General features: G+C 39.9%; 1 protein-coding gene across 1 annotated transcript; it reads right to left on the reverse strand.

The window, feature by feature from the left end:
- Positions 1-25995: 25995 nt before the first annotated feature.
- On the reverse strand, positions 25996-56831 carry sema3d (sema domain, immunoglobulin domain (Ig), short basic domain, secreted, (semaphorin) 3D). The gene is made up of 17 exons (XM_062421667.1): positions 56624-56831; positions 46560-46720; positions 44654-44716; positions 44393-44512; positions 44151-44244; positions 43500-43628; positions 41574-41710; positions 39465-39579; positions 39134-39203; positions 38892-39036; positions 38042-38264; positions 37622-37710; positions 37350-37391; positions 35587-35744; positions 32042-32106; positions 31688-31827; positions 25996-26451 (listed from the first exon to the last, which is right to left on the reverse strand). The coding sequence occupies exons 1-17, from the start codon at positions 56829-56831 to the stop codon at positions 25996-25998; spliced, it is 2415 nt and encodes an 804-aa protein (XP_062277651.1).
- Between the last annotated feature and the right edge of the window lie 15258 nt (positions 56832-72089).

Consider the following 72089-nt stretch of genomic DNA (forward strand, 5'->3'; position numbering starts at 1 on the left):
AAGTCTATTTAAAAATGTCTGCTGTGAAAAAGGCTTTAAATTGTAATAATATAAATTCACAGGTGAATCAAATCAATTGAGTTTACAATGCGGGCTAATCTTCACAGTCAAGCCCTTTTCCTGCTGGTTTTTGGCCCAATACACGCTTAAAACAGCACTACAGACATGTTTCTACAGCTGATAATACATCCATCAGTTTGAAGGTTTTTGAGATGGCAAAAACTGGAACTATATATTCTATTCACAATAAAGGGAATTTTACATATATAATATGTGCTTTCTCATCTTTCAACTTTTTTGGTGAACAACCATATATTTTATCTATGTTGGAACCCCTGCTGTGCTAAAGTATATCACTGAAATGAGTAAAGAGGCTGTTTTTTTGACAGTGTTCATTTAACAGTAGTTTTAAACTGGGATTATTTCTCTTCGAAAATATGTCTGCAAACGTATAGGCATAGAAGGTGTTCCAGCCAATCCACAAACCTCTCAAATCTCGACAGCATGTACAGGCCTGAGCGTCAAGACAGCTGATTGCTTAATCCACCTGTACCTTAAACAAGTTACAAGTATAAAAGAAATACAGCCTGGAGAAGCATGTTTCAACCGTTATTGTAAAATTACTGTTACTGTTACTGTTACTGTTACTGTTGTTTAGCTCACACCACCAAGGTCATATTGAGCACAGTCAAGTAGCAGAGAGACACCTGACAACATATCAATATTTGTCAACTCAGGACAGGGTTTAGCAAATCAATAGTCAAGACACCAAACCACAAGCCTCTACTGAGTCAGATCTGTTTTCATTCCTCAACAACTAGTAATGGAACTATTGTAATCTGATATACGAGAGAGGCTTCTTAACCATAAATTCTTCACATACATGTGTCCCATCACTTAAAGGATCACGTTTGAAAACTGGCAAAGGTTAAGATCAAGCTAACAGTGAGACCAATGTAACCTTTTCAAATAGTATGTAGTCAGCACTACTTAACTGGCAGTCAGCGCAATGGCGGAGTCTCAACACATGCAGTCAGCCACATTCACACACAATTCACTCGTGTGTGGCTGGTATTAATACTGTCCAGGAAAGTCAGTATTTCATTCCAAAACAGGCAATTACAGAGACCACAGCAATCCATTCAGGCTTGGCATGTTATTTGTGAGTAACTCTTTAATTTGTCTTTTTTTTGGACAATATTATCATTTTTAAACCATAGAAATGTTTTCACTACATAATCAATAGCTCTATTATGTCCACACAATATGTGGTTGCTATGATTGATCAAATGGTGAACATCTGTGGTAGTAATCCACTTCTTTCAAATAAAATGTTCAATGAAGTGTGTGTGTGTGTGTGTGTGTGTGTGTGTGTGTGTGTGTGTGTGTGTGTGTGTGTGTGTGTGTGTGTGTGTGTGTGTGTGTGTGTGTGTGCGTGCGTGCGTGTGTGTGTGTGTGTGTGTGTGTGTGTGTGTGTGTGTGTTGGTGGGGGTGGGGGGTTACAGGGGGTTGAAGTGGGTGTCTGTTCTGGTCCCTGTCCCAGTCTGTGCTCACCAGGGCAGTAAAGTTATCCCGTGTCACCACAGGACTATTGGATGGCTGTCAGCACGTTAAATTAAAAACCACAAGCACGCAGCGTTTAATTTCTGTGATTTTACCCCTAATGGAGTGGGACTGCCTGCCGCTGTGGTGCTTGGAAGTGTGTGTACTCACATGGATTCATGTATATGTGTGTGTGTTCCTGGTTACCTTTACAAAGCCTCTCTGTACTGAGTATTCTACTGTCTCTGCTGCCTGTCTTCCTGTAGAGACCAAGTCAGACAAACTGGCCAAATCTAATTGCATTACATAAAACATTATGGATGAATAATTTGTCTGTTATTAGTGTTTTTTTAAATAATAAAATAAAGTGTTTAATGAATGCTGGAACTGAGGCATAACCTGTTCCATCAGCAAAATCTCATTTAAATCAAATTTGTCCAAATGACAAGACAATTTACCCTGACCAAGAAAGTCGTGAGTCTAATTAAATTCAAGGAAGAGAAGAGCCAAGAGACAGAGTCTTTAGAGATAATTATGTGTCTGTACAGATTAGCATACTGTTGGTGAACTTGGTAAACAACAGTTATTCGGCTCCAGTGTGATTAGTGGCTTAACAACAGAAGAGCAGTAGACCGATTTATACTGTTTACAAGCTTGAAATTAAACTTAATAGCCTAAATTGGACACTGTTGAGCAATCAAAGTTATAAGAACAGTTTTCCATTAAAAGTCGGTGGAGCCTGACTGAAGAGCTAAAACTTTTGTGAATTCAGCAGATTTGATTGAATGAGTGGAGTGTTCTGTTTAATACAAGAACCAAGGATGTAAATGTGAACTTTTATGTACACTGTGGTATCCACATTCATGGACCATGCATACCTTTCACCAGTAATCAAGCATATTACTATTCAGCCATTTTAGATATGTGACATTTCTCTGACCTCCGTTATGAAGAGCATTAGTACAATGGATACACAGCAAATGCCCTTTCATTATCTCGACCGTGGTAATGCAGAAGTGAAGAGAGGAATGAATGTGACCAGACAGTTATTAAAATAGCAGGAATAAAATACTGATGACAAATGTGTTAATTTTGTCCTAGATTTAAACAAAGCAGAATGGTATTTATAATCTAAGGACGTCCTGTCTAAACAGATGAAAACCAGCTGCAAAAAGCTTCAACAGTAGCTACTGCTGTACAATGGGAGATCTACAGTCTCATCTTTTAAAATGAAATCCATAATTTGGAAGTTTTACAGTTACTGTAACTATCTGCAGTGTTCATTGAATTAAAGTTTCAGTTGGTTAATTTTACAGTAACCAACCGTGGCACCTACAGTACATATGGGGAAGGATATGGTTAACCTCAACATTGAGCATGAAGATAAAATGTGATAAAAACAACAGTATGATCCATCACACTAATCTTCAATCTCCAATTTTCTTTCTACTGCAATAATTTAGGTTACTGTTTATTACCTTTTGATAACCATATTGTACAAAAAAGCTTATGATAAAAGTTATCAGAGCAGCATTACATTTTAATAAATCATAAAGATATGTGCAAAAAGGTTGCGTAACAATTCATTTTAGTAATATGTAGCAAAAAAAATATTTTCTGTCAGTTAAAGGTACAATAAATGCCATTCAGCCTCACTGGATGTCAGCAAACAACTGTGCGTTATTGTTATGTAAAGATGTCGTGGAGTAATGGCATCCTGAGCAGAGAATGAAGTCACACTCGTTCTCTGTGTGTTGTTACCTGAGCTTCTCTGTTCGTTATTTTGATAGTCGTTCCGGCAGCACATTCATGTCAGTGCACGTGAGTTCCTCTATGCTCCTCCATTTCCAAGATGGCGGCCGCATCACAAACATTCTGAAATTACAGCTAATCAGTACACAACAATAAGTTTCTGAAAAAAATTGAAAAATATGCAATGCAACACAATTGTCATCCATATTTGATCAGCACTGCATTTTATAAACTGTCGGTTCAAGGACTGTTTTCTTGTTTGTTTGTTTTTTTTCAAACTTTGTTTTGGTCTGAGATGTTGGTGCTATAGTGTGACATTTAGTGGCTGAATATCATGTATTGCAACTTTTTAAAAATGGTTAAGAGTCAAATTTATAAATATTTTTAGGAAATTATCAACTGCATATGAACCCAAATATACTGATTCAGAACTTTCCAACCAAACCAACTTAACCCACCTTTTTATGTTTTTTTTCTTAAAATGTTACACCAAATTGCACGACCCTCTGTGTAAAACGTCCATCAAATACCTGCAAATTACTGAGAACATTTCCAGATAACTAGTATGAACTTAAAGGACCTCTGAAATAAACTGTTACCATTGTCAATATCATCATTGAAATTGCTAATATATTTATGCTTTATATCATACAGTTTCTCGCGTTGCTAAATGTTATGAGTGTGTGTTAGAATACAGTACACAAAACAAAACAACAAAGACTTATTTGAGTCCTTTAAGTTGATCTACAATGGCAAGGTGGGTGGCAATTAAGGCATACGTGTGAAATAACTGATTTGACCATTTTCCACAAGAGCTTGGGATCTCTGACAAGCAGATTAAAATCTGACCCAGTAAATCCTTGATGAATTGCTGTATAAAGTATCTAGTATAAAGAATATCCACACAGACATGATCAGAGGCCTGGTCTCTGATCATGTCCGTATGGCCTAGCTGCCTACAGCATATCAGATAGCCAACATGGATAGAGAACGGCGAATGGGCTACAATGCTGAGCTTCAAACAATATTCCACTTCAGTCTGTGATCTGCAGTCTCTTTGTATTCATGTTAAAGGAAACGTCAACATAATACTCTCACCCTGTTAAATGGGATCAACCTGTAATGTTCAGTGCATTCCAGTAGATCTTTTGTAGTATGTTAGTTTTAAGCAACTATTTTGCTGGGTGCTTTGGACTTTTTGTCAATTTCTGTCTTCAAGGTAATGATTTTCTACATTTCCCAAATGACATAGCCCACAAGAAACCTGCCCAGACTTGTTGCAGCTGTTGGTTTTTCAAAAAGAGAGGGGGCAAGTCATAATCACAGAGAAGAGGGAGGTTTATTCTGGATGGATTTCTGTCTTGGTAACTGTTGAATATCAACAGTCGCTCGGGAAATAAAATATTTTTTTCTTGTGACGTTCACTTGTTATAAAGATTGTTTTACCCTACAAGACTGACTGGAAATATCTTTATTTCTTTTCATGTTAGTATGTATGCTTTACTCTGAACTTTTCTTTGAATATGACCCAGCAAAGGCCAATAATCATTTATGTATTTTTCTCAACGACCTGAATCAGTGAGAAATGTAGATTGCACGCTGTAGACTATGACAGGCAGATTATTATCTGACATGGTAAATCCTTGACGAATTCCTGTATAGAGTCTATCCTCCCACAAAGTCCACACAGACATATCAGAGGTCTGGTCAGGCTTTAGCATATCAAATAGCCAGGATGGAGAAAGGGTACGTCCTGTAGTTGACTAAAGTGAGTAGAACCATCTGTGGGGCATTAGAGCCTTAGTATACAGCCCTTGTCTTCAGCTGTATGAAAATACACACTGGTCTCTCTAATCTGACCTGCCCAGCCTCACTATTTATTATTTCAACCTGAGAAGGAAATGTTTGGTAACCGGACCTGCACTGGATTGACAACTGCATGGACTGTATAGTTGACTGTAGAAGATGAGGAGCTTTAGATAGGTTTGTCCAGGAGCACTTCTAGCAATTATGTATCCTTGGAAAACAGCACATTTTGGACTCTGTAAAGGCATTCAGACTGAAAACAGCTCTGCGTTTAAAAACTGCAATGGGCATGTTGCTTGAGCTACTGGTGAGAGATGAAATACAATCCAGGGAATTCATTGAGAGAAACAAATCCATGAGTTAGAAAGCTTATCAGACTCCAAAATGGCACACAGTGGTTTATAAATCTCTGAAAAAGGATTTTTCAACTCTCACAACGGAAATTATTTTACCTTTTATCGCAATGATCACAAGATATCCAGTAGAATTACGGTGTTCATTTAATCAAAGTAATCTACCAGGAATGTGTTGCATGTATTTTACTGGCCACCAAAGCTCAGGCAGAGCCAAGCTAAACTTTTTTGCTAGATGACCCTGTGTTTTCCCGGGAACCCTACTGTGGCAAGAGTGGTACTATGCAAATGAGTGAAGGGGCTGTGTTCTTCATTCACCCTGAGGCAGTAAATATCAGTTGTCACTGGTACATTTTAGTGTCCAGTCTGGATCTCTCAATCATTAAGGGATTGTGCCCCACTTAGTGTTTGTGATTCATCATTGACTGACATTTGTGAACCTGAAAGTGTAAAAATGATTGATCACGTGACTATGTGTGGCTGGTATGTAATGGAAAACTCAGCTGGACTACAGAGGACCTAAAAAAAATCAAATTTTTTTTTTTCTGCTTTAGCTTTGATCAACGTCTTTTTTTTAATTTTTTACATACTTTAGAAAAATCCTCCTCATGGTGGATAAAATGCCTCTTCCATGGTTCCCACCCTTGAGTTTTTCTAAACTTTTTTATGTTTTAAGGGTGGGGGGTCAGCAGCTGTTTGTGACACTGCAGACTAGTGTGTGCATGTGTGTGTTTGTCAGTACATCTCAGGGATATGGAAAGTGTTTGAGTGGAAAGTGTCTCCTGGCACTGTTATTGTTATTGTGATATTAATGAGTCACATGATGAGTGAACAGCATAACAAAGAAGAAGAACAAGGAACCACCACAAACCTTTACAGTCTCTCTCACTCTCAGTTTTTATTCTACTCTGCCACTTTCTTTCTTTCTTTCACTCTCTGGCTGTTTTGTCACAGGTGGCTATAAACTGGTGTGTGTGTGTGTGTGTGTGTGTGTGTGTGTGTGTGTGTGTGTGTGTGTGTGTGTGTGTGTGTGTGTGTGTGTGTGTGTGTGTGTGTGTGTGTGTGTGTGTGTGTGTGTGTGTGTGTGTGTGTGTGTGTGTGTGTGTGTGTGTGACAAGGTGTTGATTTACATGCACACCAGGAGCTCCACATGATAACCAGGTCCAACCAAGAAAGAGCAATAAAAACAACACATTGTGAGTTAACTCTGTAGGGAAAGAGAGAGGCAAAGAAGTAGAGGAGTGGGATCTAAACAAAATAAAGAATGAAACTAGAGTGCATTACATATTTTCTCATGACTAGGCACTTCAAAATATCATTTAACATTTATAGCACTGCCCCAGGAAAGGTGTTATGTCGATGCAATATTACCATTCACCACCTTTTGTTTTGAAATCAGAGCATCCTGGTATTACTCATTAACAATAAAGAGTTTATTATACACGGTCGCCCATAAAGTTGGAATAAAATATTTTTTACGTCTTTCCATGAAATGATTGTGAAAATGTGATTTATTCTTGATAGATAAAGTGTATATATTCTCAAAATTGTATAGATCAATCTCATTGCACCTGGTCAAAGGTGATTCATACTCATGTGTATGAATAGAAAATAAAAAGAGGAATGTGTCTGACAACAAAATTATTCCAACTTTATGGGCGACCATGTATGTCAAAGCTGCTGTGTGAAAGTCCTTACACTCACACACCCACACAAACACAATGACTTATTGCAGGTCATGTAGACTCCTTGCAGGTCATCTGTCTGGCCTCAGCACCTGGCCAGTGAGAGGAAATGATTGGTCAGCCATCTCAGGACAATGGACACAGTGTCCATCCAGCTCTGGCCTCTCACAAACTCCCAGCCAGAACATCGAAAACACTCACAGCACCATGGGAGGCCTCGACCAATTGCACACTGAATTGGCCTCTGTGACAATGTCCATATATCCTGTTGCTGTCAGTGTCTTCTCTCTCTCCCTATCACCCCTCCCCTTTTCTCTCACTCGCTCTCTTAGCTTTCTTTCTCTCTCATTTTTTCCTTCAACTTGCAAATGTGCGATCCACCAGCAGAAACAAGTCAGCATAATGATGAATGTAAAACTACATAATGCAACTCTGTCCATTACAGCAGAATCTGCTTTATGGATAAAAAATTAAATCCTGAAACCTCTTTATGATGGAATCAAGTTATGAACAGTAGGTTCATTTATTTCAACTTCGTTTATAAGAAATCATGCTGTGTTTGTCATTTTGGCATGGCAGATGGCTAAAAAAGCTCTACAAAACCCATGTGTCTATTGAGAAAGAAACAGTTAAAGAAGAATAGAATTACAACTATTATAAGAATAGTTATTCATTCAAAACCCGTCTTCATTGCAGTTGTAAATAAATGTGGCGGCATAGTTGCTGAATTCACCCAAAAGTGACCCAGGAATGAGAGGTGACTTGATTTATGCTGTTGTTAATAAAATCAGGTTCAGCCTGGTTCTACATTTGGACGTGACATTAAATCAAAGGTGCAAAAGAAATCCCATATATTTATGCATACAAAGTACAAATCAAGGAAATCAATCATGACAGGGAGTTAACAGATACGTTACAGTAATAGTTGCTCTATGAGACTTCTTCTGTTCTTTTGATTCTCCCTTGACCCCCATTCGATACTTTGCCAAACCACAAACTCAAAATAAGGGATTTAAAAGATGTGAAAATGGGAAGGGGAAAGGAAAGCAGAACCAAGGAGTTGGATATGAAAACAGGTCATGTAAGCGGTAGAATGTGTTTGTGTACAGCCCATTCACCTCCAAAGCAGGGCGGAGGTGAACAGACTATATATAACTACAGTGAGGGTGCTTTGGTGTGGGTGCTCATCTCGCTGCCCTATAACTGACTCCATCTCTTAAGACTACAGAGGTACTAAAGTACGACCACAACTTCTTGTTAGTTTTCAGTAAAGCCCAAGCTAAACACTCAGTTTAGCAAAGACTGTCCTTCAAAGAAAAATTGAAAAAAGCAGTTTATTGATATTTAATTCAAATTAGATTGTCAAGCTTAAAGGCTGACTGCATCCTTTCCTGAATGGGAGTGGATGGCAGAGAAACTGAGGCAGTAATCTGGAGCCTTGTCAGTGATTAATGCTTGTGAATGTGACCCTGAACTTGATGGTGGACCTTTGTACACTGGAGGCTGCATACAGAAACCAGTAAAACATGCACACACACACACACACACACACACACACACACACACACACACACACACACACACACACACACACACACACACACACACACACACACACACACACACACACACACACACACACACACACACACACACAGAAACAATGTGAAATAAATAGCTCATGTGTGAGGGTGATGAGTGTTTACAGCCTGTGCTGCAAAACTGCTTTCAAAAAGACATATACCTTGTAATTGCCTGCAAAAGAATTTTAGTTCCTGTATAGTTTGATGCTCTGTAGAAATGCACATTCAGTACATAAAGAGATGTTAAATGTCAAGTCTTTGGGTCCAGTAGTCAGACATCTCCTGTTGAACAGCCCATCCATCAGCAGGAGTCTAAGGGGCTCCAGGGCTCTGGGTCACCTTACACCATGTCTCACACCACAATCCCTGTCCCCTTATACCTTTTTACCCTTGTCAACTTCTTTTGTCCACATTCTGTATCAATGCATTATTCCCCCCTCCTTTCATCTGCTTACTCTCTCCCCTCTCCCTCTCTCTCTCTCTGTCTCTCGGCTTCTGTACTTCTTTTCCCTCAGGCGCCATCACTCTTTCCCTTCCTCCCTCCCACAGGCTGGGCAGTAAAACAGGAGCATGCTCATGGGAGGCCATTAACCACCAGAAACACAGCAATAGAGCTCTACTGCAGAGCATACAACTGCAGACTTTTTACTCAACCGAGTCTGGTAGATCAGCACTGTGCAACAAATGGGTCTTCTGGCCCTGCAGCTATACACTGAGCAGCAATGAGCAATTGATCAAGTACATTTTTTTTTGTGTGTACAATAGTACACAATAATTAATTATTTTGAATGTTACTCAGCTCTGACCACCTTGTTGATGCACATTGCAAATGGTGCCAGCATCCCATTTCACAAATGATTATCTCTCATATTTTGAAGATAGATTTGTGAGTCCTGCATTCCTCTTACATGATCATGCATGGGTCACAAATATGGTGTTTCTTTTGATTTGTTTAATGTGTCAAAAGTAACACAAGAGGAAAGGCTCACATGCTGCAAGTTACAGCTTTGCAAATGTGGTGAAAAAACTTGGTTTCTTGGTTTGCAGGTTAAAATTAGTGGGGTTTGCAATACTTAATGCAAACAATTGAGAATGTGTCATCCAGGGAATTAGCTTACAGTAGCAAGGCATTTTATGGTTTGAGTAAAGAGCTTTGCCTTTGGTTTACTGCAAGTCTCTCCACTGCCAAGATTTATTTCTAAAATATTAGGTAATAAACAAATCCCCATTGTCAGAGAAAGACAATTGATTTAACATTAAGCAATTTAAAAGATAAAATCAGCAGTGAAAGGTCCTTTGGCAAATCTAATTCAGCAAGGCCCAACTAATCCTGCTTAAATCTACCTGCAAACACATGATGATTATGAGGAATAAGAACATTAAAAAAGATCAGGACACAAATGCTGCACAGAGTGCAATGTTTTTGTCAGGGTGTTCATGTATGTAATGTGTTTGAAGCTGCCTGAATGAGTGCAGGATCAGCTGGTCTTCACCCAGGTCAGGGCAGCAAGAACCAACCTAGACCGTCCTCCCCGTGTCCATTCCTCTGCCACACACAGAGACACATTGCCAGAATTGTTTTAGCCTCCATGAGGCTTTTGCTGGGTGCTGATCTTGCGTGTGGTCTGTAAGGCAATGCCTTTCTTATGAAGTGCTACGTACTCAAGACATCAGGATTACCTTCAGGATTTACATGAGAGGGAAGTCTCAACTGTATTACTGATTCAGACATGAGCACACACACACACACACACACACACACACACACACACACTCACAACTGCCACCAAATGCCAGGTGGTACTGTCTCACTAACGAACATAGGCAGGCTTATTCACACGTAGTGTGTGATCAGAGTAATATATTTGTCAAAGAAAGTAGATTAAAGCCACACACATCCTGTGTGAAAGGAGGATTGCGTTACCACCATCACGCTATCAAGGAGAATAACAGGCTAGAGTTACCATTGTTGAAAATAGGGGCAATGGCATCAGTTTTTGTGGTGATGAGTACCTCTTCATTGGCACTGAGCAATTTTCAAGAAGAATGAAGCTGTACAAGCACACAGGCATTCATACATACACACATCCACCCTCTTCCTTTAATTTAATCTGCCCGTATGACAACCTTTTCCTCAACCTTAAGCCTAAACCTTACCATCAGCACTAACACCCCAAACTAACAATAGGACCCTGTAAGAATATGAGGACCAGCCACAATGTAATTACTGTTTTTAATGTTTAAGGTAAAACAGCAGGGAACTATGATCTTTTGTTTACCACTGCTAGATATGAGGTCTGCATTCCCAGACTCAGATTTGCATATCAAAATAGAAAAGACATGCCACTGTAACCTTTCTGATCAAATGACATCACATGTGCAACAGTTATTTATTGTTTGTTTTTTTAAACAGGGATAGCACACATTAATAAATATTACTGTAAATGCACCAGAGTTAACTAAGAGCCTATTTTTCATCTGTAGCCCCTGGACAGATGTTACAAAATCAGCCAAAGAAAGAATATAAGATTATAAGATTTAAAATGACAATGTCATTTAGAACATTTATAAGCACAGCAAAAATATAAAGAGAGAACAATATTAATTGTACTTTTTTTTTTAAAAAGCACTGTCAATACTACTAAATTCTGACTGGCCTTAAATATGAATTTCAGTTCTTTGCATGGAAAATCATACTTGCCAGACTTTAAATACAATAACAACAACAACATTGCTTGCTCTTTGTATACTATCGGGGATGAGGCAGTCTACAGTAACATGTACCAACTGCAGTCAGTCTGCTGAAGCTACTCATTTTGCATATCACTCAATTAACTGAGTTTTAACGTGTGGTGTAACATGATCTTCTACTTAGAGAGCTGTTCTTCAAATTGGTTTCACAGTTACAGTGCTTAATAAAGATCAAATAGAGATGTCTGATGACACCTGTGTGTGTGCGTGTGTGTCTGTGTGTGTGTAAGGTAACAGAGACCCCTTGACTGCTCCCCAGAGACAGGCTTAACACAGAAGCTAAGAATAGCTCTGGCTGTATTACCACTGGTCAGTGGGAAAGAGGGGGTGAGTGGTGAGAAGAGGCAAAAAGGGGGGCAAGGGACAGGCTGCCATATAGGAGATGACACAGGAGCCTTCATTCTTTCATTGGACATCTCTGTTACCTGGCATGGATATATACACATGACCTAACCATTGACCCAGCCAACCCCTCAGGCAGAAACATGCATACACATACAATACATGCAAGCTGGTGTTTGGAGCCTAACCTCTTATTTTTAGACTGAGTAAACAGCAGTCTGTGCTTGAGATGTCCATCATCACTGGGTGTGATACCGTGAATTGTGGGAGGTGGGTGGAGAAGATGGAAAGGAGGAGGCGGGCAAGGGGAAGAGCAGGCGGCAGGAGGAGGAAACAGGAGGAGGAGATGGATAATCATCAGGAAGTAGGATTGCCGGAGCGCTTAGGCACATTCTTGACTTAAGATTCATGAAAAGCTTGGGCTATTATCACTGATTAAAGGGCACAATTACGATGCGCATTACTGTTTGATTACTGCTGTCATTTCAAAAGCCTTTTTATTTCTCTGACGCTGCAACAGAACTCTGGATTTGAAGGCAGATGGATGGACAGAGAGAAAGAGAGGAGCTACAAAAACAACATATCAGTGGATATTGAACAGTATGACTGAGGTTTCACACACACACACACACACACGCACACACACACACACACACACACACACACACACACACACACACACACACACACACACACACACACACAGTCTTCTCACATGTCAGGTGAAAGGTTGTGACCCTGCACTAACAGCTCTGTTTCCTCTGCCATCGAATACGGGAGCTTCATCCAGGATCCCTGAATGGTTCCGAAAAAGAAACACAGCACTGAATGGCCTGTCAAAATAGGCGTATGACAGCAGGCCAAGGACTAAATAGATCTGTGTGTGCATGTTTGCATGTGTGTCTGTGTTGACACTGAGAAAAAGGAGACATGAATAGCTATATTCAGGCCAGCAAAACAGCTACTCTAGAGGCAGTATGGGTGATGATGTCTGATAATCACCCGTCATTTGAAATAATTGGGTAATTGGGGTAATGGGTTTCACTGTGGTCCTCTGATCTCATCATTACAAACAGGTATGGACTGCTATATTTATGCCATCTACACTAGCTGTCCAATGACATAATAGGATGGGCCAGAGGTAATTGGCAGCTGGCTGTATTTTTATTTCAGCAGCGAGAGAGAGAGAGAAAGAAAGAGGGAGAGAGGACACGCTAAGACAGACAAAACCAAAACTGAAGAGAAAAAGCAAAAAAGAAAGAGAAAGAAAGAATAAGTTCAACATAGTGATGAGGATGGGACATCAGTTATAAAAAAATGACTGAGAGACCAAGAGGCTCTGCCAGGTGGTTAATGGTGGTTCAGGGTTGTTCAGTGTACAACAGGGGGAGAGACAGAGCGCATAACAATAGCAGCCTAACATTAAGGTCCCAGCGCCATTATAGACTTAATGACATGCTGGGTGGTATCCAACTACATTTAACACACTCATCTGCATAATAGAGCTGCCCTTACAACACTCACAGGGGAGTAATACCTTTATGTGATCAATCTCCCTCTCTTTATCTCTCTTGCACTCTCTCATATACACATATAACAATGAATGATCATTAGCATACACTTAGCATAAACAAAGCAGAGTAAAGGGTACTGAGGACATTTCCGCATGTAAAATATGGCCAAGCCAAATTACCAGTTGTAAAAAATGATCCCTCTGCCATTAAATAGTTTGTCTACTATATAACACATTCATATCATGGGCATTTATCCTACAACATTTTTAATTTTACTAATGTTGACACAAAAAAAATCATTGCACATGCAGAAATGGAAAAATAATGTAAGAGAGAGTGTCAGTAGTAATGTAATTGCAATACAAACAGGAAAAAATGTTATTGCATTAACGAGGCAAAAAGCACAGTTGAATGAAGTTCAAGTCTTTACAACTGTCTAACACTCCCTAGAAAGATATCAGACGCCATTGACAGGAATAGTTGAGCCTTGAATGCAGTGAGCAGACCTGAACAGCTGGGAGGACTGAGACTCATGAATCTTATGGAATGACACTTTCCACTGAGAATGTTATACCATTCATCAAGTTGATTGTGACTTTTATTTCATCTCACTCGCTCTCCCTTTCTCTCTATCAGGGTAACACACACATGCACGCACACATTTATATCTGGTGAGTTGGAATCTGAGCCACCATAAAATTCATAGCAGGTTGGATGTGACCTCCATGTCTAGTGTGAAATATATTCTCTGCGTATTCTTTCACATATTTCAACTTTAAGCATGGTCGAAGGGGCCATAAAATGGCAGTGAGTGCAGTCATCTGTCACCTGCAGAAGGCTACCGAACATCCTCTACCCTGATGATAGCGGTGTCCTTCATGCCTGCCAAAACTCATGCTTTGGTACTTCTCACTATGCAAGCACTTCTAGTCCAATCTTGTATTTCATTAAATATAGTATATTAAAAAATGAGCTCAGTGTAAAAATAAAGGCTAAGGCTGATCATAAGATGTTTTAAGTCCTGATGAAGACTGAAAAACTAATACCTCACACTAATAATTGTAGCTATTATACATTGGGATTTCATATTTTAGGCAAATGTCACTTAGACACTGAGTCTGTACTTGTGTGTTACCCTGGAAGACAAGAATGTGCCTGCCATGCAGCAACATGACAACCAACATGCACATGGATTTGGGAAAGACATCAAAGGCCAAGCCATATGGGTAAGGTTACTGAAACCACAGGAAGTACGGAAGGAGGGAAAGAAGGAAGGAAGTAGGAGCAAAATAACAAAACTACAAGTCTTGAAAATACAGTCCATTTCATAGTCTGACATCCATAATAATCTTAATAGACTACCATGTGTCTAATGACGATTAAGCAAAGTAATTAGCTAGAAATGAAAGTAGAATGAGCTCATTAAGACAACGCTTTGGGAGACTGGGGCTTATCACAGTCAACAAAGCACAGGCAGCTTTTTCCTTTATGCAAGCTCTGAATCATCCATCATACAAACACAAGGAAGACCCGCTGTGATCACTGGGCCATGACGTCGGTTTTATGAATGACAGAGAAATGTATGGGATGTTCAACCATGGATGTCGTTTATCATTTCTGTACACAGTAGGCCTCATAAACTGGACAGTTTCTTATCTGGTGACTGGCATTCATTACTGGGACATCTGAATGGTCCTGCTGAGTTAAATAGGGGCATGGCCCTTTCATTCATTTTTACAAGTGAAACGGATTAATACTCAAAATGCCAATATTCACTGCCTTCGCACTGCTATGCCGTATTTTCTCACCGGGGTACCAGCCTTGAATCTTGTTAGCAATCGTAAATAGAAATGTGACACTTCGAATGCTCGTCTATATATATCTTAGTGTGCTGGTGATATTGCACTTTGCGTGCAGTGGGGCTAGTAGCACTTAAGGTCACTACAAATCTTCCTGCTGAGTTTCACAGTCTGATTTCTGCCAAAAGCCGGTCTGTATCTGTAGTCCCCTGTTTTAATGCATCTTCTGGAAGTAAACTTTGTCCTGATTTTGTCTTATGTAATGTTGTTGTGATTTTGGCGAGGGACCTTGGGATTCAAATCAAATACCCCTTGGTCTTAATGAAACAGTTCTATTTGGAACTTCTCCATAGTAAAACAGAGGGGAGCACTGTTTGTGTTATTGCAAATGAAAAACAGATTGTTGGCAAAACAGCCACTGTGGAACTTGTAAAATGGAAGTGACAAACCAAGCTAACAATGCAAAAACATCTTAATCATTTATTACCCCCGCAAACGTTTTGAGTTAGAAAAAGCCAACTGCAAATGCTTACTCATTCAGCAAAGACATAAGAACAGAGGTGCCTGCAGACTTGACTGTGCTTGACAGTATCAAGTGGAAATCCATGCTGCTGCAGCTGTTATAGTGTCAAACATTTCATCTAAGCTTTTGATCTCCCGACTCTGGCAACTCATCACCGGTCACACTTTTCAAAAATACTTAGAACATACCAAGCATGCACATACGTAGTTAAACACAAGAAGTCTTAAAAGCACTCATGAGTGTACCACCTTGGTTTGTTAATGTGTTAAACAGGGCTATGATACCTTTAATGGATTATATAGCTAAAGTCCCTTTCCTCTGTGCCAGCCACTGATATTCACACCTTCCTACAATATTTGTTATATTTTTAGAAATGTGAAGATTTCTTTATCTCATTGTCACTGTCATTAATGCAGCTGATAATTGTAAACGTTAAACAAAACAGCCTTTAACTGAAGATGTCAAAAAGCCACTCCAGGTCCACAGAGCATGTTCAAAATCATGCCTTATGTCTTATGAGAGTATAGATATAGATACAAGTATTTATGTTTTTTTTTAAATATATGACTGCAAACAGATTTCTCTACTAAGTTGGGCCTTTAATAAATGTCATTACTTACACCAAATGCAAATAAAATACAAACCAGACACAAGATAATTTATTTTTCAAATACCAGAAAGGTTAAGAATGACTCACAATTCATCAAGCTGATACAAGTGAGGAAGTAAATTTATGAACTTTGTGTTGATACTTAAACATCCCCTCAACTCATTCTCCAAATGAAAAATACACAGACATACTGTATGGCAACATTGTGTGGTATCTTCCAAATAATTATATTGTGGATGAAAGCAGGATCACTTACAAAGTAATTGCAGTGTGAGTAATGAATGAATCACAATCCGTTGTAATCTATTCAAATGCAAGAATTGCACTTAATCACCAACCAAAATTAAACAAAAAAACACAAACAACTGCACTGACAAAGAAAAGTCCCTTCTGTCTAAAACAATGTGAGGTAGCCTGCCAGTAGCCTCTCACACACCCTCCTTCAGCGTAGTGTCCCTGAATGAGCAATTGAAATGGGCAAGTGCCTGACCATGGCAGGAAAATGAACCTATTGTTATTGTGATATGCATAACAGATGGTCAATTAAAAGCAGACAGAATTTTTCTCACCTTGGAGTCAAGCAGAGGCAGTTGAGGCTAAAGGCAGTGTTGCAGGGTGTTTGGTTTCAGCTGCCAAATCCTTAGTGGTGTGATGTGATGTGGTATGACTGAAGAAGGAGGAGATGCCATTGCATGCCATCAAACTGTAGAGGGATATTAATCCCATTCAAGTATCCGCTTTTCTCTCCAACCTCCCTCGCCCACTCTTCTGCTTCCGTCCTCTCCCTATTTTCACCCTCATATCTGATAGCACTGACCACTTGCCAAGTACTCCACTTAGTCACTAAAATCAATATGATGAAAACCTTTCACTCTTTCTTTATCTATTTTTCTGTCTCCTTATCTTTGTGTGCTGCTTTAGGACTCTTATTCCACCATAAATTTGATTTAAAATTCTAAATACACAGATTGCAACAACTAACATATACACCTATTTATTTTCCACTGGTCCCCAACAATGGACACTAAGAAGGTGACTGACCCAGCACCTAACTATGGAAAAAGTTGGACACTGACAGTCTAGTCTCTCACTGGCAGATGAACTACTTAAGTACTCAAAGCAGTGTCCAGCGGTGTTGGAGTGCAAGAGAATTTAGGATGAATGGAATAGTGATTAACCCAGATAATGTGAATGCACTAATTTCGAACATGAGCATATATAAATAGATTGTCAAGGTATGACATTCAGCCTGTGCCTCCTCTCTTACTGTCGATCTCTGTTTCATAAATCAGGGAAATATTTTCCATGAGATGAGTGTGGACCATGCAGCTACAGAGTATAGCAAGGATAAAGTAAAGATATGTGACCAATTGGAAAAACCGATTGAAAGGCTAAAGGTCAATGATGTGGCATCAAACTGTACTGAAAGCCATATCCATTTCATGGATATGCATACTGTGTTCGCCCCAGGGATCTGTGGATGCCAGCAGCAATATGAGACACACACAGATAGTCATGCACAGACAGACATTCAAACACACACACACACTCACACACACACACACACACACACACACACACACACACACACACACACACACACACACACAGCGAGATATACAGTTAGGAATGTGGTCTCTTCTGGAATTGCACACACATACCCAGCTACATCAACACACTGTAATCCCTAATGCAATAAGACTCATGCTGATGCACACATTTAACATGATATCCCCAATTCATTAAGATCATTAAATGAACTGTATAATTTGCAAGTGTTGTCCACTGATGCATGAATCACTCTGTAGCTCTACCTAGAGTTGGCAGAGCTCCATTTGAACCGTCTGTTTAGGATAAAATGAAAAAAACGTGAAACAATAGTGCTCATCGTCACACACAATCAGTGTCTCAAAAGTCTTTAATTAGTTCGTCTAAACATAATGTGAACAAATTGCTTTCAATTATTGTATTCATTATGGAGTTATAATTATATATTTGGGAGACAACTCTGTCAACTGTCATCATGTAAATCCAAACACTGCGAAAGCAACTCATTACTGCAAGTAACATATGTAACTATTGTGGGTCTAAATTGTAGGCTATATTGTAGGGACATGAAGGGATATACACGATATGAGGTTAATCTGTTAATTATTTGATAAATGTAATTTGTATTCAACAAATTTGAATTGGATGGCTACACAAGTATCATTACATCTTATACTCATGAATATATGAATTCATTGTAATTGTGCAATAAGCAATGACTACTCACCTGCTTAGCCTTTCAATCAAGCTGCTGTAAGTAACTTTCACATTTTTACCCTACAGATTGTTTATTATTAATGTACTCTTTTTCTGTCTCATTTTCTAGAAGGGTTTTGTTATTATTTATCACTATTTTGATGTTGTTCATGTCAACATACAAGATGCTCTAATAGTTATGTTGTTGAAAAACGTGTTGGTGTCTTTCTTTACAGGTTAATAACTATGCTCCTTGTCTTGATTCTTATATTGCATAACTTACATTATATTGCACAAAAATATTGTATAACATAGGATGAAACAAGAAACTGCCTACTTTGTTAATGGGAAAATTCCGGCAGATTCAGGCAATTTTAAAAGTTAAGAATACCTTAAAATAAATTAAGTGCCAATAATTGGATTTGTCTGTCAAATATTTGTTTAAAGTTTACTGGATTTTTGGAACTTAGCTGTACCAATATATCTTTGATCAAGTTAAACATCTCCTCTTTCTGACAGTATGTAAAAACAATTGAAAATTGACACTTGAAAAACAGACAAAGCACCCATTTCGAGGAAAGGTTCCTGTATGCAGGGAGGGATTCTCACACAAACAAAACTCAAGCCTTAAGATTATTTTGATGATGGTAAATGAAATAACCATTCAGTCATATTTAATCCTCCATGTTCTACACCTAAGTGTGAACCTGCTGTGGGTCAGTTAGGCAAATACGACATTAAAGTGTACACTATAACAAACTGGTGGAATGTATTAATAAATATCCAGTGAAATAGCCAAGAATTTATAAATACATGCTGTCTCTATTTTGACAGAGCTGAATTCATTATACTGACAACCTTCTGGAAGTTGAGCTGACCTCAAGCTGTTTTAAGAGGACATTTAGAGAAAATAAGGGGACCACTTGTATGCTGATCTACAAAATCAAGCTTGAAATTTGAGTGTTTTCTTCACACCCAGGCATGGAAAATAGTTGGAAATCCTCAGTAGACCACAATGTTCTGGAAGATTTCCATGTTTACTGAGTTCATTAACCTTCGTGGCTGAAGAAAGTCTCTTGCAGGTTTTGGATTCCACAATAGGGAAGACATGGGACAGCCACACAGGTTATTGCTAATCATGCAAGACATTATGTCACTCCCAGGCCACAATGATTAACCTATAGAGATGCATTGAAACCACCAAACTTGCTTGCAGAGGAGAGAGAGTAGAGTAGAGGAGAGGAGAGGAGAGGAGAGGAGAGGAGAGGAGAGGAGAGGAGAGGAGAGGAGAGGAGAGGAGAGGAGAGGAGAGGAGAGGAGAGGGGAGGGAGGGGGGGAGGAGAGAAGAGGAGAGAGAGGAGAGGAGAGGCAAACAAAAGGGTTATGGAGGAGCAGAGTTCATCTATGGAACATTGGTAGCCAGCAGACCTTATATAAACCAGACCACCTGGGATTACAAAGCAACAAAAACACAGTGCCTCTCCTTGCATGGCAGTAGAGCTGCCATTAGTCAAATCTTTGTTGTGTATCATAGCTTAACTTGACCTGATATCCAAGCAGATTGTGATTGAAGGACTGCAGTTCCTGTCAGCAAAAACCAGGTGCTGACAGATGATACTTTATTTTAGCATTTATATTTTTGTAGAGATACCAGTGCAACAGACCTGGCAAGGAATGCAACAATGTTCCCAGAGCCTGACGGGAACCCTTTACAACAAAGAATATAATAGAATAGAATAGAATTAGAATAAGCCTTTTATTTGGTTGGAAACTTAATCACGGGACATGGAGGTCTGCTTTTCTATTATCTTTTTCGCATGTATGTAGGATAAGAAGTTATGTAAGATAAGAAATCTAAAGGCAACCACCTCCTTAAATTCATAACATAGGAAGGTAAATAACTTCATATAATAATTTGAGTAAAATTATGAATAGTTCTATATTAAAATGAACATCATGAGATATAGTGGTGGCTACAATATCTTTCCCTTTTCAGTTCCTATTATCTTGTAAATGGACTGTACTTATAAAGCACTTTTCTAGCATTCCAACCACTCAAAGCACTTTTACACTACAAGTCACATTCACCCATTTACATGCTGATGGCAGGGGCTACCATGCAGGGTGCCCACCTGCTTATCAGGGGAAGATAGCATTTACTCACACATTCATACACCACCGGTTCAGCCATCAAGAGCAATTTGGGGTTCAGCATCTTGCCCAAGAACACTTCAACATACAAACTGGAGGAGTCGGGAATTGAACCTCCAATCTTCTAGTGGACAATCTCCTGAGCCACAGCCACCCCACGTAAGACATCACAAATACTGCAAGTTACTGTACATATTTACATAGATGTGTCACTACGGAGTCAACGATGTTTCTTAGCATAAACAATCATCAGTTTAGTTCCATATCAGGTAAGAATATGAATTAGTGAGTGATCCTTGATTTTTAAGGTAATTATAAGAATTGTCTCTTATCTCATAGTCACATTTGTAGCAGGCGTGGCATAATCAAAATGAATGCATTTACAGAGCCACAGACACACATTTAGTGGTTATATAATCAAAGCATTTTTTTCATGTTTCATGTGTTTCACAAGGTTTATGTGACTGACATTTCCATGTCACATGAGAACGTTCCAGTATAGAGAAAACACTGAGTACTACTTACAACCACAGGCCAGAAACACAACCTTTAACTGTCACAGAGAATAGATTTAGCCATTGTAATACTTCTACAGGTCTTTTAGTTTTGTATCAATGTAGAGAAAATGTTTAATGTAATCTGAAGGTATTTAATGGTACATTTTACAGAAAAGTATTTTGTACAAATTGTAGGACAAAAATGGGGAAAAGTGTTAAGTTGATTGAACTAGTCAATGCTATTTATGTTTGTATCCTTGTATTATGTCACTTAAAACCTATGAGTGCATTTCCCATATACTTCCACATTGCATAACTCTTTCAAAGAAATGTCCTAAGAGTTAAGTACACTTAAATAAATTAAAAGAAATTAACACAGAATTATTGAAAAAAATCCCTGGAAATTAGCAGGTAAATGAAGACTCCGTATCATCTGTTGCAGAAATTATTGACAGCTTTTTTTTTTTTTAAACAATCAAATACATTGATTTATCATTTGACACCCTTGAATACCTGCAAATTAAACAGAACATTTCGAGGAAATTAATATAAAAATAAAGGACCTGTAAAATAAACAAAAAAAACAAAAACAAAAATCTACTTTTTTATTTAGATATCTGATTATACTGGAGAAAAGAACAATCAGTATAAGAATTTTTGAGCACAGCAGTGCTTTTGATAAAATCTGAAGGAGTATTACACTGGTTGATACCAGAGATATATGAGCTTGGCAGCCTTTCACATGACCCCTGACCTCTAATGAGAAGAACATCAGCCTGCAAGACCTGTGTGAAAACAGATATGCATGAAAGCACAAGGCCAAATGACACCCGATATCCAGTCAGCAGCTCTGACATCACAGCCGACGCAGGAGAAATTGCATCCTGATTCAGTAACAGGCCACATCTACAAACATTTGCCACAGCGAGGGAGAGCATTGCAATACAGTGAGCATTCAGAGGAGAAATTTAATTTACATGTGTTTTCAAAGCATATCTGTACACAACAATTGAAAACTATCTATCAAATCTATCATAGGGTGTGTTTAGGATATTCACCGCATCCTGCCTGTCATACCACAAATCTTGGAGCGAGGAGAGATCACGTACGTCAGTAAATCAGTCAGAGGGAACACAGGTAGTCATTACTCCAAGGGAACAACTGTTTTTTAGCTCATACACACATACCTTTTGCTTCCAGTACCCCCAGGCAGCCATCAATACCGCCCAGGCCCGACAGCTCCCATACAACACATGACTGTCTCCACCCGGACCCAGAAGTTCACTGTCAACGCCTGACAAACACACACATCTGCAGCTGTAAATACCCTGTAATAGAGACCCAGAAACACCTCTGTGGTCTGACATCTTAATTCCGCTCTTTCTTCTCCTTTTTTCTCTCCCTCTAGTCTTCCTGTCATGGTGTTTGATATCTTGATTCTGGTATGGTGGGATGATGTTTGTTGGAAAACACCTTTGCTATGAATTCTTGCACCTGGGCACACTTGCATAAACCGATGTGCAAGATGAAGAACAAAATAATGGAAGCAGACAGAATGGCAGATTCAGTTCAGTAGCTATTGCAATCTGTTTGGTCATTTCTACAGTGTGTGTCATGTGGTCACATTTCCACTCTTGATAATTGTTTTTGTAGCATATTTTGAGATTTGAATGTCTCTAACCCCTTTAAATCAAACGAGACACTGAAATATGTTAAATTGGCTATGTTACTTAATCACATTCAAACCAACTGACTCAAGTATGTTTTCTTTCCATTAAAAAGGATAAAAACTGTGATTTGCGAGAAAAGACTCTGGCTAGGTCTGTAAGGAGGGCTGCTTTATTAAAACATACATCTCACACAAATCTCAATGTTAAGAAATCTAATGACGGATCTCTGATGTATAAGGAAATTTTAAAAAGCTAAATAAATCCACTTTTTATCATCTGTAACTGTAGCACAGTATCAGTACCAGTACAACCTGTGCCACTGACTGGAAATACTCCAATTACATGCACAATACCATGTATTGAAGTGAGTTATCAATAACAGTAGCTGGATTTAGGAAAATCATTTTCTACCAATGGAAGCATTGGGGAATGAGTCGACTGTCTACACCAGTCTTTGTATGTGTGGGAGTATCCTATAAGGCCCCTACAGGGGTCTTGAGGAGGCCCGCTTGCTCATTACACCAATCACATCAAATTAAGCACTTCCTTCCGTAAAATCTGTCTTTTTCTCTGAATTCTGTTTCCTTGTTTGATCCCCTGCTGCTTTTGTCTGCCTGTCTATCGTATCAAGTCATCTTTACTCATTGGTTCTTCTCCAGCCAAATGTGAAGGTCAAGTTAAGGCTCTGCACAGTAGTGTATGAGCAACTGCCTGACGCACAAGTACATTACTGTGAGGAGCTCCCCATGAGGAAGCAAAAGATTTGACAATAGACCTTTTATGTAGGAAAGGAGAGTTACATCAAAAACGTGCACGCAAATATAGGATTGCTAGAGGAAAAACCTGCTGAATGAATCATTTGTCATAATCTTGTTATGTCATTGGCTCAATGTTGAAGCTCAAAGCAGGACAAAAGCATCACCCACAGAAACACAGAAATTAGCTATTTCTTTTAATTACTCCATATGCCACTCAGTGTGCATGCTGGTACAACTGTTACATTGCTAAATTGTACTATTAACATGATGTGGCAACTGCTGTTAATTTCATGTAAACCATGCATGTGTAGCAACTGGGATCTCAGCAGAAAAGACAGCATACCCACATTCCTTTTCTCCATCTCTCAAAATTCTCATCTTCTGTTGAACTTGTTTCTTACTTTCTTTCCATTTTCGTCGCTCTCCTTTCACCTCGATGAGCAGTGAATTGCACATTAGCATTGCATTGATTAATGTCTAAAGGCGTTTCAAACCCATACATTTTGTTCTTGTGATGATAACATACAGAACTGAGTTAAAGCATTTAAAATGAGATTTCTAAAATGAATCTGTCTTAAAGTCTATTCTTGTCTCCTTCCTAGTGTCTCTTTGCTGTTTCTTTTTTGGAGTAGAAAGGTAGTGTTCTTTGCAACTGTGTGATAAATAAACTATAGACGTGCAGGAAGTGCTTAAAATATTTATTGTTTTTGTTACAAGACACATGGAGAAATCACTGTGGAAGAACACAAAATGGGAGATTCCCTTACTTTAATGCTGTTTGTATGACCATAGGTATATAACTGCAGTTTGTGGTACTCATGTATTAGCATACATGTGGGTTCTTTAAAACCAGCAATGTTTGAAAAACTAAGAAGGTTTAAAAACACCTCATGCTGTGATGAAGGTATTTCAAGAATCTTCAAACCATCTGGTTAAAAAAAACTCCATCTGCTACACAATAAAGACATGTTTTTCCAATTGTTTCTTATCCAGGTAGCCAGCGGTCTGTCATCTTTGTCTTGGAGTTTCTGTAAAAGTTAAACCAATAGAATACCATTACTGAATATTATTTCACTGTAGAGACAGGAGTTATATTTTGTTGACCCCAGGAAACCCCAGATCAGTATGAAAGACAATGATGGATTGATTTATATATCCTTATGGGGGTCTGAGGCACATTTGTACCATACCTTCAGTTTCTCAGAAGCCTTCACAAAATGTAATTCATGTTACCATTCAATCAGTTAAATCAGAAGACTCTCATGACTTTGATTATGCTTTTCACAGAAAGAGCTGTATCATATTATTGTCAACGTTAGCCCAGCTCTAGGTACTGTGTATGATATTATCTACATTATTATGCAATACTATTCAGGTCAGAAGCATAGGATTGTATAATTGCTTTCCACACTCATGTTACAAATGTTGATGCTTTTACAACATTATCAGTTTATTCTAAGAAATCTGTAACTTGGTTGGTTTGGTATATTTTTCATGGTTTCTCCCAGAGCAACCCACTTTCTCGCTCTCTAGCACACTCACACACGTGCACGCACACACACACACGTGCACACACACACACACACACACACACAGAGACTAAATAAGAGACCAGCTGGTCCTGAATCATCCTGACATCTGCATGACGTGTACAAGGACTTGTTTTGCTATATCAGGATAGGCTCAGCTGATCTAACCCTAACCCATTCTCAACCTGCTGTATGCTTGCCTGTATTGCACATGCATTACATTAATTGTGTATTCATGTTTGTCTTCACAGAATATGCATGATTCAGGAATCAAAGGCTCCAAGAGGAATTTATTTAAATAACATTCAAAATAGCAATAAAGAAAAACATCTACTGAAACTACAGTACATAAGAGTGAAACATTTGTACAAAAATACTTTTTCAGCCCCAGGCATAATACATGATTATCATTATAGTTATACAGATCAATAATTAGACTAAATTGAGCATGCTGTATCTCCTGTACATGTTATATAAATATTTACAGTCATTCAACATGAATGCATTGTCATCACCATGAGAACTTTTTATTTTATATTTTCCCAGCATTGCAAATTCAGCTGTATCGTTAATTTCATCAGATGACTAACATCATGAACTCTCACTTTTATTGTTACTGTAGGAAGAATAAAACTGGAATTTCCTGACATACGTGGCAGATAAAGAAATGAAAACATTCCAACCAAAGCTGGTTTAAAACAACCTGTTAAAATTATACTGATTGTGAGCTAGTGTTAGTCGTTAATGCCCTAATAGCTCAAACTTCGATTTTCTTTGCTCATGGAATGATCTGTCGTTGCAATTTTGCAGTTCTGTTTAATGTCTGCTTCATCATCCAACAGTATCCTCCCTGCAACAAACCCTAATGCTTTTTTAACCTCATCACTCACTGCTCTGCTGTCCTCAACACCCTCCCTCGCACCCTCTTTTGCTCCTTTTCTCTGTGGTGTCTCCTGTTCCTGCTCTTCTTCATTTCCTGGATGTGTTTCCATTTGCCAACTCCTAAGCCTCGTCCTCTTGCCTTTGATGGCCTCTTCTCAAGCCACAGTGAATCGCAGTACTCCTCCAGAGAGCCAATTGGGGAGTTCATCACTCTCAAGTAGTCTTTATAACGTTGACGGGACTCCCCACCATTGCGCAGCTCCACCACGGGGTCCTCGCTGGGCTTGGGCCTTCCGTCAAGTTGTCCATGTGTAACAAGTTGCAGTGTGAGATGGAGGAGAGTGTGGGTAAAGTGAGTGTGCTCCTGAGCAACACAGACATACATGCCAGCATCAGAGGTATGGAGGGAGCGAATCAAGAGACCTCGGTTGGTGTGAACAACACGATCATCCAGCCTGACCTGTGAGAGAAAAAAAAGTAATGGTACATTCAAACATATTATAGTTTCATCACAAAGAGCAAGGTCATGTGACCACAGTTGCCTACTATAAAACATGATATAACACAAAATCATGTGTTTTTTATTATTAAAATAAAATTCAACAAAACTACATGAAGTTCAGTGTCTCACTAACCCCAAACAATTAATCAACATGACTGCACACTACAAGACACCAGCTTAATAACTCCCACCCTGTCTACACACATACATTTTCACACCTGATTTGTACCTAAGGTGCGTTAAACATGGTAATGACCCCTGAAACAGGAAGCATATTGAACTGGGTGTGGTGAGTGTTACTCACAGCGAGTTCATTATGTGGTGTGGAGAGAGATCTTTAGATGCATGATGGGTGTAAGCAGTAAGCGAAGGCAAAGGGAGGTATTTAACAAAAGGTTTGTGTGTGTGTGTGGTGGTGGGAGAGTTCATGTGCTTGCTGTTGAGGTGCAAGGGTAAGTACTGTGCTAATGTTTATGGCCCCCTCTTTTCATTTAGCATCCACCATGATTCATCAGATGGCATGGCTGCTGTCAGGACCTAAAACAACACAGCTGTGTTCAGACAACAGGGAAAGACCACAAGAGTGTGTGTGTCCGTGCACGCGTGGATACTTCAAAAGCATACCTCCCACAACCCTGCTCTGACCCCCCAGAGGTGTAACTGATAAGAAAGCTAGAGAAGGAGGCCCAGCTATAAACAGGTAATTAATATTTTTGCCTGTGTGTGCATGGTTTTGTTTTCCTATATGAATATATCTTCTGTGTGTGCCAGCATATAGCTCTGTGGCAGTTTCTAGGTCTGACACTGATGATGTGTCATCCAGCTAGACAGACCCACAGACCTTAGAGGCTCTTTGGTCCTTGACCCTTACTGACGTTTGACTTACTAGTCTGTCTTCTATCACTGTATGTCTCCTGTTTCCTGACACAACTGCCTTAAAACAAAATCTCCCTTATGCAAAGTCTCTTGGTGTTTTTGAGAATTATTTGTTTGATTGCTTTTGAAGCCCTCCATCAAACCATCCAAAATCAAGGCATCTGTGACTAAATTGCAATGCCAGACATTTAAACTCACCCAGATGGCCTGTATTTATTTGTGTGTCTGTGTGTATCTGGGCATGTGATTAAATCAACAAACTCCTGCAAGGAACAGCAATGCAGCTTTTAAAGGATGAGTTCACAATTTCTTAGGTCTGTCCTGAAACAACAGTCAGGTACCTAAACGAACATTGAGGCACACTTTTCTTCCTGTAATCATTCCTCCTGTCACTGTTACTTTAGAAGTTGTCCATAATAAGTAAGACAGCAGAAAATAAACTTTTAAATACATTTTTGCTCAGAATGAGGACTGTGGACTTGGACAGTATGCATCCTTTAAGCATATATTGAGGTCTGTGTTTGCAGTGGCACTTGGGTGAACAGTTGTATGTGTGAACAAGTGTGCATAATCAAGACAGCAGATAACCAGACAGCTTTTAGCAGATAAATGAATAACAACTGTGTGCATACCCATCACTGTGTGTAAGTATCCTTAAGTATTGGGTTAAGTATTTCCCATGCTTTTAGGAGGCCAGGACTTTGTTCTAATGAACACTGTGCATAAAATTCAGCGTCATACATGCTTTTCTTATTACTAATTTTCAAATGGGCCAGCATTCCAGGCTCCAGGAGGTGAATGTACACACACACACACACACACACACACACACACACACACACACACACACACACACACACACACACACACACACACACACACACACACACACACACACACACACACACACACACACACACAGAGGAAACTCTTCCTGCTCACATCTTTAATAGCTGAGCTTTACAAGGGGTTAAGAAAAGGGAATGAGGGAATGTGTGTATGAGCAGGAGAGGAGGATAAGTACTGGAGTGGGCTGCAGGTGCTGTAAGCAGCTGGTCAAAGATGCCTATGTCAACATCCGTCAGGAGGCAAAAAGTGTGGAGTGAAATGAAAAAGGGAAGAGACTGTGGGAAATTATGCAGACAAAGCAAAAAGTAAGAGGGAACCAAGTACACAGAGTAAGAAGCATGAAACAAGGGCAGGAAGTGAGGAAAGATTAAGGGACTGATGAGGGAGGTTGAGGAACAAAAGAAGAGAAGGGACGACACACACTCTGTGTCAGGGTTTTTTGGGGGGGTTTTGCATGGTGGAAGAGATTAGCTGTGTGTGTCTCTGTGTGCTTGCATTGGTTAGCATGGCATGTTTTTGGAGTGTCTTTATCTGAGCCTTTTAACTTTAAAGATATTAAATAACATCCCCTAATTTTTGGAGTATCACACGATTTAACTCTCACTGTTGCTTTTGTTCTTTTTAATTGTATTTATTTATAAATGTTCTCTTTTTTACTCCTTACCATACCTTAACCATAACAAAATAAAATATTCCAATATGTCCAATATAGATTTTCAGCTGTCAGTGTTCTGCTTGATTTATACGCATTATTTTTCTCAACCTTAGTTTACATTATGTGTGATAACTCAAAACAGCTACTCTTGTCAGATGGCCATCATACATCATTGAAAAGCTGAGATTCCAGGCTTTCAGAAAAGGTATGGTAGCCTTTGCCACTTTTTCGGTAACGACCAACCCCTCTGGCTCACGGACTACAAGCGTTATGTTGTGTTGTTCACTACTAATACTACTATCAAAACCCAAATCAATCATATGCTTAGTTGTAGATATATCACCCCACACCTACGGAAGCAAGACAGAGCAAAAATATAACTAGCACAACTGAGTATTTTGAAACTAAAGATATGTTGACTGAAAACACAAAGAATAAAGGAAACTAAGTCAAGCATTAGGCTCCCAGTGTTCCCAGGATCAAGAAAATATTTCTCTCAAACTGCAGGACTGCAGTGATATTTTATGAGTCAGTCACTCATTGAGCTTGAAACCCATTTTTGTGTTCTGACATGTTAAATACATGTTAATTTATTGACCCTTTAAAAGAAGCCATTTATCTTTCAGGCATATGTTTATTGCTTTACAATGTCTAAACTTCTGTGCTGCGGTTGCTTTTTTTATTGTGGGTATTATGTTAACTGGCTGGATACATTCATTTATGCAAAGGCTGTTTGGACATTTAAATCTTTTTTTTTTTTTTTTTTTTTTTACCTAGACACATTATTTATATCGTATTGAACTATCTGGGTTCTTTAGGCTTAATTCATTATCGGGACACTTTTCAAACACCAAAGCAGCATTTTTAAGGAATATATCCAGATAAATATCATTGAACATTGGTCAGTACAACCAAAAATGTGATGAAGGTTTTTCCAATAATGCCCAGTCTAAGTTATTATTATATTATACCCTACATACTACCATATAATTACTATGTATCAGAAAGATTGCTAAAACCAAAGACAACATATTGGGCTGCCAATGGAGATAACGTTTAAGTCACCTAGAAATAATTGTATATTTCCAAAACAGTTAAACCTTTTGCATGCTTTACCATTACAAAACCACTGAGTTGCCATTGATCCATCCTTCTGTACATTCTGCTCTAATTGTTTTAGCTTCTGTGTCTATCACATGAAAATCATTAGGGAGGATGAACTCCTGCATTCACATCTTCATCACTTTGTCTAGGGTACAATGGGTCACATATCATTGCATGCCTAGACACACAAACACAGAAAACACCCCATTGTGTTCATTACCACAAAACACATGGCTGTCCCCAGGGAGTGCTCTGTTATGATTTCCGCTGTAGGGGATAATAAAGAAACACGCACATGCACAAAGACACACATACAAACACACACACACCAAAAGTTAGGGCTTTCTGCTGTGCAGGCCTATAAAGGAACTCATGGGTCTTTAGTGGCCCCTGCACCTGTTAGTGTGTTTACATTCACCCCTGAGAGAGAGGACAGGGGACCGGTTGTGGGAGTAAATAAGTGAAGTAGGAAGTGGGGGAGAAGAGTAGTGAATGGGTTGAAAAGTAAGCTGCCCACTCCCAATAGGTGGAGGAAGGTTTATGTTTGGATAGGGGAGGGGAGGGCACTGAGGTGCTGAATAAGCAGGTCTCTGTTGTCTCATTCAGCAGACAGTGTCATCATCAACAAGATCCTTTCCACACCTCAAATACAAACACATTATCTCTCTGTCCCTGTATGTCATTACCCACCATCCTGTCTCCCAGGATCTCTTTTCTAAAATGATTTTACTCGTTATTGGTCCTAATTTTTGTTTAAAATTCTAGTTTGTGTGACGTCAGCCACTGTATTGATTTGTGATCCGCACATTTCTTTGACCAGAACACAATTGAAAGAATAAATATTTTCCTTAGAACATCATACGGTGGCCCACAGGGCCAACAGGGAAGAGAAGTCGCATTCCAGCATTCAAGCAAACTCCCTCTCAATGATAAAATGTTTGTTTTTTAAAAAAGGTCAGAGGTAAAATGCTATTCTCATTATCCTTTTCGCCCTCATCTTTCATAGGATATAGATGCTTTTCTAACTAGATCCCCCCCCCCAGGGTGGATCTAGTTTGAGTCATTCCTCACCTCCCTCAATGACTGGGGAGCTGTAAAGCATTTCAAAAAGGCCTGGGCACTCATAAATATCAATAATGGCTTAATTCAAAGAAGTTTTGGATCCTGATTGCTCCCTTATTACATATAACTCATACCTGACATATGAGCTGTGAATGGTGACTTCATAATCAAAGCACTGTTTTTATCTTTGTCAAGAGATCTTGATCACAATGGGATTTGTGGCAAAAACAGTGGTTGACAAGTTCAAGACTCAGACGTCATAAACAGTAAGGTTAAAGCCAAGCAGGACAGATGAAGGATGATGTTTTTGGATGTTTTGAAGGACTTACATAAGAAATTATTGCAGGGGTAGCAAAAGTCTGTTTTTGGACAGACAGACAAAGTATAATAAATCAAAGAAAAGCAAAAACAAGATCTGCCCTCAGACTTCAGAGAGTAGAGTAAGAAGGACGGGGAAGAAGTGAACATGAAAATTCATGTGTGTGTATGTGTGTGTGTGTGTGTGTGTGTGTGTGTGTGTGTGTGTGTGTGTGTGTGTGTGTCTGTGTGTGTGCGTGTGTGTGTGTGTGTGTGTGTGTGTGTGTGTGTGTGTGTGTGTGTGGTTGGGGGGGGTTGCATGGGTGTGTGTAGTGGAGCACACTCTCTGACCTCCTCCCTGCGTTCAGATCCCGCTCTATGTATGTACCACCGGATCTGGGCCTGTTGAGATTTGGGGATACACTCAAGGAAAGTGGAGTTGCTCTGCACTCCAAAGAGAACCCTCTCCTCCACCTGTCCCCCACCAAGGCCTAAAGAAAACAAGACTGTTATTGATCCAATGGTCTTTTCTTGGCTTTTTTACAAAGCTATATCATGCAGTTCCTCTTGATTAGTGATCAATTGATTGACTCTGTAAGAGATTTGTTACTCCGTTGACTGGATAAATGTTTTGAGCTAGAAAAAAACAGACCTTCATATAAAGACAGACACAGGATGAACTTAAACAGAGCAAAGTCTACATACGGTCTTCTGCGTCCCAGCACTGGCTAGCAGGATCTCCATGCTTGATGTCTTGTCTCCTGGCTCGCCTAGGGAACAAACAAACAAGGTCATGTGGTACCTTTTGGCGCAAGAATATGAGAGTTTGATCTTTGTTTACAACCTTTTAGTGCCTAGACATATACAGCATACCAACCATATGATGCTTAAAATTATTAATATCTTAATAACATCATTTGTTTCACAACCTCATCATCCAACACCAAGCACTTTAAAGTGATAATAAACTAGAAAAATTAGTGAGAGCATAATCCATATATTGAGTTCTTCTCGAAGGTCTACGTTCTCATGTATTAACAAGGTAGGTGGAATTCATCTTTTAGTAAAGAATAAGCATTTTAGCTTCCATAATACCACTGTCTATGTTGTTTATATAAATGGTAAAAAGAAAGAACTGCATAAAATCATCAGAAAAATTGAAAAAAAAAAGTTTTGTATTAAGTATAAAGTACAATGCATCTGAATAATGAAATCTGTTAATACTATTGAACTGTATACTGTGAATTTATTGAACAAATAGATATAAGATTGTTGCAACTACCATATTTTGTCAAACCAAACATCTTTAAAACCTTTTAGCTTTCTGACTGACAACCACCCAGAATCTTCTGAAAAAAAGGTTAAAGTGTAAAAAGTTTATTGTAACAAACTGTAAAAAATAGTATACCACACACATCTCTAATTGCTGTATTTTTTCTTAAATGTCAAACTTCCATGTATTGAAAATAATGCACGTGTTGCCCAACCATTACTTCGAGCAACAACCAGTTAAAATGTGATTTAAAATTACCTCTGATTAAAAGTAACCCTATGTATCATTCATTCTCTGTTTGACATGCATAAACCTAAATGCACTGCAAAAAGTAACACTGTTGTCTATCAGTTATTGAGTCCTATAATGTATTAATTTAAGGACATCTTCTTCAATACTGATGCAAAGATCTACATTACTCTTGTTTGAAGATGTTAACACAATTCTAAAAACTGCCTTCATGTTGCTCACTAGGGCTTCTTCAGTTTGTATTGATTTCACCTCCTCCACCTCCTGTCAGTCTTGTGTGATGGGACATCTGTAGCCTACACTCACTGACACAGTGAAGATCAGCTTTCAAAGAGCCCTTGAGACCAAAAGCAGGGCCTCCACTATTCCAAAACCATAACAGCATCCCCACTGGCCAACAGTATGGCAGTGTGACCCCTAACTGTAGGGTACAGATTCTGTAGAACCTAGATTCATGCAAGCCAAATGCACAAACAAAAACAACAACAAAAATACTCCCACATCTGCACACCCATGCTTTTGCACCTCAAGGGCTACACTGTAGAGGAGAGAAAGGACAGCAACATTAACCAGCTGATGTACAGCATGTCTAATCAGTGCCTCAGCACTCAAATGGACAAATACCCTCTGGCATGGAAAAATGCTGAAGAGGCAAAATGAACTAAAAATAGAAGACATATTTAGCAGGAACTATGAACTCCTTCTGACAGCCCCAGAATAAAAAGCAAGCCTTGGGAACACACCATGGAGAAGTAGGGCAACAAGGGGTCAGTTTAAAGCAGCTTATATATTGACTTTTCTTTGGTTTCCTGGGTTCTTGCCGTAAATTATACAATGCCAAATAGCATCATAATATTCAAAAAAACTTAATGATAATAACACATCGCTGTGCACCATTTTGGACAACTTGGGAAAAAATCATTTTAAAAGAATAGGGAGACAATTTGCATAATGGATTTTGTGCTTGTACACAAGAAACACAGCTTGTGTGTGTTATTGTAATGTGTCATAACGTAGGCAGAAAGTTCCAGAAAATATCCATAATGAGTAATTACCCATGACTGTCCTGATATAATAATAATAATAATAATAATAATAATAATAATAATAATAATAATAATAATAATAATAATAATAATAATAACTTTATTTATATAGCACCTTTAAAAACTGTTTACAAGGTGCTTTGACAGACAAAGCAAAAGCAGCACAATACAAAGCAAAAGCAGTACAGTAAATGTGATAGTGTGAAATAAAAAACAGTAGCAATAAAAAACAGTAGCAATAAACAACCAGACAAATGAACAAACGAACAAACGATATCACATAAAAGCTAGTCTGTAGAAATGAGTTTTAAGAAGTGATTTAATAGAGGTTACTGATTCTTACTAGATTTCAACCTCGACTTTGGAACAACCAGAAGGGCCCCACCTGAGGATCTAAGCGGGCCAGCTCATATGGAGTCAACATGTCTGCTATGTAGCTTGGAGCTAGACCTAGGCGTGCTTTAAAAGTAATCAGTAAATCTTAAAATCAATTCTAAAATGAACAGGGAGCCAGTGAAGAGAAGTGAGTATTGGGGTGATGTGATGTCGTCTGTTAAAACCAGTAAGAAGCCTAGCTGCTGCGTTCTGAACTAGTTGGAGGCGAGAGAGAGATTTTGTGATAAATCAGAAAGGAGAGTTACAGTAATCTAAATGGGAGAAAATGAAGGCCTGAATAATTTTTTCCAGGTCAGAGTGGGTGAGCAACGGCTTGAATTTGGATATTGTTCTTAGTTGTAGGGAACAGGACTGGACAACTTTTTTGATGTGGGGATTGAAATGTTACTCTGAATCAAACAGGACTTCAAGATTGCTGGCAGTAGGCTTAATGTTAGCGGACAGGGGACCGAGACTGATGGGATTTTTTGTATTTGGGGGACTGAACAATATGATTTCTGTTTTGGAGTTGTTGAGTTGAAGGGAATTTTGTGCCACCCAACAGTTGATATCATGGAGATAGTCTACAGCAGCAGCTAAGCTTCTTGGGTCACTGGATCTCAGGGGAAGGTATATCTGTGTGTCGTCTGCGTAGCAATGAAAAGAAACGTTGTGTTGCTGGATGATTTGGCCAAGTGAGAGCATGTAGATGGAGAATAAAATTGGACCTAAAATAGAACCTTGCGGTACACCACAGGTAATGTGGGCTGTGGAGGAGGTGTAATTACCTGCGGTGACCGCAAAGGTTCTTTCTAAAAGGTAAGAATAAAACCAATCAAGTGCAATATACTTGACGCCCACCCAGGTTTTAAGACGATCAATTAAAATTGTGTGATCTACCGTGTCAAAAGCAGCACTTAAGTCTAAAATAATTAAAATTGCGCTCTCTCCCCTATCAGTTGCTAAAAGAATGTTGTTGATATGTGATGCAAGTTCAGCAGCTTTGTATTGTACCAGTGATGTTTAACTTTTTCATTTAATTTTGATCAATAATACATTTGGGTTCTAGCTGTTTGTCTGTCAATAATATTTTCACTGACTACTGACAAAAAAACTAACCAAAAATAAAACAAAATGTGAAATAGTTTCACAAGGCATCACTAGACATTGTTTTTACTATTCTTTGAATGAGCTAAGACTTACAAACTATATGTAAGTAGTGTATCATGGCTACAACAGATATGAATCTGCTTGGGACCTTGAAACTTTTCTGTAAAAGAGAACAAGACAATGAGTATCACATATACCTCTTGGATGCAGGGATGTATCGTGAACATGTATGTCCATCCCAGGCACAGTAGGGGTCACGTGCCAGACAGCATTCAGCACAGGCTTGGCCATAAAGGTGACATCTACTGAGTGAAACCTGGGCGAGCCCCTCACTTGAACCCACGTAGAGCTGTTGCTATAGTGAAACACAACACTTTGCTTTAGGTGATGTAAAAATACAGATTGATTTCAAGTTCAAGTTTATTATCCGTACAGGAAATTCATTTGGCCTGGGGTGCAAAAAATATATACAGACAGAAAGTACAACATAAGAGGCATTCCATGAAGGAATACAAAACTGTACACGATAACCATATCTTCTTTGCAATAAATCTTATACCGTTGGAAGGCCTGTTTATTTTTCTTTTAAATGGTGCCATATTTGTAGGGAACATGCATTTGTGGGATGAGCAGCAGAGCTGAGTATCTGGGTGCGCCCATGAAAACTTTGACTGAAGTCTGAAGAAACAAGACATATTGGCAATTTAACAATTTATTCATTTAACAAACAGGAGCCTCAGTAGTTTGTGGAAAAACCATACACAGCCACAACAGCCTGGCATCTCCTCCTCATGCTGGTTACCTGCCTGGTCACACACTGGTATGGGATGGCATCCCATTCTTCAACCAGCATTTGTCTCAAGTCAGCCAATGTGGTTGTGTTGGTCACTCTGGCACGAACAACACGCCCAAGCTGATCCCACAAGTGTTCAATGGGGTTGAGGTCAGGACTGCTGGCAGGCCATTCCATCCTCTCCACTCCCAAATTCTGGAGGTAGTCTCTGATAAACCCTGCTCTGTGGGGGCGAGCATTGTCTTCTTGGAGGACAGAGTTCGTTCCCAGACTGTGGAGATATGGGATTGCCACTGGTTGCAGAATCTCATCTCAATATCTCTGCATTGAGATTGCCTCCAATGATGACAAGCCTCGTTTTTCCAGTGAGGGAGATGCCGCCCCACACCATCACACTGCCTCCACCAAAGAAGACAGAGAAGATTTGACACATTTTTCATGGACGCAACCCACTTACTCAGCTCTGCTGCTCATCCCACAAATGCATATTCCTTACAAATGTGGCACCATTTAAAAGGGAAATTAGCAGGCTTTCCAACAGTATAAGATTTATTGCCAAGAAGCATTGTTACAACAAAGAAATACTCTACCAAACACAAATTTCCTTACTTTTTGTGCTATGTTTATATAAAATGCATTTTTCAAAATTACGTTTGGGTTTCAATTTTGAATTAACCTCAGTAAACCAAGTTTGAGTCAACTCATTTAAATTGTCGAAAACTTAAACAAACACCAGGAACAAACCACAGAGATTTAAGGATTTCTCAGTGTGTTTTTTTTAATAAATTGTAATTCAGAGGATCTGCTCTGACTCGTGTGGAGATTCCTACACACACACACACACACACACACACACACACACACACACACACACACACACACACACACACACACAAACACAAACACACACACACACACACACACACACACACACGGGTCAAATGCTGCTGGAGATTAATGGAAACTGTGATTGAGGTTGAAGTGTCTACTGACACCTCTGACCCTTAGATAATGAGGCAGTAGGGGGAGAGAGTTAGAAAGACACGGGGGAGGCTAAAGAGAGAGAGAATAAACTGGAATACATGAATGAAATGGGGATGAAAAACAGTGTGCCTCATGTCATTTCAGGCATGCACACACAACTGAATGCATGTGGCATGAACAAACCTGTTTAGAAGACATCTCCATACTGAGGATGGGAATGGGAACCTGAAAAAGTCAAACAAACAAACTTTACCACCTCAACATATTAGGATTAATCATCACATATTAAGAAAAATCCATCAGAATTTCAGAGTTTGTAGATCAAAAGCAAGATGAATATTTTATTATCCACCGAGGACAGCTGGAGAACAGTTGGTGAATAGTGTAATCTAATAAAGAAATGCTTGCTGTGAATGAATTTGTTGATGTCTGTGTAGCTGTGTTGCTAACCAAACCTGGAATACTTGAAGTTCTTCAAGCACCACCTCCTCTGTGGACCAGTTATCTTGAGTGATGCTCACCACCTTCAGAATTGAGCCGGCATCTACAGACAAATATGTATTTTTAATTTGAGACGGTGGAAGCATTGTTTTAATATCCATTCAAGACTAGATGAGGCCCTTCAGTCCATAGACTAATATCCCTCTCTAGGGCACTAACTAAAGTTCAGGACCATTCTCGGGCGACATCTTATGTGTTAAAAATGCATGAGCAAGTTAGAGCTGAGACCTAAGAGAGGATACAGGATCCAAGCATAACATGAATTAATTTTTCCAACAGTATCAACCATCAGAAAAATCTGTTGGGGTCGAGAACAACTCATAGTAATCTACTGCCCTCTAGTGGAGAGCAGAGAGGAGGTGCGCATGTCTCACCTGTTCCCAGAAACATGACTTCATATTGTCCATCCTCTGCTAAAACTCTGTCCACCACAATCTGAGTCAATGTGTAGTCTACTCGGACACGTGTGAACACGGGCCGGCCAGTCAGAGGGTAGACAGAGCGATACATTAGCGGGTGGAAACGAATGAAACTGATCACTTCATCTGGGAAGTCTTTAGTGGTCTTGATCCTTGGGTCATATGTCTTGCTGGGACACTAAAGGGCAGGAAAGAAATATGTTGCAAATTTTTCACAATCACATGGTTGATTTTACTCCGTTAATGTGTTTGTGTGACCTTTTTTTCTCTTATGAACTGACCACTGGTTTTTGTGTAACAATTTATGGTGCATGTCTCCCTCTAGTGTAAAAATGAAGAATTTCAGGAACTAAAGCACATCTGGAACATATGTTACTTGTGCTCCCACTTTCTGTAAATATCTATAGCCCAAATGCAGTGCTGACTCAGCTGTACACCTGAGGCTTATACTCTGTTCTCTATACATTCACCCCCCACCCAACCCCCGTTCATTAAACAAAATGAAACAAGAATGTGATTTACATGTCAAGCAACCTCATCAAAGCCAAGGTTGCATCATCAGGTTAAAAATCCAGATGTGACAAGGCACACCCTGCAGCGTTTTGAACATTTCACCCTTGAATCCTGTCATTTAAATTGGGCAATGTTCATTATTTTGTAATTAGCAAGTAAGCTGAGCAAGTAAGCTTTTTCATGTAATTTGTGAAATTAAAATTAGCTAGGAGCAACTAAATATGAGCTTTCTCGTATTTGGCTTCCTCAAAGGAATTTGGCTCTGTGCCCCCCTGTGTGGTGTTCTATGTACCGTTCCAGGACGTGGATATGGTATCCTCCCCTCGTATTCTACCCATCGGTGGTCGGGCCCCTCTTTGTGGGCATATGGTCCGTTAAATACAGCCCTTATGTCTGCCATGTTGTATACACACACAGCTGAGCCACGGAAAATGGAGCTGAGAAGGAAGTGATAACAAGAGATCAAATTAAAGATGCATAGGTGAAAAAAACTACAGGAGAAGTTGATGATGGTGTGATAAATAGTGAGTATACCTGGAGGTGGTGAAGACAGCATATACTATGGGGTTTTTGTCATCTCTGGTAGGAAGCATAAAGATGTCCTCTACAAGAATAAAAGGAGCAAAAGAAGGTAATTTGTTTTTTATTTTATCTACAGTACACAGAAAAGATTCCAGTGGTCGCACGTCATTTATTTTTCATCACTTCCATTTTCATTATTATTTATATAGAGCAGTTCCTACAGTCTGTTATTGGCCACAGAGGATCTCTGCAGGCAAAATTGGATATTCAGTCCCTTGCTAAAGTGCGCAAGAACCCAATTTATTGGCCTAGATTTTCACTTTTCATTTTCATCTTCACTTACGGAGCTCATCAAAGTGTGTGTCCACTCCATCTGGTCCAGGGATAGAACACACAAGTCTGGCTTTGAGGAAGGTAGTCCATTTGTTGGTCAAACTCCTCAGCCCACCCACATCATTCTGAAACATAACCAAAAGCACTGTAACAACATCATAGTCAGCATACTGTAGTGCAGCTGTTCAACCCGGCCAAAGGACAACCGCAGTTAATAATACACGCTTTGCACTAAACTACTATACAACTGTAATGTATCTAATGGACTTAAACACAGAGACAACACATAGCATCACAGCCTGGCTCCTATTTCCTGCACTAATTAGGAAAATAAACAGGTGAGCAACATGCTTTGTATGGATCTGCTTATTTAACTTGCACAAAGGAGACCTCCTTGTTAATATAATGACAGTCATGAGTAATTGAAAAGACACAGGAAAGAGAAAGAGAAAATTACAGAGAGAGAAGAACAGAAGAAATAAAACAAAAGGAAAAATGGAAGTGCAGCATGCTGGAAGACTACAAAAATCAAGTGAGGCTGTTGATTAATAATGCAAGTTTTATGTTAGCATATGAATTGCTGTTTTAAGTAGCAACCTTTGATTGAGCTATGGTAAGAGCTTTCAAGTGTGTTTCTTTGTTATACATAGGAAAGGTCCATATTAAACTTGGCTGGTGCACTAACTAAGTGGCACTGTGCAGGAAAGACTATTATGTCTCAATACACACCAAAACACACTTGTGTTTAAGAGACCAAAAGAATGTAAGCACTTAATGAGGATGTTTCACAATGGCGATAATCTTCAAAGAGGATTCAAGTGAAGGGCCCTCAATCATTTTACATGCAGAAACACACACACACACACACACACACACACACACACACACACACACACACACACACACACACACACACACACACACACACACACACACACAAAACAGAAGGAGACAGAAAAATACAAAGAGCAAGCGAGATAGCTGAGAGAGAAAGAAGAAGAGAGGGCTATAAGCCAGAGGAATCTCCTACCAGTCTGCCTTACAGCTTACTCCCAAGTCATAAATACACCAAAAGCTTTTCTCTAAGAATGTAGCAATAGACCTCTGAATGCTAATAGCAAACTGCTGTGTGGGCTAGTCCCATTTGGAATGACTAATGGCACACGATATGGTATACAAAAGGTCCCCAGTCTATCCTGCTTCTGCCCTCAGTCAGCTGTGCAGTGATCAGCCAAGCTTTCAAGACTGCTGTTTTGACATGCTGTCAAATAACACTTAATGGGCACTGGAAGATGATAGGCTTCTTCAATTTATCCCAGCATCTAATAACTGAACAGAGAAAAAGTTGGTATTGCCAAAAGGACTCAATTTAAATATGAATATGAAGTGTGGCAATGTTCTTAAAGAATGATGACATTTAGCTCTTGTTCCTGTGGAGCTTGAATGAACTCACAGAAAGTTGCTTTGGACAAAAGCTCTTGCCAAATGAATGTAATGCAACGATACAATATGTGCAAGCTCTATCATACAAATTAAATATCTAAATTAAAGCCAAAATGGGTGTCTGTTCTTTGAAAATGCTCCTCCTTTGTTTCGTGTTAATTGAGAAAACATGCAATTCCTCTGGGGAAAGATATAAATGACAATGATATGGTAGATGTGAAGATCTTTCAACAACACTTATCTTGATGACAAGAGCACAAAGGGGTTAAAACCATGATTTACTACCTCTGACAGCAGCAGCTCTTTCAGAGGACTACAAAAGAAGAATGTATAAGGAAGGCCTCCTCCTGGGGGAAATATAAAAAACTTCTGTAGTGGCCAACACACAGATTCTTATCCGATCAGATCTCAGTAGGAGTTTTGACTCCCCCACACCCTGTAAGAGGTCTTGCCTCTTCTTCTCCTGCTGTCATTCTCTCCTAGTCCCACTCTGTCTCACCAACTCTCCTCCTATTTTTCAAGCATTGTTTCTTTCATTAGCAGCTGGGTGTCGAAGTGCATGTGTATCCTGGTATCCTATTCTTTCTCCCCTACCTGTCATCGGTCATATCCTCACCTCCCCTCCATGCCTCTACTTACGTCCCACAATCCAAGCCATTCCTGTGTAATATCTCACCTTGCACACACGAGCCACTCGGGACAGGATGCTCTTGTCGTTGCCTTCCCATGACACCTCACGGAAGAAAAAGTATATCTTATCATCATCTGGATTGTAGGTGTCTGCAATGGGATGAGCAGATATAAACCTGGCCTCTAAAGACACAGAGAGGAAAAGAGAGAGTAGGGAGAGTGTTAAAATAAGTCAGTTAATTGCATTGCCATGTGGTAATTATATGGTTGCATAGCCTTGAGGTGGCATTAACACTGCACTTAGCACGATATATTTACAGTCTCGCTCTTTTGCTACAGAAAGGTCTGATTTATTATCGTTTCTACTTATTAAGTTCAAACTTAGGCTGATCATAAATTTTCAACTTGTCAAACACAGTGATTGGTTGAATATTTAGATTACTTAAAAGCAGTTTTGTTTACTTCTCTGTGATTTTCAGTCTGTCTAGCGGTATCTGTTATGAAGCAGTGTGGCACAGAGATAATACTTTCATTCAAGTTCCTAATATGTCCCTGAAAATGGATCTTTTAGGTACTGTAGAAGTAGTATTACCACAATGCAGATACTTAAGTATAATATACTTGCTTTCAAAACCTTACTTATTAATTATTGATAGATTTTTTTTCTGGCCACTTGGAAGGAGAACAAGCTGTAAATACAACACTGACATTATCACATTTTAAAGTTGATATATCAAATGTGTTCACAGTTGCCTGTTGCACATCAAGCAGACATGAATCAATATTTGAATACTTTTGAGGTTGTATTACTGGCTACCCAAAGTATGTAAATCCAGTATTAACTCTCCTTTTAGCTGTCCACCGACTCCTTAATGAAATGACTGGATCTTTAGCTGCTAAATGCTTCATTATGGTCACCAGCTAGTGACTAATTTGTCTGTTGTTTGGTTTTGAGTTGGAAGAGAAAAGAATGTAAAATTGTAATCTTAAATCAGTAACTTGTATCAAAAGCTGTCAAATAATAATGACTGAATAATAAATATATCTCTGCCTCTGAAGTAGAAGTATGACAGTACTATCTTAATGTTTATGGACTGATATTACGTGAATTATTCAATTAAATAAAAAATAAAAAAATTGTATTAATGCATTATGTTGTGCCAAATAATGTGAGAAATAGCAATGAGCAAAATGAGACTATAAGCAGCATGTTGCTGTCAGTGTCCCAATTCAAAAGGGAACTAGTCCAAAGGCTTAAGTGTTGCAGTGACATTACATCAACATTAGCTCAACTCCTGGAAGCCAAGCCAGCCAGCCCCAGGTGATTCCCCAACTGGAACAGTTTAATGTACGACTGGTAACATGCTCAACAGAAGGTAATTGTTAGTCCTGCAGCAGTGGAGAGATGTTCCACAGGCTCACAGGGAAAGAGACGCTGCAGGAAATGATGTTCTCTTTCTCTCTGCCTTTCCTGCGTCAACACACACTGTACACACAGTGCGAGAGAGAGAGGCACGTAATTACACTAAACATCTATGTGGTTGTGAAATGTGGAGACTATGTGTAAGGATTTAGATCCTGGTGACACTGTTTATACACTACAGCTCATCAGTGGCTATAAAACACTTGAGACTAGAAATGTATACAGAGGGAAGACTCTCTCGTCAGTGATGACTGTGCATGTCCTGGTGTGTCAGTGTATGTGGGTGTGTGGCTGTATGTGGTTGTGTGACTAACACCATGAACTTCTGGCACACTGTAAATTCCCCAGAAGGTGTGGTCCCTGTTCAGCTATGGCATTCATATAAAAGTTCCACCTTAATGAATAAGTGGGCTGTTTCCTCTGTGGTGGAATGCCAATAACCATCCTGAGGGCACAGAGAGGCTCTTTGTATCAGTAGAGAGGCTGGAAGTTTGGAGAAAAAGCAATAACAAGTTTGAAAGCACTGGAGATGTGCAAGTGTGTGTGTACCATTGATCCAGTAGTCTTCAGAGATGTCTGTGCGTATGTAGTGCTGGTCAGGTGGAGGGCCGAGGGAGCGTGTGAATGTTGTGTCTTTGCCCAAGAAGTCTGAAGCAGTGCCCGCATACAAGTACTGGTCTGGACAAATTATGGATGAAGGTCGATTAATTGTGACAATCAAATATCCAGAAATAAAATCAGTACATACATATATGTAGATGAAAAGTCAGATAACAATAGCAATAACTTTTTATTTTATGATTTTATGATCTTTTTAATACATACACCATGAAAACATGACATGACATTATTATCTAGATTTTAACATGTCACTGGCTTTCCTCAGTCAGTCCATATATTAAACAGAGAGAGATTCCAAGAAACAAATATATGATGGAGAGAAAAGGCTCAACACATTTTGTTTACAATTCTCTGCCAAGTAACTAACTGTTACTGCCAGAGAAATCTCTGCTTGCATCTTTTCTGACCAAAATAAGTTGGAGAAATGTGCTAAGAAAAACACAGATACAAATTCACTCAAATAACTTCTTGGACACTTGAAGAGTCCTAAGCAAATGGTGCTTGGCAGCAATAAAAAACTCTGGTGCGTGGGAGATAAGACAGAAGACTGCTAGAGTACTATCCGATGGCTCATCTTACCTGTGAGGACTGAGGTAAATGGTTGCAGGGGATCAAAAGGACATTTCAATCTGCCTGACTCCACTGTATTAGACAACAAGTGGAAAACACCATCCTGATAAATGAAAGGCAGGAAAGGAGGATACTATTAAACCCATTTTAACTATATAATCATATTAACAATACAATGAAATACATTTCATAAATTAAAAATGCAGATCCTGTATTTTTACCCACAACATTCACTCACTCACTGACTTTACCTCTCTGCGGCCACTAATTTCAATGAAGGCACAGCTGGGGTGGAAGGCTCCTGTCCCACAGGCATAGACATGTGTTCGATTGTAGTTGTGGAGGACCCTGACAAAGTTAGCACACTCCAACTGGAACAGAGAATGAGCCAGGATAAAAAATAATGGAAATCTGATTGAACAGACATATATTGCATCGCACACTAGTTTACGGTAGACTTAGAATCTATATGATTTTTCTGTCAAGAAGTGACTTTGTTTAGAGGCACTTACATTTGCATTTTTGCCAGCCAGTTTGCACATTTCGACTTGGTCCCGGGGAGCAGGCCAGTGAATCTAAGGAGATAAAAAATACATATGTCACACTGGTATTTTACAGTAGATTCTAAGAGTGTATGGATTACTGTAGGGGATACCACTGAGTTAGTTCTTCTATCTCTTTCTGCTTCTAAACTAATGTGAGCCTAATTGCAGTAAGTCCCTCTAGTGGTGCCTATATGGCTGAAAAACAGAAGAAACTGGGTCTTTACCATCAGGGCCCCTTAACTCTGTAAGAGGTTATGAGAGCTGAAATCCTTTTAAAAGACAGATTATTTTTCTTTTACATTAATCATCCCATGTTTCTGCTTTCTTTTGCCTTTCTGCACCATCCTTTGTATTCAGTTATTTTGCATTTCACATTTTAATTCTCTTTTGTCTATGTATTTTCAAGATTTTTGTTCTTTGAAAGGCGATATATTAAATTGCTAATAAGCATAGGCAGAATTTTTGGGGGGTTATTAAACAACTAATCTCAGTTAAACAAACAATCAACACCTCCAGGTACTGGAGCAATAGACGTACACCATCCAATGTCCCTTTAATGCACCCACTATGTTCGCACATGTGTTATAACCGCATATGTGCTTAGCGTGTTACCGCCCCTAAATCCTACCAAGGAGAGCTATCGCCAAACTTATTCAGGGGTCGATAGAACCTGATTATGCATGCAAATACACTGCCACAAGTATGAAAATATCTCATGATTCCAAATCATTAGATGCCACTGAGGAATTCATACAGGAAACCAGTGTTACAACGTGATATGTTAAATAAAGTGTGTGGCCTTTCTCAGGAGGGCGTAAATTGGTTTTGAAACCCAGAATATGGAATGATCAGTGGTCTAGTTTTACCACAGCATATGGGGACATTTAGAGACTGTGGTTAAAAATGTATTGAAGTATTTGGCTGTGTTTTAGTGCCTGCGGGTCCCTTTCCAGGTATTCCTCTTCATTAACTTATAAACACCAAGTTTGTGTCTCTAGATCATAGTCACTGTCAAGGACAGTCCAAAAGGCCCACATAGTTAGACTGTTGGTGCATATCTTCCAAGCATCAGTATCAGTGACCAGAGAGGCAACTTTGAGAGCGAGACTAAGAGTTAAAACAACCAGATAAAGATCAAATAAACACACTGTCGTCCCACTTGCAGATCAACCTCAGCTGCATAAACAAACGCTCAGATCTACAAACTTTAACATATGGCATCCCTCCAAATGCATTTGTGTTTGGGTATATGTGTGAGTGAGTGTGTGCCCCATTGATGGGTATTTATTGTATGTATGCGGTATGTGTGTGCATGCGACCTCCAACATGATAACCCTGTCAATGACCCTGTCAATGACAGTTTCAGAGTGCTGTTGACTGATAATTGAGCCATTCTCTAAAACTATACACAGCTGGGTGCATTCTAGAATAGTATCATAGTAATAAAAAAGCAAAAAACAGTACCTTTCATTATTCCACTTCATGAAAAGACAGGTACAAGTGTCACAAGGAGAAGTTAAATGACTCTCTCTATAATAATGAGCTGTTCACAGCAAATAACAGAGGTTATTATTTTCTCAAGTGGCTCCATGTGTGAGTTTTGTCTGGGGATTGGTACGGTTGCTGTGTATCAAGTAGATACTCCATCTCCTGTTCAGACTTGTATTTCTTCCAGCGCTATCCTTCTTTCACAGGGTGTGGGGGACTCTTAAAACTGCTGTAAACACCTCAGAGTCTACCTAAACAACCTTTCAACTATCATGAATGGCTTGAATAGCCACTAACCCAAAAGATTTTGTTGATTTGTTAAATTCATAACCCTAACCCTAACCTTAACCCTTTACCAATACTGTATGTTTCCATTGCATTGTACCTTTCTGGGACCTCTGGCCAGATTGTCAGGGTCAAGCAGGTAGATGTGATCCCTGGCTCCCAAAAGAAGACGACCTCTCTCCTCATCCAACAGCAGCGAGTGGGAGAGAAGGCCATCGGAGGGGCCCAAAAACAAAGATACACTGCCAGCTTGCAGCAGTTCTGGTCAAGGAAGAGAGACATTCATACAGACAAACAAAAGATTAATTCATCCCCACAGTGCAGTATATACATTAAGCTTATATTTAAAAATGCACATCTAACACTGATTTACAGTAGGTTGCAAATAATATGTCAATTGGAGTAGGCTGTCAATCCTTAACTCACTGAACTCTTCATACCAGCCCCCGAAAAAAGCACTGGGTTTCCTCTTCTAGAGAAAAAACATGCCTTGACTTGAATTGAAACCACTTACCCCCGTCTGTGGTTTAACACCTTGGCTACATGTGCTGATAGAAGAGAAATACAGTAGCACAGACTGCAACTACACTCTATGTCAGTGGGTACATTGGCAGATATCTTCATCAGGGTATTTTCATAGCTACTTTACTAACCATGACGATATCTCTCAGTTTGGCCAGTAGATGAAAAAGAAGATGAGGGATTTATTGATTATAAAACTATTTGTCTTTCTAACATACTTTCCTGATCAGATCTCATTTGCAGATGACTGAATATCAGTAGAAACATTAGCTTTGGCTGTAGCATAGGCCTGTCATAGCCCTATATGAGATTAGATCATGATGAGTGTGGTGTAATTAAGAAAATTACCCAATACTGTTAAATTCAGAATTCCTTTATTTTGAAGGTGTGTTTTATTTTGTATTTCTGATTTCCTGTGGGTGAGGGTTTTTCCTGTTGTGCTGTAGTTGTGGCCATTTTGAAGAAGCACATGTAGTAGTTAATGCCATCTCTATCCATCCATCTTCTGTTCGTTCATGGGGTATCGCCAGTGAGTATATTTAATTTAATAACTTAAGACCTAATTTAGGGACAATATTATTATTTGTTTTGTGCTGAATTTATTTATTTACCTGCATTTTGTTATGTGTTTGTTATTTCAGTTTTACCTTTTCTTCATTAAAAGTACCTGCCAAGTACAACACATCGCCTGTTCATTGGAGGAAAACGTTTTGAAGGAACGAGTTTAGCTTGCTGTTTCATGTTAGATGAGAACAGTATAGTAAAATGGCGTCCTCTGAGAAGAAGATGGTTTCAGAGAAAGAACCTCAGTCTCAAGTTTCAGAGAATGACACCCCAAAAATACAAGACAATATGAAGACTGCTGATGCAAAATCACACACGTCATCTAATGCACGTCGATCTACACGCTCTCAACGATCCATGGTCAACGTGGCAGCTGCTACAGCACGGGCAGAGGCGGAAGCAGCGAAAGCCAGAGCCTCCTTCATCAGAAAGGAAATGCACATTAAAATTGAAAAAGCTCGTCTAGAGGCAGAATTATATGGCTCAAGCAAGAGGCAGAAGCAGAGGCAGCTATTGCAGAGGCCATCGCCATGGAAAACGCTGCTGTCGAATTAAGCTCTCACGGGAGCTCACGGGACTTTGAGTCTTTACCATCGCAAAGTCCACAAGACAAAGTAAATGAATATGTGGAAAGGCACTCACAAAAGGATGATTCTCACCCAGATGAGCAGTTTGATATAAGCCAACAGAGGCCATCTGCCCTGTTAACGTTGGATGAAGAGCGTTGCTCCATTTGTCAAGCGTTCGAGTCTCTCAGTCTTAAACCACAGCACTCTTATGGAGATTGTGAGATGCCACAACACTCGAACCCACGTCAGGCACATCTCCCTCACTCCGAGTCATATCAGCCAGACGGCTACCTACATGCCTCTAAGCTAGATAGCCAGCAGTGTTGCAGTCAGCAATTTCAAAGCCTAGATAAAAAAAATCAAGGTTGAAGAAAGCCAACAAGTTTACATCACATCTTAAAAGGCAGCAAGTGTTCAGCAACTATACTCCTAATCCCTCTCCTGGCCAGCATCTAAATAGCAACACATCAGACTTAGCTAAGTTCTTAATAATAAGTCAGCTGGTTTCAGGTGGTTGGACCAAATTTGATGATCAGCCAGAAAGCTTTCTCGGCTGGAAGTCAACATTTACCAGTGTTGTGAAGGGACTTGATCTCTCTGCCCACGAACAAATCGACCTGCTCATAAAATGGCTAGGTCCTGAATCGAGTCATCAAGCTTGCAGGATGAAAGCTGCCAACGTCCGACAACCATTGGTGGGTCTCAACCTCATTTGGGAAAAACTGGATGAACTTTATGGTGCTCCAGAAGCCATAGAGAATGCTTTGTTTGCAAAACTGGACAACTTCCCAAGAGTAGGCAACCGCGATAACCACAGACTTTGAGAACTTGGGGATTTACTGTGCGAACTTGAAGCTGCTAAAGAAGATGGTTATCTCCAAGGATTAGCCTATCTGGATACGGCAAGGGGAGTAAGTCCCTTTGTAGAAAAATTGCCCTTCCATTTACAGGATAAATGGATGACATTTGGATCAAAATATAAGGAAGACCACAGGGTACATTTCCCACCCTTTTCAGTCTTTTCTGAATTTGTAAGGAGACAAGCCAGGGCAAGAAACGACCCAAGTTTTTATGTGACCAATACAGTTGCACCCACTCTGAAAAGGGAGAGAATGGGGAATCTCAATTACAAGAATCCTGTGTCTGTGCACAAGACAAGTGTGAGCAACAAGGAAACAACTACAAATAGAGAGGGGAACCAAACAGAAGACGTGAACACGCTATGTCCCATACATAAAAAACCACACGCACTAAAGAAGTGCAAGAGCTTTCGAGCTATGCTCTTGGATGACAGGAAGAAATTCCTCAGGGACAAGGGAGTGTGTTTTCGCTGCTGTGCTTCAGTCTCCCACCAGGCCAGGGACTGTGGCGCTTCAATCAAATGCGCAGAGTGCGGAAGTGAACGTCATGTGGCCGCACTGCACTTTGGTCCTGCTCCAAGAGAGTCAAAGGAGCTGATCTTTTACAAGGATCAAAGAGGTTCCACAGAGCAGAGCCCTTCCAAGGTTCATGGCGGGGAGCCAGTCACCACACACAATGATGAACAAATCCTAGCGGCTAAACCACTGTGTACACAAGTTTGTGGTAAAGGCTTCAGAGGGAAGTCGAGCGCAAAAATATGTCTGGTTAATGTTTATCCTGAAGGTCGTCCAGAGGAGAGTAAAAGGATGTACGTGATCTTAGATGATCAGAGTAATGTCTCATTGGCCAAGACAGAGTTCTTTGATGCCTTTCAAATACAAGGACCACGAATACCATACATCCTGACTACATGTGCTGGAGTTGTCAAGGTGACCGGTAGGAGAGCTCATGGTTACATGATTGAGCCACTCACAGGAGAGCTAAGTATCGCCCTTCCAACTCTAATAGAGTGTAATAATGTGCCAAACAGCCGAGCAGAAATTCCAACCCCAGAAGCAGCGTACCACCACAGCTACATGCGAACTATGGCTGACCAAATACCTGCTCTGGATGACGCTGCAGACATCTTGCTCCTGTTAGGGAGGGACATTCTCCAGGTCCACAAGGTGCGTCGGCAGTATAATGGCCCAGACAACGCTCCATTTGCCCAGAAGCTCGATCTTGGGTGGGTCATTGTTGGTGACGTCTGCCTGGGTGGAGCCCACACCCCTACAGAAGTGAACACATTTAAAACATGCTTTATGGACAATGGCCGTCCCAGTTATATGCGTCCTTGTGAGAACCTTGTCAAAATTAAGGAGGATTTCAGCCAGACCCTTCAGCAGAACAGCTCTCTACCTTGGCCTCGTTCTCTGGAGCAGCAAGAGGACCTCCTTGGTGCAACAGTCTTCCAAAGGACTGAAAAAGACAATCAGTTAGCACCTTCAATCGACGATTTGACCTTCCTACAGCTGATGGACAAGGGGTTTGTTAGGGATGAAAGTGGCAGCTGGGTGGCACCCTTGCCCTTTCGAAACCCAAGGAAGCCTCTCCCTAACAACAGGCAGCAGGCACACCAACGGCTTATGTCATTGCAGCGAGCTTTCCAGAAGAGACCCAGCATGAAAGAAGACTTCCTACAGTTCATGCAAGGGATTCTGGATAACAACCATGCAGAGTTGGCACCACCACCAGAGGGAAGGGAGGTGAGGTACCTTCCCATTTTTGGAGTCTACCACCCGCACAAGATCGGAAAAATCAGGGTTGGTTTCGACTCAAGTGCTCGTTTCGAGGGTGTCTCACTGAATGAGGTCTTACTTCAGGGGCCCAATCTCAACAACGGTCTTCTGGGAGTTCTTCTTAGGTTCAGGAAAGAACCAGTTGCCATAACTGCGGATGTAAAGCAAATGTTTTATTGCTTTCTGGTCCAGGAAGAACATCGAGATGTTTTGCGCTTTTTGTGGTTCAAGGACAACAACCCCGAAAGTGAAGTGGTGGATTACCGGATGAGGGTCCACGTGTTTGGAAACTCCCCATCACCTGCTGTGGCAACCTACGGGTTGAGAAGAGCAGCACGGGAGGGAGAGAAGGATTTTGGCAGGGATGTCTGTGAATTCATTAAGGAAGATTTCTATGTGGATGACGCCTTGCGGTCCTTCACGACTGAGGTTGAAGCAGTTGATGTTCTAAAAAGAGCCCAAAACCTGCTGGCTGATTACAACATAAAGCTCCACAAGATCACCTCAAACAAGGTTGATGTCATAAATGCCTTTCCCAAAGGAGATCGAGCCAAGGGTATGGAAACTCTGGACCTCGCAGTTGATGACTTACCCATCCAGCGCAGTCTGGGAGTAGCCTGGGATATGACAAGCGATACATTCACCTTTAACATTCCCAAGCCCCAGAAACCCTTCACGTGCAGAGGGGTGCTCTCGACCATCAACAGCTTGTTCGATCCTTTGGGCTTCCTGGCGCCTGTGACGGTCGAGGGCAGGCTCCTTCTACGAGAACTAGTCTCTCAAGGTACAGATTGGGACACACCTCTGCCTCCTGAAAAATTTGAGAAGTGGCAACGGTGGCAGGACTCACTGCAAGAGCTTAATGATCTGAACATCTGTCGCACCTATGCCACATGTTCACTGACTAGGGCCAAAGGCGCAGAGCTATGTGTCTTTCCTGACGCCTCGGTAAAGGCAATCGCAGCAGTTGCCTACTTAAAGGTGGAAACTGACGAAGGCCGCACAGAAGTCAGTTTCGTACTCGGCAAGGCCAAACTGGCACCTCTGGCAGAGCTTACCATCCCGAGACTAGAACTCTGATCCGCAGTATTGGCCACAGAAATTGCGGACCAGATCAGAGAGGAAATAAGGCTGAAGCTGGACAGGATCACGTTCTTCACGGACAGTAAAGTCGTGTTGGGCTATATAAGCAATGAATCTCGAAGGTTCTACGTATACGTGAATAACCGCGTGCAGCGCATCAGACAGTCCAGTCATCCTAGTCAGTGGAGATATGTAGCCACAGAAAACAATCCAGCCGATCACGGCTCAAGATCCGTGCCTGCAAGCCAGTTGCAAGGAACCAGTTGGTTGATGGGACCAAGATTGTTGTTGGAACCTGAGAAGTCGTCATCGGACATTATGGCCTTTGAACTGGTTAATCCAGACTCAGACGTGGAACTTCGTCCAAAGGTCACAGCGCTCTTGACAAAGGTCTCAGGAGAACAACTGAACACTAAGCGTTTTGAACGCTTTTCGTCAGGGAGTCGACTGACAAGAGCTGTAGCTCGACTGTTACATGTGGCACAAAGCCTCCACAAACCAGCACATTACGCAGAATGTGTTGGATGGCACTACTGCAAGAAAGGCATTACAAGTGCTGAGTTAATCAAGGCGGAACACGTCATCATAAAAAGTGTGCAACGCGAGGTCTATGCAGAAGAGATGATATGCTTGGAAGGGAAACAAGACTTACCTGGGAGTAGTCCTCTAAAGAAGTTGCATCCTGTGAGGGACAAAGAGGGTCTGCTACGTGTAGGAGGACGCATCATCCATTCAAACCTACCTGTAAATCAGACTCATCCCATCCTTATCCCTGGCAAACATCATCTTGCTTTGTTACTTATTCGCCATCACCACGAACAGGTCAAACACCAGGGAAGGCACTTCACCAAAGGCGCTGTGCGCGGAAGTGGCCTATGGATAATGGGAGTAATAGCAAAGGCCTTTCAGAGTAATGATGGGCATGTTAGGAAAGTGGAAGTAAAGGTGGCCTCCCACCAACCCCCAAGGACTTACCTGAGACCGGTCTCTGAGGTCGTTCTACTCTTGGAGTCAGAGGTTGTTTAGGTTAAAGTATTTGTGGCACCCTACAGATGCCAGGCGGGGAGTGTGGTGTAATTAAGAAAATTACCCAATACTGTTAAATTCAGAATTCCTTTATTTTGAAGGTGTGTGTTTTATTTTGTATTTCTGATTTCCTGTGAGTGAGGGTTTTTCCTGTTGTGCTGTAGTTGTGGCCATTTTGAAGAAGCACATGTAGTAGTTAATGCCATCTCTATCCATCCATCTTCTGTTCGTTCATGGGGTATCGCCAGTGAGTATATTTAATTTAATAACTTAAGACCTAATTTAGGGACAATATTATTATTTGTTTTGTGCTGAATGTATTTATTTACCTGCATTTTGTTATGTGTTTGTTATTTCAGTTTTACCTTTTCTTCATTAAAAGTACCTGCCAAGTACAACACATCGCCTGTTCATTGGAGGAAAACGTTTTGAAGGAACAAGTTTAGCTTGCTGTTTCATGTTAGATGAGAACAGTATAATGAGAGCAGGTGGAATACCTGTTGCTCACCCATTAGATGATTATATGTATTTTGGTTGTTGTTGTTGATGATGACTTCAATACAGTTAATATACTGAATTAAAAAAGTTAAAATATGTTGGTAAAAGGTAATGTTCAGACTCCCAGGGTCCATTTTAAGGAGTTTTCCAGGAGCTGTACACTGACTACATTCTCAGTGCAATGCTGTGTCCTTGATCTGAGGAAATCTCTTCTATCACCAGGCTCTTTTCAGTGCACCAGTATAGCAACATGCCTTGAATAAACACTGGCTCAATATGGGGGAGTCCTGTCGGAGTCACTCTGAAAGGATTGACATTGTGATTACCCTCTTGGTGTGAAGGATTGGAGAGGTTACCAAACTTCAATATTTGAACTTCTAGGACCCCTCCGCACCATGCAATCCTGCTTAATACCTCCTCCTATACACAAGCTCACAAACACACACACATACAACAGCACCACCACATGCTCATATCTTTCACCCCTACACACACATCATGCTCACAGCAGACTAACCCTTGCAGAGAGATTAAGACTGCTAGCCTTTGGCTATCGCTAATCTGTTCTGTAAACACACAGCACTATGAGCCCATTGAAACAGCCTACTAAAGCTGATGCTGCTTAGCATAGAGCTCTGCACCTTTCTCCAGAGAAGAGAGCCCTGAGCACCCTTAACAGTTCTTGATTAGCTCCTTTGCTGGAGGTCTGAGGCACTTTCACCCACACATTTATTTCAGTAAGCCATCACCAAGCTGGCTTGCAGCCAATAGAGTTAGGCCCTACTTATAAATTAGACTTAAGCTTTATAATACTATGATTTCTGCTATTGTATAAGTGTAGACTACCTAACTCAGGATGACTAAGGCAATGCTCAGCTGCAGCATTGCCTTTTCGCTATTGTCTGAAGAATGATGCTGAATATGGAGCATGAAGAGGAAAAAGTATATTGCTGTAATGATGCTGCATATGAATCTGTCATATGCACTAGAAGAAGAGTTACATTATTTAAGCATGAACAATATCCATTAGAAGTAGACTACTGATTATAGTGCTCTGCATTCAGGCTAGTTGAAATGGGGCCACTATATTCATGTTGCATGATCACAGCATAGATCTACCATTAATATGCAGTGTAGGATGTTCTGTCCATGGTTTCAGAATACACTTCACAGTAACCTCACAGCTAGTGCAAAACATTGGGTCAAACAATAATTTATATGTGTTTTGTTCTGTGTGCTGTGGGATAGGAGGGAAAGCTAATTTTGGCTACTAAGAATAGACAAGTTGACTAAATCGTGTTTAGCTAATGAACACTTTTTACAAAAAGATAGAAAAATACCTTTAAGACCTATGAAATGCCATTTTATATAATACAGGCCTGTTTTTGGTGTAACTTCCTTCATCCTTTGATCATAGATTAAGAACAAATGTATAACAACAATCTGAGTGAGAAGCATATTAAAAATATTTCCATAATGACCAGATGATTTTACTTTCGATCAGGAAGAAGACATTGTCTACACTATGAAAATGAACTTATGCCACAAGATATCACAATCAGGAGTGAACAACGATGAGTTTTTCAGAGCAAAGTTCATGAGTTTGCAGTTGAAGGCAGTTGTTTTGGAGGTATTCACTCAATCAGGGATGATTTCACTTTGATCGTTTCACCCTTCACTCATTGAAGCTGTGCTCTCAGAGGAGGGTGATGTGATGTGCTGTTTGAAGAGTGATCACTGCTGGGTGGTGTTGCTTTTGAGGTGTGTGCAGTGATGAGATTATGACAAGATGTATGCACTGGATTGGAGGGGATTTTGCTTTTGATGGAGCCTTCTTTGCTTCAGTCATTCTGACTGAGAGAGCCAAACATGGACATTGTTCTACTGTCCTCACTCTGAGATCCAAAGGAAACCACAACATAGCCAGATGGGCATTCTCTTGAATGAATAGGCATACAATCCAGTAATGAGTCAACAATGAGAATCAAAGCCAAGATACACTATCTGAGAGAATATAAAAAATACAGTCGTCTCAAATATCTGGACTTAATAAAATGCAGTCATATTGCCTTGGAACAAACATGAAATGAGGCAAACTGCAGAGTTAAATACTAGCCTAACTGCTGAGTAAACACTGTCCCTTGCAATCATTATTCCTGCAGCTACTTATATGTATTTATGTTGGACACTCAGGACATAAACGTGAATCTATTTCAAGCCATATCGGGCTTTGGAAGCCTTAGATCAGAAGATAGCTTTTTGGAGGTTGAAGTCAGAGAGCGAGTTTACTTTTAGGTCACAGTTAGGATTTGGTTTTATGAAGCAAGACTGGAGTTCATTTGTGTGGTTTCTAGCAGCTGATACTGTACATAGTATGAGGGATGGTGACTTTGAAGTAAAGTTTGCACTGGAGTTTAGAATAGGTTTTAAGGGAAGCAATAATTTAGCTTTACCCCGGAGGCACAAAGCAAACATACTCAGTTGGACGCAAAAGTAAACGCATGGACACAGTGAACATTGCCACGGCTGGCTAATATACACACAACAGATTGAGCGTCAGTCTCCTATGTACCAGGGAGCATCAACATGAAATATAAGTTCTGTATGTTACTGTTCTGCAATAACACTCTATTTTATTACAAACTAAAAACTAAAACAGTAACTTGACTTCAGGGTAATATGAAAGGGAATTACACATGGCAAGATTAGTAATTGTGTTCATATCTTACAAAAAAATTAACAGAACATTCTCGTGCTAAATCCAAACAGAATTATGATGTGGGTCAGCGTGTTACTCTTTAATCTCTCACTTTACTGTTATGTTTTAAAGACCATTTACTTTAACAGTGCAACTAAGTGTAATAATCTCTCTTTTCACTTTTGCCCTTAGCTGTGTTTACAAAGTTACAAGAAAAAATACAATTGGAGAAGAAATGTCACAGAGACAATGCTAGACATTGTAAGGTCCATGTTGAACAGCTAAACCATTAATAATATAAAATGAGGAAAGCACAAAAACAAAACAAATTAAAATAATAAAGGGTAATCATAGATGTGCGTGAACAGTCATATGCCTCATATAGAGCTATGATGAAGTGCACCGATGATGAAAGTTGGCATGATATAAAATAGCCAAAATGAGCTTATTAATTTACTTACCAAAACTTTATTTTACTCTTAGGCTGCCCTTTCCTATCAAAGAAAATGTAAATATGTAACAAAAATAAGATTGACAGAAAAATAAAAAATATTTCATTTCTTACCTCTGTGGCTGAGTTTAACCCTGGGGAGAGTTTGTTTGATGCTTGTTCCAATAGGGAGGATGGCCAACAACATCAGTCCCACTAATGGGACCCCTGGATGGGATAGTGCCTTAATCCTCTTCCCTTTGCTGACATAATTACTGCCAGGCATGCAGTATAGAGCCCTGGCTTCATTCAGACTCTGATCAGCAGAGCCCTCTTTCTTCATAGTGTGTGGAGTGGTCTTGGTCCGTTTTCACTCTGTTCTTTTCTGCAATCCTGGAGGGAGCCCAATGTAAAGAGTCAAGCTAGGGAGGAGCAATCATAAGAGTGTGTGCATGAGAGAGTGTGCACACAGGACATCACAGGATATGTACACACATTTTACCATGGAGCCCTACAGGCATGTCCTCTCTCTTTAACCATCCTACATCAGCTGTTGGCTGTCACCGGCTTTCCTTTTGTGTTGCCTTTAAATCTGTTTGCTCAAAACAAAGGTTGGGCTAACAAAACAGCCACATACTATCTTTGAATGGGGCTGTGCGTCTTTCAGTTTCTCACCCTCCTCCATCTTCTTTTCACATGGATAACTCATTTAATTCTTTACCTAAATGATACTTGCCAATAGTTTTAGCATTGGCTGATGACCCTGTCAGCTCCTCCTTTATGCCCTGTAAAAAAAAATGGGCCATGTCCTGTCTACAACTTCAGAGTGCATTAAAGAGGCCTTTTCACACTGAGTGAAAAGTGAGCTGTAAGAGTCAGCAGTCATGGGAACACTCATTGGCTTTTCTATAAATAATAAGCAAGGAGGACTTGAGTGATGTGTGCTAATTGAACATGGGGCAATTGGAACAGACACTGAATGTTTTTGTGGTTAGAGGAGAACCTCAGCCTTTAAAAATAGGAAAATGTGATCATCACAACTCTTGTGAAGGGTATGCAAGTAAAAACACAAGTTTGCAGAAAGGATTTTCTCTTCCCCTTGGCAACATTTTGAAATAAGGTGCATACAATCCAGATTAGTTACCAGGAGATCAATGAGGAAGAAATCAGGAACTAAGAGTTACTTCGATCAAGAAGTATCTCCTAAATAACTAAGCTGGATACTATGGTAACAAACCAATATCTAATAATTAGTTCTGTGGTCTATGCATCTCTATATGGACCACGTTCTTAATTAGTTGTTCCTGATTCACTCTAAATCAGATGCTACTCAACACAGTTATGTATCAACACTAGTAATGCATTTCTAGTTCTAGTTCTAGTGGATCATCTTGTACCATCTTGTGTGTATTATTACCCCACCAAGCTTACTACCATGCATCCGTTTTCTAAACCTGTATTCCTGCTCATTCCGCAGCAATCTAGTTACTAATTAACCAGACAATTGATGAAGTAATTAACAAATGCATTAGAAGAATGTCTGTGTCCCCCCACTCAGACCTTATTGCTACATCTCCCTCATTTACTTTCTTTCCACCCCCATTAAAATAATACACATCAACCATCTAATGACAACACAAACTACGTCAAATTACAATACCAGCAAAAAGTTTAGATATGTTTACTCATTCAAGGAAATGGGAAGGTGTGTACAAACTTTCGACTTGTACTGTGAAATAATAGATCTAATGTAATACAGACACTCACATATTTCAAATACTAAGATGAAACATGTTTCCTCCAGTTGGAGGAAAGACACAAACACCATTTGGGTTAAATATTATAGTGCAGTGCCATGACAAGTATGCAAGTTGACATTCTGAGCCTGCATGCACACAGATTTGCATTGCATTATAAAATTTGCAATGGCATGTTGGCAGATAGATACAAGCTGTAACAGCACACATCATTTCACTTATTTATTTTCCCTGTCCAGTTTTGTCATCCCGTGTTTGAGTTCATTACGGAGAATCAGGGCAGAATGGCACCAATCCAAGCACCCTGCAGCTTTAAACTGGAGAGGATTAGACGCTGATAAACAGACTGCTGTTTATTTAAGATGACAAATTGAGGCACTTTCACACCTTCAGGGTTAGAAATACAGATATAGAGCTGTGTGTGATGGATGGGCAATCAACAAAGAAAGTGAGAAAGTCTGTGAAAGAGAGGGCAAGAGAGAGAGAGAGGGACTCAAACGGTGTAAATCTGTGGAGTCTTTGCAAGCTTTTATGAGCAACAGCGATAGTGGCTATTCATGCACCCCAGAGTATCTTCAGTGACACCATGTCACCCATGTGAGCAGTGTTCAAGTAATGTATCTCTCTTCTCCACTTGAGTGCCCACATCTATCAGTGGTACAGGCCTGTGCAGCACCCCTCTAGAAGAATGGCCCCCCAAACAAAGCAGAAAGAGGAAAATTAAAATCTGTCGTTCTGTTGGGAAAAGGATGACAACAGTGGATTGACATGCAATTTAGCAGGAAGAGACAGTCAGTTGATACTTAGGAAATAGCGAGTAAGATGAAATGAGAGATGGTATAAAAGGTATAAAAGAGTGAGAGAGATAAGAGGAAGAGGAGAAACAGACAGCTTGTGCCATGCGGGTTAAGCTAACACCCCTGTTTCCTGGCTGCTAAAGCATGGAGTCCCTGTTGTCTTTGGCAGAATGTCCGACACAGTGCAGGGGTGATGTGAAACAATCCTGATGGCAATGATGACAGATTTAAAGCTAGCAGCTGTTAAGGTGCTACTGTCTTCTGATCTCATCTCAGTCCAAAATATAGCATCTCATAGATGTCACTTCCTCAAATTTGGTGGCTTTTCCTGTTTGGACTCAACATCAAACAAATGCTTTACCACAAGTAGCATCTATGCTTTAATAATGATGAAAAATCTGGAAATCAGGATGTTGTATCAGAAATAATAGTAGCTGGGCCTTTAAAATAAATAGTCCCAGTAGAAGTTGTCAACAGTTGCAGATGGTGAAGCAGTACTCTGGCCACAGGCATTCTCACACAGAGACCACCCCTAATGAGGCATTTAGCAACACCCAGGTGCCCTGTAGAGTATGCTATTATCAAGTCTCTCCATCTCCACAGGACAAAGTGCATTAGCTGGGCTATTTGTCTTTATTCCCTGACCACAAGCATTGACCTGGCATAACAACATAGGTAATTGTTTCTAGCTCTCAAGACATTAGTTGTTTTATTTGGCAAGAGTCAATCATCTTTTTTTTTAACCTTGCATTTAAGCAAGCATGTAACTCCCCTGTCAGTCTGTGTGAATTGGTAAGGAAAATAGAGGACCGCCACCAGGCCACACAATTGGTGTTTTCACTAAATACAAACTACAAAGTATATGAAAGGAGCATTACATTTTAAATTGCCACCTATAAATCCAGTTATAGGCGCCAGTAAGGTAACACAACACTGTTCAAATGCAAGCAAACACCACTCCTGCTCTTTATGTCTTGGCACTATAAAATACAGTATATTCCAGAAGAAGGGTCCTTTGTTTCACTTTCTTTTTATTTTTTTTATTTTTTTTTGCAAGGGGAGAATTTACATATATAAAAGTAAACGGGTCAGATTCACTTTCCATAACCAGCTAAAAAAAAACTTTACAAAACACTTAAAATAGTACTGTCAGTTCTGTGTCCAAAGGGTACAAATAAGAACCAGTAATATTAATCTGGAAGGGTCCAACATCTATGTGTTCTAACTCCTGTCTAAACAATTTTTTCTTTAACAATGTTAACACAACACACACGTATTGCAGATCTCACTGTGTTTAACTGTATGCTGAGAATTTACTGTTACCGGAGAACAAGTAAATATGAAACATGTGATCCTTGTGGCAATGTAAGATTATTCTGGACTAAGAAAAACCTCAACATACAAACTAAAGCATTTCGGCAACTTTTATAGTATCACTTACTCATTTTTTCTGCAATTTGTTTACTCAAGTAATAAAGTAAACATCTGTGCAGCAAGCTGTGATTCATTTAAGATTTTAAACAAAAACATAACCCCACCTTATCAGAGTGAACACCAAATCTATCAGCACAGCATGTGTATCTCTCAGGAAATTACATATCACTCCAAAAAATGAATGCAAAATAAATTGCCAAAATATCCCCTTACACACAGAATTTAATCATCCAAACATGGTGATCGAGACAGAGATGAGCTTTGAAGTTGAAATTGCAGCATTAAATTAGCCCTAAATAATGAATGAATGCATTATACAAAACATGTTAGGTAAGGATATCTAATACCTCTCCATGGACTAGAATGGGTATCATTTGATCCCCTGCCATTAGGAAAGTCTGTATTTCCTGCAGCCATTTACTTTCTAATAACACCTATAAATCTTAAATCCACAGGCTGTCTGATCACAGAACAACCCTCAGTCTCACACAGCTGCCCTAGTAAAATAGTTTATTTGATTTGATTGTTTTGCATCACATAAACACATTCACAGCATCACATCATAAAAGAAGACCAGACATCACATGACAATCACACTGAAATGTCTATCTATGAAATCAATGAACGGTAATGCCCAGACAAGAAGACATTCCTGTGGAATTCCTTCCGTTTTGGAAGCGAGGAGAATGTCTGTGGGGAAAACCAAAGGAGATGGATAAAATTCCAACCCTGAGGTCCTTTCTGTCCACATTTTGTGACCCCCTCTGCTGTTATCTGAAAACACTGGTAAGAGAATCCTCCAGGCAACTGCTGGTATAGTAACCAAATACACCAAAGCCAGATAATAGTGTTATGCTGCCTTTGTTTAAGACTCGCTTTATGTTTGATGTTGCAGTTTATCCTCCAATCTTTGACTACAGACTCAACCGTACGCAAGAGTACCAAGTCAGGTCTGCTGTTGCAGCAAGGTTGAATGGAAAGGTGGGGGAGCAGGCGCGAGAAGTGTTACTGGATCTGTGGTTTAATCTCTTCTTAAATAGAGAAGATGGAAATAGAAAACACAAGATGGAAACACAGTCGAGTGGCTATTCAAAACAGAGAGGCAACCGTGTAACCGAGACAATGACTCACAGTAAAGAATAACATAATAGGTTTGTTGATAAGGAACAACAAAACAAGTAACTCTACACATACTGAAGAGGGCATGACCCAGTGTTTGCATGTATGAACATATGTGTGTGTGCAACCTAATACCATTCTGAGGTAAGCAGATGGGAGCAATAGGCCATGAAAACAGTGACTGACACTCATAAGTGCTCTCACTTGTCTCCTATTAGCCTGAAGATACAAGGGTACACCCATGTATGCTATGCAACAACTCCTCTCAAGAACATTGCAGTCTTCTACAAATATGGGAAGCAACCCTTATTGTTTTTTCTCAGACTTAGAAAGGTGCATGCTGATTGGTTATCTCCACACCAGCTCCTGTACAGTACAATACAGACAGAGGAAACACACAGGCCACTGGGACTTGCAGACAGACAGTCCGGCAAACTGTATGCAAGTCATTGGCACCTCGCCGTCGTTGACTCTGTAAACATACTAACATCACTGCAGTAAAGGTGCCCTCCCTGCTTTGTCTTCACTGAAAAGTTCTTGATACAAGACCATATAGGGCTAGGCCAGTGCGAAGCATGACTACGAGTATGCTTTAACAACACTTTCCAACCCAAACCCTGTTGAGTTATAAGAAAGCACTCTTCACTCTCTTCTTTTTAGCTTTCATCACCGTCCAGGAAAAAGCGTCTACATGAACTGCATGACGCTGTCACAGAGCGCAGGAATGGTGTTGTAGGCCATTCAAAACACAGACCAATATCAATGCTGTGATTTTGAGGTAATGTTGGATTAGTCCAGATACACCATGCAGAAAAGGAGTGAATTAAAGCACACAAGAGACTATGGGTTAGCCCAGCATCTGTTTAAACTGAGTGATATGGTGAACCCTAAAACTTTACAACAAAAAACATAAAAAAAGTATTCTCAAATCCACTTTCACTATCATTACCAGAGCTCTCACGGGAATGAGATAAGGCTACAGTTTCAGCCAGAAAGCAAGAAGTCACTTTTCAACAGTTCCTTTAAGCCTTCAAATCTCACAGGCATACATCTACAGGCAGTGATTTCAGTAGCAGTCCAAAGCCTGCCTCATCCAAAGTTGAGTAAGCCTGTGCAAACAGGAGTCTGGATTAAATATGCCTCAGGACACCTCAATGACAAAATTATTGGACAGTGTTTAAAGAAGATAGTCAATCAGTCAAGTTTTTCTGAGTCGCCTTTCTGTGACCCAAAGCAGAAATCATTTATTTACCTCAGTCATGCTGATCTAAAACCTTGACACACTGCCAGAGAAATCAATATCCACACAACTGCAGTGTCTCCGTCTCTCTGCCTTCTACTGACAGTTTCTTCGTCTCGCTCACAACACCGCCTCAACCTAAAGCTCCTTGTAGGGAGTTGGATAAACCTTTAGAAGTGCAGTAAGTGGAAAGTGGGTCCTTGGGAGTTTTAGATATACAGGCTGGGGACAGATGGCTAAATAACTGCTCTATTAAACCCACATAAAATGTCTCTTTGCACAGTAAGCCACACAAATATACACAAACACTAAGATCAATAAGTATGTTCACTGCAACATGTTTAATGTATTGTGGATCAACAATTTTATTATTTTTCGATGGGAAATAAGGATACGGCTGTTAGCTGAACCAAGTCACCTTCAGTTTCAGGGTATTTGCAGGAACTACACCCACCCCAATCCCCCAAACCGTACAAAACAGTACGCTAGGTACCCTGACCTAATGCCACTCAACCAACTCCTCCTGTAAATATGTGAACCATCTGTCCCTCTGCAGCTATATATATATATATATATATATATATATATATATATATATATATATATATATATATATATATATATATATATATATATATCACTCAGTGGGGTAAAATAAGACACTGATGCATTTTGTTGCATTGATTTGAGGTTGCAAAGCCAAACTAAATCTGTTTGAACAGATAAAATACATTAATTTTACATTAATGTGCTGACATCACTGCATACTGATGAATGGCATGAAACTTTAAAAGTTTTAATTTTATAATTAATCTTGTACTTTGGATTATATCAAATAACATGGATTTATTACTCTAATGCAAGCAGATCGATTAGTTGAGTTAATACCATGAACAAAAAAAAACAAGCGTATTAATATGAACTCAACAGCGGTGCTCCTGACACAATGTTTTGAATTACCTATACCTGATTAACATTATCGTTATAATAATTTCATGTTTCGTCTTACCTGCGCTCTCAACTTTGTCTTGTCTCATATGCAACACATGCCCACGCTGTGGACAGCAGCGTCACTCCCCTTAATTGCCAGACGCACAAAGAAAACCAACCAAAAGCATGACACTTGCGCAACCTCTGCCCGATCGAGAGAAATGTAAATGGATAAACTGAATACTTCCCCCAGATATTTCCACTCCCCTTTAATTGTAGTTAAACTCACGCTAGCGCTCTTGAACTCTTGGTGCACTCTGTGTGTGTTGGATGGCAGTTCGCCCCACGACAGAAAGACGGCAAACTCCCAATTATGCTGTTGCAGCTGCTGCTGAATGGGAGGGGCCCTCAGCATCTGCGCTGCTGCCAGCCACGGCTCAGAGTTGGGACTCCACTTTCTCCAAATCCTTGGATCTTGAGCGTATTTTATTTATTGTATAAATACATTTTGTATTTTATTTGATAGTGCATACAAGACACATTAACATTAATAATGTGGATGTTAATATTTTGTTTATAAATCAATTTGATCCATTGGAGCAGACTTATGATGAAAAAGACAAAGCATGTCATGATGGAAAAAGATTTTCCACAACTTGGAAATCCAAAAGTTGCTCTAACTCTATTAAGTGTTATATATAATAGCAGAGATGTGGGATACAATGGGTTTACTGGATTTTGAGTATTACTGATATAGAATAAGTATAGTAACATTAGAAAAGTGTGGAAGGGTGGAAGGTTCTTGTATGACTTCTCTAATATTTTCCAGTATATGGGAGTGACCCAAATTGGGTTGATCATGAAAATGTGAGTCATAGGATCAATCCTATAATAGTTTCATTTTTTGATGTGTGGACATCGGGTCCACTATACACTGATCATATTTCTTGACCTGGAGTGCGCTCCATGAGATTCCCCTCAGACACTGGTGACAGGAGAGGATGAACAGCTGTACTGTATTTTGCTTAGAGAGTAGATTCTGCAGGGTGGGATGCCTTGGCCGCGTGTCTTCTAGACAGGAGCGTGCATTCTCAATCCCCTGACTTTTGAAGTAACATGGATTTCTTCGGCACTCTGGTACATACAAACACAGACGTGAGTCAGTCCAAATAAATGCAGATCTTTTTTTTCTTTTGGCTGAAGTAGTGGAAGGATCACAGTCAAGTATACAGAGAGGTCATGCTCAGTGAGAGCCATAACATTGGACCCAGAAAACAGAGTTGCAATGTTTCTCACTCATAAAATTCGATGGACTATGCTTGCAATTGGACTTTGGTTCTAATTAACATACTGCTGTTCTGGTTGTGGGTGTGTATCTTCAGGAGATGTGACAGGGTTCCAGTTACCTAAGAGGATTAGGTGATACGTTAACAGGTTAAAACAGTGTCGTCCCTCCCTGTTGGGAAGGTTCAGTGTCAGGGTGTGCACTTCCTCAGGACAACTCCCTCACATACACACGCACACACACACACACACACACACACGCATACACCCAGTAAAACTATTAGTGAGTAACACCATTGATGACATAAATGTGTGTGAAACAAATTCCTGTGATGCAAGTATGTCCATTTCATCCCTGCCCATTCTCCTGAGAGTATCACTGAGTATTGTGTGTGTTTGTGTGTGTGTGTGCGTGCGTGCGTGCGTGCGTGCGTGCGTGTGCATGTGTGTCTGTCATAGGCTATTTTTGGGCACAGATTTCAGATTTGGGGGCATACTTTTCTGAGATCTGAGGTGGGAGAGATTAAATTATGTTGGGCAAAACACTGGTCAAACAAAAAAATACAGTGTGTGACAAGTGTTTCTCAAAATAAATATTGTTGAGTATGTATCACCCTATGTAAGATCTGAAATTTTCAGATTTTTCCAGCACCTAATCTAGGACTAGGAGTCATAGTACACTGCTTTCCCCAGCACATGGACTTTTTTTTGGCAAATTAATTAGGAAATGTATGTTTTGGTGGATAGTTAAAGAGAATATTGGCAATGTTCCCAGAGCAACTACAAAGCTATTTAAAAATCAGGTGTAAAGACCAATGACAGCTCAGCAGGTGCTCCCTTATCCAATTAGACATTGGAGGAGTTAAGGAACATCTGTGTGAAAGACAAAATTGTCAATCATCTATTGTTTAGTCTCCTTGGAAGTTACATTTTCCCCTAGCAAATGCCTGCTAAGCCATGCTGTAGGCCTACACAATGAAGTGGTTTGGATTTCAATTTAGTGTTTGGGCTTACAAAAATAGGATTTCATTGTGAAGCACATTTTCAGCCTGTACAAAGATAAATTGTGTGAGGAGGATGTGACATGTGTTGGTTAAACATTTTATGTATAACAACACACACACAAACGCACACATAAACACATATGCCAGTTGTGTTTCTTCCCATGTGAACTACTTAAACAATGGTAGCTTGCATTTGTATTTTTTTTCCTATCCTAATCCCTTGATGTATGAAGTGTGAGTGAACTGAGAGGATTTTGCAACACAAGACATGATAAAGCAAACCAAAAAATAGCGCCCTAATCCCAAGTCAGGTCGACAATGTTGTTTTCCAGTTGATCCTCCATTAAGGAGAAACGGAGGATCAACTGTTCACTCTGAATTAGGTGGAAAGCTGCAGAAATGTGAAATCGGCAGTAAGTGGTTTGCAAATGAATATACCATCTTAGATAGTGCTGATTGTACTCACATGTAATTGTGATGGTATGGCTAAAATGTAAACTGGAGAAGACTGTGTAGACATTGTATGAGGAAGAATATGTTTGTCCAGAAAGGAGAAGAGAGGATGCTAAGTCCTTTTATCTATGGAGGGATTAACTCTTAACAAATTAGAAACACTTTCACTTGTATATTATGTGTTTGGAAAATGTAAGAGGCCAATCTATCACTGTATAGTGTTTTTTTCAAAAAACCCTGTCTCTTCCTCCTGGCAGTTGGTAAAACAGAAAGTTAAATTATTGTCTCCAGTAGGCAGAAATGAGGTGAGAGTGCAGAAAATCCTATAAACTTGGGCATTAATGTTCCATTAGTAGTCAGTTGTTTAGAGAAGGAAACAGTTTTTCTTATATTATGGTATTCATGTGGGAGAAGGGCTTGTGCACAATCACACACATTAGTGTATGTTAGGGTACAAAATGCAGTACAATCTGTGAGTCATTTGTAAGCGTAATCGTGAAGATCTCCAACGAGAGGGCAGTCAGCCAGGCCTGGTCAACCAGGGAGCTCTACTTGGGACACACACATACGCACACATGTAGACCTTCGAGCTTTAGTGCCAATAGACTTGAACTAATTAACTAATCTTGATTACATGAGTTGCCACCAGGCCTTAGTGCTCTAAAACAACTGGAGCAAAGCTAATTATCAATGATTGTTACTTATCAATGATTAGGGATAAGGATCATTAATTAGATCTCAAATAGACACGTCAACAAGCATGTAAGGACTTTGAGTCAAACAGAGCTGCAGCTGACTGCAAATACACATACAGCAACAGCAATGACAAATCATGAATTGAATTAGGATGTAACTTGATGCGTCTTTTTTATTTGGTTGTTTATTTTTTACAGGCTGCTTAAAAGTGGTAAACTGAATAATCTGGATCATTGGTTGTGTTCATATGCCTATAAATGTCCATTTTCTGGATAGAACCACAGGTAACCATAAAACTCTTAAACGTACTGTGAAAGTGATGAATGACAGTGAATGCAATAAAACTGTATGGCCAACATTTAAACAGTTGTCAGCAGACTTCCAGGCTATGAATGTTTTGGGATGACATTGACAGTAGTGCATTTACAGTATATGTCACATGGATAATATATAAAGATCCAGGTGAAACTGCCTGTCTGCAGCGTGAAGCTGTGTAAGATGTGGAGCGTGCATGCACTCGACAACATGAATTTACTGTAGAGGTGTCTCGCTGTGAACCACTCATCTTCTGAAAAATTACCAAATCAACTGTAACAGCAAAAGTGAAAAGTTTAATTTTTTTAATTATTTATTAAGTAATGCATTTATCCAATTTTGACAACTTTGTTCTTGAATTTCCTCATTTTATGAGACTATTTACTTTTACTTTATTACACATATAGGCTACACAATGTATTCTTTTTTTTTTCTATAACGTGTGCACAAAATACTAATTAATAATATTAATATCATTCCTGGACAGCTGGGTGAACAAATCGAGCGCACCTTCTCTAGAACCTGCAATAGCCTACGTCCGGACCAAATTCTGTTCACAGTTTCAGCTTGAAATCAGCTTAAAAAGTGCCTTTTTCACTGATCCTCTCCTTTGAAAGTAGCATCATGTGTGTCAGACTCTCAGCCGAGGGAATACATAGGCTATATGAACCGCAGCGTTTAATGATGCCACCGGATGAGCTTGAGCATAATGTTTAAATCAGCTGCATCAAGTTGAAAGTTTCAGAGCTCTACGATGTGCAGCTGTCACCAGAAATACAGGAGGCATTGAGAGTGCACCGAGCACCCAGGAATGATATTAATATTATTAATTAGTATTTTGTGCGCACGTTATACCTATTTCGTGGCCACAAATTAGTATTTTGTGCGCACGTTATACCTACTTCTTGGCCACAAATTAGTATTTTGTGCACATGTTATACTTATTTCGTGGCCACAAATTAGTATTTCGTGCGCACGTTATAGCTATCTTGTGGCCACAATTTAATTTGTTTTTTTGACCATGTCACCAGAGGGGCTCCGTACAAAACAACATTACAAAATGTGAAACACTTTTACAAAGTTTGAGACAAATTTACATTTTGGAAAACATTTTTACATAGGACAAAACACATTTACATTTTAGAAAACAAATTAACAAGTGGTGAAACATTTTTACAAGTCCCGAAACAAATATACAAAGGACACAATCTTCACGCAAATACCAGACGTGACATGAAGTCAGTCCTTCCAGAAAAGTTTTTTTGTGATTGTTGCAGGCAAAAATCCTTGATTATGCGTCACATTTTCTTAAAAAATGCGATGGAATATGGGGGATATTTATGCAATGAAGTTGCGGGAACTAGCAAAAATTGCGGGAACTTGCAGAAATTGCGGGAAATTGCAAAAACTGCGGTTTGATGAAAAAGAGAAAAAAAGTGATTCCCCTGTTCTCACTAGGCTACTACCTTAATGTAAAGAGTAATTTCTAATTACTTTCTATGATATGCAAGCATACTACATCACAGGAAGTGCTGGGAATATTTAAGTTCTCATCTGGTTTTATTTCAGACCTTAATAAACACATGGCTCATACTTACAAAACATTGATGAGTCAAACAAGTTCTGTAGCTTTACAAAAGGAATATGCTACAACTTCTGTAAAAATGAATAAATAAAATATAAAAAAATAAAATGTGTGCTTCCTGTTTTACAGAGGTAGCTATACAGACATCTTCTGTTAAAATAGGTGCTTCCAATGCACAAAGTGCAATCTCTTACTGTAACGTAAATGTACATACTACTAATATACTTACAACTGTAAGGTTTTTGAAACTAGTATGATTTAACCCACTGGTAACAAAAAAGTGCAATCTTACAACTGTAAAGTTGCATCAACTCCTGAATGAAACTACAACAGTCCACTGTGAAAATGAAAACCTGTGGTCCAACACAGAGTGCAAAAATAATTTGCACAGAGTGCAAGATAATTTGCCCCCACTGTAATGTAATACACCGGGAAACTGCTTTGTTGGCAAATGAGACTAATTCATCACGGGGTTTGCAGCTTTTCGATGACGTTCACGTTGCGTAATTACGTCACTTCATAACGTTCCCATGGCAACAGGGGAAAATGGCTGCTCTTGTGTGAAGTAAACGCAACATTTGTCAGGTTTTGTAGAAAGTTCGGACCCAAATGCAGAAAGTTCCAAATTCAAGAGTTTTTAATTGAACAGAAAAAGTCAAAAAACAACTCCAACAAAGAATGTCCCGTCAAACGGTGAAAAACTCAACAAAAATGCAGGCTCTTGGCCACAAAACTGAAACAGGAGAAGAGCTGACAAACTAGAGGGCAGTCCAAAGAGTGGTCTAGAGGCAGGCAAGAGTCAGGTCCAAATAAGCAGTCCAAACAGGCAGATAATCCAAATCGGCAGGCAAAATCCAAAAACCAGGTTCACAGGCAGAGTACAAACAAGCAGGTTGGCAGACAGGCAAAGCAGGTAACACCGGTAGATGTGCTCAGAACAAAAGACTGGGACAATCTGACAAACTGGGGCTGACAGAGCACAGAATAAGTAGGCCTAATCATTAGGACTTAACGGAGTACAGGTGAGCACAAAATGGCCGACAATGACCACATGGAAGCATGACAGGTGATGGCGGAGTCATTACCCAAAACAAACAAAAGCACATGGTTGCAACACACAAAATGTCCAGCAGGTGTCAATGAAAATGCAAGGATACTGACAAACATTTTTCAACAAATATGTGACTTTTTTGCAACAAAAATGCGGGGATTATGAAATCATGCAAGCCCCACATATTTTGCGTGGAAATCGGCCATTTATGCAGCGAAAGTGCGGCGTCTTTGAAAAAATGTGGCCCCCACATAAATATGCGGACTTTGACTGATTATACGTTGAATTATGCAATCGCATAATCGCGTTTTTCTGGAGGGACTGTGAAGTGATAAAGTGAGCGGCGACAGTCTGTACGACTCCACCAGTATGTTTACTCAGCTATAAAATAAACCATAGACATATATACGTATATATATGGACATATACATATGTCTATGAAATAAACCAGCTGCTTCTATCTCTAATGCTGTAGCAAACAAGAACAGAGTTTTCTTCTTCTCTCGACGCTTTCAGATATCGTTTTTGACTGACTCTACAGCATCACCTGGTGGCGGAATTTATACAATGTTTAACTCGTGAAAAAACCAACTGCAATGCAAATTAAACCATGGTAAGTACCCCCCTACAAGATTGCAACAAAGCATCACTCACATGTTTGCATGTTTCGTGTTTAACCTTGATATACAAAATTCAGTGTGCACATCTCCAGACTTGCATCAAAAAAGCCTTTTGGTGTTATGCCCTAAATTCAACAGGAAGTTGAGCACATATGAATTTTAACAGGATCCACCTCAAATTAACTTGACTGTAGTGATATCACAGCTGCCGCTCTCTCCGATGCACAAGAGGTATGATGGTCCGTTCATCACTGCTTACTGCTTTTATTAGGGCCCGAGCGGCGACTGCAAGTCGCCTGGCGAAAGCCCTATTGAAATTGTAATGTTTATTATTATTATTATTAGGGCCCGAGCGGCGACTGCAAGTCGCCTGGCGAAAGCCCTATTGAAATTCGTTCATGCCCCAACGTGCAAGTGACCCCAAAGTGCAAGTGACCCCAAAGTAATCAAGTAATCAAGTAATCATGTGGTATGGAAGACCCCTGGGGAAAAATGCTATATTGAAATTGTAATGTTTATTATTATTATTATTATTATTATTATTATTATTATTATTCCGACATTTCGTGCCCCAATTTCGCCCCTTTCCCAAATGCGAAAATGCTTATACTTTTGCACGGACGTCCGGCCTCATCCGAAATTCGATATTTTTGGGTGGTCGCACATGGTCGACGCAGAATGGCGGAATAGCGCCCCCTACAAAGTCCAAAAATGCCCATAGGGAATTTTGCTAACTTTGTCCTATGCTCACAAAATTCGGTACACATATGTATTATACCCACATATGCAAAAAAGCCTCTTGACCTCATGACCTCAACCCAACAGGAAGTCGGCCATTTTGGTTTTGATTTTTCCCGCCTAAAATTAACTCCTCCCACAGCGTTCGCCCGATCAAGTTCAAATTAGGTACGCAACATCTCCAGACCTAGCTGAGCTTAAGTTGTGCTCTGCGTATCCGTAGGTCAAAGGGCGTGTCTGCCAGGGCTCAACTAACTTTGGCGTGCTCGCCATGTACATACGAGTGGCTCTCACGCCCACATACTTCATCCAATCAGCTTCAAACTTGCTGGACATGATGATGGCTCCGCCCTGAACGTCCCGATATATTAACTTCCCACGTAACCCATAGCGCCCCCCGGTGGTAACAGGAAGTGAACTTAAATTCATGAAAAATACATAGTTGACCCCATCAACTTCATTCAGAACCAGTTGGTGAAGCTACATTATGAAGACTGTGAAGCTACGAGTAATGGCGTCCATGTGGCGACGCGGCGAACATCAATTCCTCGCCATGAAAATACGTTTGGCTTTTTGAT

This window comes from Scomber scombrus, chromosome 6 (assembly GCF_963691925.1).
Source record: "Scomber scombrus chromosome 6, fScoSco1.1, whole genome shotgun sequence".
Taxonomy (NCBI): Eukaryota; Metazoa; Chordata; class Actinopteri; order Scombriformes; family Scombridae; genus Scomber; species Scomber scombrus.

What these genes read in the sequence shown, in the direction of transcription:
- sema3d (XM_062421667.1), bottom strand. Translation starts at nt 56,831, where the DNA reads ATGAAGAAAGAGGGCTCTGCTGATCAGAGTCTGAATGAAGCCAGGGCT. An exon ending in TGGCTGGCAAAAATGCAAAT is followed by an intron (nt 44,513 to 44,653) that starts GTAAGTGCCTCT and finishes TCTCTGTTCCAG; the next exon opens with TTGGAGTGTGCTAACTTTGT. An exon ending in ATTTACCTCAGTCCTCACAG is followed by an intron (nt 43,629 to 44,150) that starts GTAAGATGAGCC and finishes TAATTTGTCCAG; the next exon opens with ACCAGTACTTGTATGCGGGC.